Source organism: Heloderma suspectum, chromosome 3 (genome assembly GCF_057233095.1).
Source record: "Heloderma suspectum isolate Gila_16-S chromosome 3, 16-S_ref, whole genome shotgun sequence".
In the NCBI taxonomy this organism is placed as follows: Eukaryota; Metazoa; Chordata; class Lepidosauria; order Squamata; family Helodermatidae; genus Heloderma; species Heloderma suspectum.
This window is the reverse complement of record NC_139460.1, coordinates 65046932-65118842: the sequence shown is the minus strand read 5'-3', so window position 1 is coordinate 65118842 and position 71911 is coordinate 65046932. Positions and strand designations below refer to the sequence as shown.

Sequence of the window (71911 nt, the reverse complement as noted above, 5' to 3'; positions counted from 1 at the left end):
ATGACAGCCAACATTCATATAGACCAGTTCAATGCCATAGGTTGTGGGGGGGATAAAAAACATGAGAGTATATATAAACAGAACAGGGTGATGTGTGTAGCCTTCTCCTAAAAGTGACCGTGAACATCCTTTTTATATTGATCATAGAAGAGACCATATTATTTTTCATCATTTATGTCCATTTGATCACAGAGCAGACATGTAAATTATTCCATCTTATATGGTCCATCATCTTTCCAAGAGAGAAGACACCAGTGCTTCTTTCATTGTCTTTCCATTTCTTTGTACGTACGTTCAATATCAGCGCAGCTTCTTTTTCCAAAGAAGTCCAAGTATTTCATCATCTGCAGTGATAACTGTCGCTGCTCCTTTTAGCATCTTAATAGGTATGACGTTTTCTTTGTCCTTATCACCAGTACAGATGCCAAGGCCACACATCTGCTGAATCAGAGTGTGTGACAGCCAAAGTGCCAAGTCCACCATGACTGCTCTACAGCTTGCAGAATCCAGTGGTTCCTTGGGCTTAGCAGGACCAGACTGATATTGGGCATGCATACAGAATTTACACTGCCATAGCTCAGTGGCAGATTACATGCTTTACATGCAGAATGTCCTAGGTTTGATCCCCGGCACCTCCAGGTAGGGCAGGAAAATCGTACCTGTAACCCCGGAGAGTCTCTGCCAGGCAGTAGTGACAATACTGGGCCAGATAGACCAATGCCCTGACTCAGTACAAGGCACTTCCTATGTACACATGAAAGATGCCATGTGGCCTGGTGTTCTTAAGAAATAGAGTTCTTAAGCTCTTTACCATGTCTGATGTGCTCACCATTAACATACCAGAGATCCAGAGCAAAACCCTGGTATACAACCACCAGTTATGTAGAGTCCAGCTCATGGGTTAAAAACCTTTTAAAGGTGACACATGGTCACATAAAGCCCTGAACATAGCTTTATGGGCCTCCAGAATCTTACTTGAAGCAGAATTGAGAATCTGAGTTGTGGAAGCGAACCACAGTTCCCCCCAAAAGCAAAGGATTATTCAGCTGGAGAAAATAAGTGTGCAGGAGAGATGGCCAAAGTGCCTCTACTTGTTCCTCAGCTTCCAGCACTGGGTAGTTCAAACCACTGCCTACCTAGAGTATTAGGAAGGAAAGAGAGGAAGAGCTATTGGTATGACAAATGAAATGGAAAACTAGGATATATATTATTATAAAAATATGTTTACAATGTCCACCCTGCTGAATAATGCAGTCTTTTTTGAAAGAGACAATTATGTTTTTGAGTAAGATACAGAAAAGCAAAATCATAGTCCCTGAATTCTGCATAGCATACAGACATTTTAGAAGAATGGTAAGCTAGTTACACACACACACACACACACACACTTAAATATAATAAATCTATCAACTGGGAAATGCCTTATTTTTATTTCTAGTGACATTAATACAAGTTATTTCTTTTTTTAAAAAAAATCTGCTACTTATATATGTTCACCAAAAGGAGGCAATAAACCTACAATTCATTACTAAAGTACAGCAATAGGAGTTCCAAACAGTATCCTTCTAAAACTATCTTGACAATGTAGTATCTTAACTGTTCAGAACAGATTTACAGTGCAATCCCCTACACATATCTACTCAGCAGTTAAGTTCCATTGAGTTCAATAGGCTTTACTCTCAGGTAGATATGAACAGCACTGCAGTCTCAAACACATACTAGATCCAGATTTCACTGTTAACATTCATGTTTTGTAATGAACAGGAATTTTCCTCAAGCCTGATACGGGATGTATCACTTTGATATGATTTTAATTTGTCTCAACTTTCAGACATGATTTTAGTATTAGCATACTAAGATTTCAATGTGTGGTTAACAAGATGGCAAGAGAGTGCAGAATTGACTATTATTTCACATTGGAAATGGTCTTTCATATTAGCAATGCTGTTTGTACTTTACTTCATAATTATACTTCTACTAATGTAAAAACCACATCTGTGTACGTAATAACATCTGCTACGTTAAGAGATTTAATAGGAAAATGGTACCAACTTTTAATAAAATTGGACATGAGTGCCTTCAATTACAATCCATGATAGTGGATTAAATATCTCAAGGGATTATATGGTTCTGGATATGGTAGAGCATATCTAGAAAGTCAGTTTGATGCCAATCAAATCTAGAATCATACTTAGTATGAACATCTCCAGTTGAAAGTCCATCCTCAGTGCTTTGTTTCTCTGGAAATCATCATAGCTTGTCTGTATGGTGTTGAATTTTCTGAAAGTATTTACTGGCATTGAAGTCGTTGCTAAACAAAAAAATAATCAGTAAACAATAACCTGATGGAATGAACTGTCAATTTCTGCAAAACACTTGCCCTCTAACCTGTGTGGCACCATTCTAATCTCTTACCATGTTCTCACACAACAGCCCAAGTATTTCCCAGTCTCCCTCCTCACTTCCTCCTTGTCCCCATTGTTTCTTCTTCTTCTTCTTCTTCCTCTTCTTCTTCTTCTTCTTCTTCTTCACAGCAGTACATTTCAGTTAGGCAGTGGAGTCCAATGGTCACTGTGATGTTACACGTCTGTATATAATAAGTCTATGGTTATGGTTATGTATACCTGTTATATCTCTGTATTTTATGGTGAGTATCTCTGCGGGGGGGAGGGAGAGAGAGAGACAGATCAGAGACTGGGCGAATGGTGGATTTGTGTATGTGTGATGATTGGCTGAGAGAGTGAAGGGGGTGAAGCGTATGAGCTATATAAACTGTGTGCTTTGCTGTGAGAGGCAGATAGTGAAGGATACGATAGATATAGAGATGAGAGAGGGATATGATTTGATAGAGATAGGATTAGGACTGAGAACTGAGTGGGGGGGGTCTGTGGGGAATTGTGAAGTGTGATCTAGAGAACGGTTTATGAGAGAACATTGATAAAGCCATTAAGAGTTACCTGTTTATTATTCAACAACTTATTACTGCAATTAATAAAGCTTTCCTTGTTTATAAATCCTACTCCTTCTGCTCTTTGCTATGTAAGAGGAAGGTAATAAAGAGAACAGTACAAGGTTATAGAGAAAAGTCTGTGTGTGTCCTCACAGCATGAGAATAGAGTAAAAGGCTGAGCCTGAGCCTTAAAGGTCCTGGTGGCAGCGAAACCCAGTATGTGTGAAAGGAGATGGAATCATAGAATCGTAGAACAGTAGGGTTGGAAGGGGCCTACAAGACCATCGAGTCCAACCCCCTGCTCAATGCAGGAATCCACGTCAGAGCATCCCTGACAGATGGCTGTCCAGCCTCGTCTTGAACGCCTCCAGTGTGGGAGAGCCCACCACCTCCCTAGGGAATTGGTTCCATTGTCATATTGCTCTAACAGTCAGGAAGCTTTTCCTGATGTTCAGCCGGAATCTGGCTTCCTGTAACTTGAGTCCATTATTCTGTGTCCTGCACTCTGGGATGATCGAGAAGAGATCCCAGCCTTCCTCTCTGTGACAACCTTTCAAGTACTTTAAAAGCGCTTTCGTATCTCCCCTCAGTCTTCTCTTCTCCAGGCTAAACATGCCCAGTTCTTTCAGTCTCTCTTCATAGGGCTTTGTTTCCAGTCCTCTGATCATCTTTGTTGCCCTCCTCTGAACCCTCTCCAGCTTGTCTGCATCCTTCTTAAAGTGTGGTGCCCAGAACTGGACACAGTACTCCAGATGAGGCCCAACCAGTGCTGAGTAGAGGGGAACTAGTACTTCCCAGGATTTGGAAACTATGCTTCTATGAATGCAGCCCAAAATAGCATTTGCCTTTTTTGCAGCCACATCACAGTGTTGGCTCATATTCAGCTTGTGATCGACAACAATTCCAAGATCCTTCTTGCTTGTAGTGTTGTTGAGCGATGTATCATCTTGCCATCCTTATTTAATAGCTGAGCCACCATTTCGTTCCTCTGTCTTTTACTATGTACGTAGCTGAAGAAAGCCTTTTTGTTGCTTTTAGCATCTCTCGCTAACCTCAACTCGTTCTCAGCTTTAGCCTTCCTGACGCCATCCCTGCAATTCTGTGCTACCTGCCTGTACTCTTCCTTTGTTGCTTGGCCTTCTTTCCACTTCCTATATGTGTACTTTTTTGTTTTCAGGTCATCTCTTAGCTTTTTGTAGGGATGGCAGAGAATTCCGCCACGGATCTCGGTGAGGCCGAATGCCAGTGCATTCGGCCCCCCAAACTCCATAGCAGAATGGCCTGCCACCCCCCTGCCACCCTGCGGATCCCCCCCGGGACGAGACATACCTGGGGTGGATTTTCTGGGCGGCGGCAGCTCTGGCGGCAGCAGTGGTGGCGGCTGCAGCGGCCGGTCTTCTGACTGGCTGGCACCGCCACCATTTCCAGTATTAAAAAGAAAAAGACATGATAGGCTACGTAAATATTTTAAAAAATAAATAATAAATAAATAAAGTGCGTACGCAAATGGCGGCGGCTATGGCCGCCGCCATTTGCATTCCTTATTTTGGCCAGTCTTAGTCTACGTAAATATTTACGTAGACTAAGACGGGCCAAAATAAGGAACACAAATGGCAGTGGCCGTAGCCGCCACCATTTGCATACGCACGTTTTTTGTTTTTGTTTTTTAAGTCAGACGTGATAGGCTACGTAAAGATTTACGTAGCCTATCACGGCTGACCACAGGGATGCAAACAGCGGCGGCTACGGCTGCCGCCATTTGCATCCCTGCTAGCCAGCGGCCGGATGTCCGGCTGCTGGCAGAGCTGGCTGGCAGCTTTGCGGAATCCCCGCGGAGCGGAGCGGCTGGCCAGGATTCCGGGGGGAGGGACGGAGCACCTCCCCCCCCAGCGGAACCCGGCAGAGCCAGGTAAGGCCAATTTTGTACATCCCTAGCTTTTTGTGAAGCCACATTGGCTTCTTCTGTTGTCTTCCACCTTTTCTTCTTGTTGGAGTTGTTGGTAATTGTGCCTGGAGAATTTCCTTTTTAAAATACTCCCACCCATCTTGGATTCCTTTTCTCATTAGAGTCGCTTGCCATGGGACCTTACTTATCATTGTTCTGAGTTTATTAAAATCAGCTTTCCTAAAATCCAGGGTACATGTTTGACTACACTCGGATTTTGCTTCCTTTAGAACCATGAACTCAAGTATAACATGGTCGCTTTCCCCCAGAGTTCCTGTAACTGCTACTTTACCCACTAAGTCATCTCTGTTGTTTAGGATCAAGTCAAGGATAGCCAATCCTCTAGTTCCTTCCTCTACTTTCTGTAGGAGGAAGTTATCCACCACACAAATCAGGAATTTCCTGGAGGGGCCATGTTTTGCAGAATTTGTCTCCCAACAAATATCAGGGAAATTGAAGTCCCCCATTACTACTATATCATGCTTCCCTGAAACATTGGCTATTTGCTTTTCAAAAGTTTCATCCTCGTCTTGTCCTTCATTTGTTCCGACATCGATGAGAAGGAAGAGGTACCTGTCAGTGGGCTTTATGAGTTCAGGCAACCCTTCAGTCACGGAAACACAGCCCAGGCTCGCTCAGCCTCCTTAGCTCTGCTGGGTCAGGGACAAAACAGATTCCCTTGGTTCCCAGGGCCAAGGACAATACAGAAATCGCAGCAGCAGCCTGAGAGTAACACTTGACTTAGCACTGACCCAAACTGGAAAGAACACACAGCTTTAAGATGTAGATAGTTTGTTTAGAAGAGGAAAAGGGGAATCAGAAGTTACAGTGCCAAAAGGGTTACTGAGAGACTACTACAAGATACAAGACAGTTGGAAACCCAATACAAAAACATTCCTAGGCTGACCTATGCTTACCTTAGTATAGACCTTCTCATAAGCCATGCCAGAAGTGAACCCTTCAAGACAAAACAAGAACAAAGACAACTGGCATGACAGCCCTCCCCAATTGTATACACTAACTGTGTTAGTCTCCAGTTCTCCTCCCTCCCATCCTTGAAGAAAGGTGGAAGGGAGAGATAACACTTTTCACACAGGCTGAGCTGAAAGCAGCATCCTCTCCTTCCCGCAAAATTGGGCACTTTATAACCTTGAGGCAGAAACAGCCAGAGCTACAAGATATAAGCCAGATCCCATCTTCCCTTTGGGTGCTCAAATGCCTTCATGCCTGTGCTTCCCCCCAGGGCCTTTCACGAGGGTAATCCTCTCAAAAGAGTTGCTTACAGAAAATTGATACCTAATAGAAAATGGAGTTAAGGATTTCTAGCTGATAAATACCTTAGAATTTATATAGTTATTATAACTCAATATATTCTAAAGGCTTGCACTGGGTAGCAATAATATTAGAAAATTAAAATCAATTTAACATGTATAAAACTAACAAATGCTAACACATACAATCTTAAAGTTCATGTGCCTCATCTTTCCCTTTCTGGGGTATGGATTGCTGGCTGTTGGGGTTCAAAAGACTGCTTTGCTGCCGCTGCCCCTTTTCTCAGCCCTACCAGCATCAGTGGGCACCAGCCGTCACTGCTCGGCAGTGGGAAATCATCAGGGGAGGGGGGTTGTTTAACCCTTTCCCAACCCATCACATGATTTGCATCATTCACCAGTATTTGCCTAAAATGCACATTAGACCAGATTTGGGAAACTGGAATATGGCAACCCTACCTGAAAGGTGAGCTTAATCCATAAATAAATAATTGACGCCCTGGCTAAAGACTCCCCCTTAATAGAGGGGCTGCTTGTCATTTTGTCCCAGGCCACCTTACAGGCAGCACAACCCCTGTGGGGCCTCTGCCACCCTAGCCAGGAAAGCCGAGGTTCTGCTTTAGTAGGTTTGTTTATACATAACAGAGATGCACTTTTGTATCATAGACAGACATAATACAAACATAAGAAAAGCCCAGCTGGATCAGTCCAAAGGTGTTAACTAGTTCAGCCAACCAGATGCCCATGGGAAGCCCACAAGCAGGACACAAGGGCAATAGCATTCTCCCACAGCTGTCCCCCAGCAACTGGTAATTCAGAGGCATGCCAAGTCTGAATTTAGAGAGAGGCCGAAATCTGGTCACCAATTATTACCATCTCCCTTCTCAAGCTGCACATTGTATATAGGGGAGAGGATGGAAACTCTACCTCCTACTGCCAAACTTCGTGACGTGCAAAACCACATAATTTCCCCTCTCTTTCAAGCTGATCTTAGAATATATATAGCTAGGCTGAAAAGAATATATACAGCTATTCTGGGAAATCTCCGACCACCACCATGCTTAATGGTCCAACAGACAACACAATCACAATACCAACAGCATCTTAGAAGAACCTGACCTGTTCAGCTTCTCAAAAAAAATCACCACATTTATTTATTATTTCATTTATTATTAACATTTATATACTACCTTATCTGCTTAAAAGTCATCAAGGCAGTGCAATTTAAAACAATAAAACCCTGCAACAAAACTTTGCTGTTTCTTCAACATTACTCCTTCAATAGCCCAACAGTTTTGCATACTCTTTACTATACTCAGAAACAGCCAGGGAAAAGAGTTCAGGGGTGGGCAGAAAGTAGGTCTCCAAATGTTTTGGACTTCAACTCCCAGCATTCCTGACCATTGGCTAGGCTGGCAGGGGCTTCTGGAAGTTGAAACTCAAAACATCTGGAGAACTAGTTTCTGCCCACTCCTGGCCTATTGCACATCATGCTCAGTTTGGCTATGTGAGAAACTCAGGCTTAAACCCCTGCTCAGCCTCAGAGGTGCACATCTTAGCCTAGCCCCTGACACCAGGTTGTTGTAAGGGACAAAGCCTTCTCCTCTACATGCTGAAGAGATCTACTGAAGTTATCCTTAACAGTAAATATCATGAGGATCACGTCAGACTTTGAAGCTTTGGGAAGAAAACTCAAGAACTTTGGGGCCCAGATAGTTTTCTCATCCATACTTCCAGTAGTTAGAAGAGGGATAGAAAGGGAACGAAAAATACTCCAGGTGAATGACTGGCTATGAAGGTGGTGCCGACGAGAGAGATTTGGATTCTGGGACCACGGGCTATACTTCCTGGAAGATGGGCTGTTGGAAAGGGATGGGTTGCACCTCACAAAGGATGGGAAGAATGTGTTTGGCCACAGCATGAAGAACTTCATCAGGAGGGCTTTAAACTGAATCCCACGGGGAAGGGAGATGTAATGTTGGGGGTAACAATGGACATAGGCGCATGCACTGCAATGGAGAGAACAGCTCTGATAGCGCCCAATAATAGTCTTCAGACACATGTAGGAAGAAAGCCAGACTATGAAGCACATGGTCTTCGATGTCTATATACTAATGCCCAGGGTATGGGAAACAAACAAAATGAACTTGAACTCTTAATACAAGAGGGAAATTATGACTGGATAGGTATAACTGAGACTTGGGCTGGATCTACACTTAACGCCTTTTTTCACTTCCAATGAGGTTTCACCGCCCACCTTTCACACTATGCCACCTCAAATTGGAACTGGAATTTTCCACTTCTGTGCTCCTGCTTTCAATACCCTAATATCCTAGTATTTCCCCTTAATGTGCTCTGATTTTCCGCCTTCACTACCATATCCAGTCATAGTCCCCTCCCCCGCCCGTCCATATGCGGCGGTGTTTGTATTTCCCTCCTGTCCAATTCCAGCTCTCGATGGTCCCATGTCTTCTTCCAGCTACCGACCACTAGGGATGGCGGAGAATTTCTCCCCGAAACTTCGGGGGGCCGAGCGCCAACGTGTTCGGCCCGCCTAACAAGTTTCGGGGAGAAATCCTCCGAAACCCCCCCGCCCCCCGCACCCCCCCCCCCGGGACAGGACTTACCTTCGCCGAATGTCCCTCCCGGCGGCGGGTCCGGCCGGCGGTTCGGTGGGTGTTCGAGCGGGGCGGGAGCGGCAGCTGGTCTTTCGACCGGGTGCCGCCGCCACCATTGCAATCAAAGAAAAAAAAAACGCCCCCTGATAGGCTATGTGACGATTAACGTAGCCTATCACGGCTAGATTTGCAAAGTCAGCCGTGATAGGCTACGTCAATCGTCACGTAGCCTATCATGGGTGACTTTAAAAAAAAAGCGCGTACGGAAAATGGCGGCCCCCATAGGGAGCCGCCATTCCCGTTCCTTATTTGGTTGCTATAGTCTACATAAATCTTTACGTAGACTACAGCGACCAAATAAGGAACGCGAATGGCGGCTCCCTATGGGGGCCGCCATTAGCGTACGCGCTTTTTTTTTTTTAAGTCACCCGTGATAGGCTACGTGACAATTGACGTAGCCTATCACGGCTGACTTTGCAAATCTAGCCATGATAGGCTACGTTAATCGTCACGTAGCCTATCAGGGGGCGTTTTTTTGTTTTTTTTTTAACTTTCGCGTTCGCAGCCGGGCGAGGCGGGAAGCCTCCTCCCCGGCCTGAATTTCGGCCGGGGCGAGGTGGGAAGTCTCCCCCCCCGGCCTGAACTTTGCGGGGGGAGCAGCGAAGCGCCTTCCCCCCACCGCGAACAAGCTTCGGCGAAAGGTAAGGGACTTTCATCCACCCCTACCGACCACATAGCTTCCTCAGCAACAAGCAAAGGGCCAGATGTGTGCACACTTGTCTGATCTTGGAAGCTAAGCAGGGTCTGTCCTGGTCAGTGCTTGGATGGGAGGCCGCCTGAGAATCAGGCTTCCTGCACTGAGCAGGGGGTTGTTGTATCCCTTCAAATGAGATTAAGTTTTACTCCCTCCTATCCCCCACTCAGGATGTGTGTGTTTTTTAAATTCAGGCGTTATCCTCACAGAATCAGGGCTTCTTCGTGGTGTGTGTGTTTTTTTCTAATTGAGGCATGATCTTCGAAGCTTCGAAGTTGTGAAGCTTCACAACTTCGAATCTTCAAAGATCATGCCTCAGTTAGAAAAAAAAACATCGAGGAGAAGCCCTGATTCTGCGAGGATAACGCCTGAATTTAAAAAACACACATCCAGAGCGGGGGATAGGAGGGAATAAAACATAATCTCATTTGAAGGGATACAACAACCCCCTGCTCAGCGCAGGAAGCCTGATTCCCAGGTGGTCTCCCATCCAAGCACTGACCGGAGCCGACTCCGCTTAGCTTCCGAGATCAGACAAGTGCGCGCAGGAAAACAGCAGGAAAACAGCACAGCGCTCGAGTGTGAACCGAGCTCGCGCATTCGATGAAGCACCGCAACAGGGAAAATGGGTGAGTGTGAATAATCACGTTTTAATGCAAGAGCGTTTAACCCGACGGGACACCGAATTCATTGCAATGGCAGGCGCAATGTAGATCGGCCCTTGGTGGGATGACTCTCGTGACTGGAATACAGCAACTGAGGGATATAACTTGTTCCAAAAGAACAGGAGGAACAGAAAGGGAGGTGGGGTTGCACTATACATATGTGAAAAATATATATCTCTGCATAGAAATACAGGAGGATGAGCTTGGTAGCCCCATCGAGAGCATCTGGATCAAAATAAATGGAGCAAAGAATAAAAGGAACCTGGTAGTCGGAGTCTACTACCGGCCACCCATACAAGGAGAAGACGAGGATGAAACCTTTGAAAAGCAAATAGCCAATGTTTTAAGGAAGCATGATGTAGTAGTAATGGGGGACTTCAATTTCCCCGATATTTGTTGGGAGACAAATTCTGCAGAACATGGCCCCTCCAGGAAATTCCTGACTTATGTGGCGGATAACTTCCTCCTACAGAAAATAGAGGAAGGAACTAGAGGATTGGCTATCCTTGACTTGATCCTAAACAACAGAGATGACTTAGTGGATAAAGTAGCAATTATAGGAATTCTGAGGGAAAGCACAAAAAACTTAGAGATGACCTGAAAGGTCCCATGGCAAGCTAATGAGAAAAGGAGTCCAAGATGGGTGGGAGCTTTTAAAAAAGGAAATTCTCAAGGCACAATCACAAACAATTCCAACAAGAAGAAAAGGTGGAAGACAACAGAAGAAGCCATTGTGGCTTCACAAAAAGCTTAGGGATGACCTGAAAACAAAAAAGAACACATATCAGAAGTGGAAAGAAGGCCAAGTAACAAAAGAAGAGTACAGGCAGATAGCACAGAATTGCAGGGATGGCATCAGGAAGGCTAAAGCTGAGAATGAGCTGAGGTTAGCAAGGGATGCTAAAAACAACAAAAAGGCTTTCTTCAGCTACGTGCATAGTAAAAGACAGAGGAAAGAAATGGTGGTTCAGCTATTAAATAAGGATGGCAAAATGATAACAGATGACAAAGAAAAGGCAGAGGTGCTCAATTCCTACTTTGTCTCAGTCTTCTCCCAAAAGAGGGTCTATGACCCCCCTGGAAAAGGCAAAGTACAGGCTGAAGGGACAGGATTGCAGCTTGAGATCGACAGGCATATGGTCAAGGAACACCTAATTACTTTGAATGAGTTCAAATCTCCAGGGCCAGATGAACTGCATCCTAGAGTAATAAAGGAACTGGCAGAAGAACTCTCAGAACCGCTGTCTATTGTCTTTGAGAAATCATGGAGGACAGGGGAAGTGCCAGATGACTGGAGGAGGGCTAATGTTGTCCCTATCTTCAAAAAAGGTAAAAAGGAGGAACCTGGGAACTACAGACCAGTCAGTCTGACATCAATCCCTGGGAAAATTCTGGAGCAGATGATAATGGAATCCATCTGGAAGCACCTTGACAACAATGCCGTGATTACTCGACGCCAACATGGATTTGTCAAAAACAAGTCCTGCCAGACAAATCTGATCTCATTTTTTGATCAAGTAACCTCCCTTGTAGACCGTGGGAATGATGTAGACATCATATACCTCGACTTCAGCGAAGCTTTCGACAAAGTGCCCCATGATATCCTGATGAGCAAACTAGCTCAAAGTGGGCTAGATGAAACAATGATCCGGTGGATCCACAGTTGGCTGCAGAATCGGAGTGCTTATCAATGGGACCTTCTCAAACTGGGGAGAGATAACGAGCAGGGTACCGCAGGGCTCAGTCCTGGGCCCAGTGCTCTTCAACATTGTTATTAATGACTTGGAGGAGGTGCAGGGTATGCTGATCAAATTTGCAGATGACACAAAATTGGACAGGATAGCAGAAAACAACAGAATGACTTTTAATAGGGATAAATGCCAAGTTGTGCACTTAGGAAAAAGAAACCAAATGCACAGTTACAAGATGGGGGATACACGGCTCAACAACACTACAAGCAAGAAGGATCTTGGAACTGTTGTCGATCACAAGCTGAATATGAGCCAGCAATGTGATGCGGCTGCAAAAAAAAGACAAATGCTATTTGGGCCTGCATTCATAGAAGCATCGCTTCCAAATCCCGAGAAGTACTAGTTCCCCTCTACTCAGCACTGGTTAGGCCTCATCTGGAGTACTGTGTCCAGTTCTGGGCACCACATTTTAAGAAGGATGCAGACAAGCTGGAGAGGGTTCAGAGGAGGGCAACAAAGATGATCAGGGGGCTGGGAACAAAGCCCTGTGAAGAGAGACTGAAAGAACTGGGCATGTTTAGCCTTGAGAAGAGAAGACTGAGGGGAGATATGATAGCGTTCTTCAAGTACTTGAAAGGTTGTCACAGAAAGGAAGGACAGGATCTCTTCTCAATCATGCCAGAGTGCAGGAGACAAGCTCAAGTTACAGGAAGCCAGATTCCGGCTGAACATCAGGAAAAGCTTCCTGACTGTTAGAGCAATACAACAATGGAACCAATTCCCTAGGGAGGTGGTGGGCTCTCCCACACTGGAGGCGTTCAAGACGAGGCTGGACAGCCATCTGTCAGGGATGCTGTGACTTGGATTCCTGCACTGAGCAGGGGGTTGGACTCAATGGCCTTGTAGGCCCCTTCCAACCCTACTTTTCTAGGATTCTAGGATAAAGTTAGGACACTGACAGTGCTTAGCATCTAAAATGAGACAAGCTGAGCTCAGACCTCTCTAGAAGCCAGGCCTCCTGAACTGAAAGGCCTTCTCCAACCATCCAAGATATCTGAGGGGATGGGCTAGTTGGAGTTACTCTGTCAGGGAGCAAAGGTACTCCTCACATTCTGCGACACCTTTTTCATATTATTTTTTGTTTTTATTTTCACACAGCTAAGGAATTGAAAGTTCCTTCCGGGGAGTTGCCCTGGCTCAAACCAAACTCTGGGCATGTAGAATACCTAGCTACTTCAGATGGCCTTTTGCATTTCTGCCCTACATTCAGCTGTTAAAGGCAGGGCCTCTGGCAAGGAGGAAGCAATACTAGAAGATGCAAGGCCTTCTCCTGTTTGGAAGAGGACTACGAGTGTAGAAAGCAAAACAGGTAAGTAAGTTTGTGGAAGGACAAGAGAAGCAGATTGTAACCTGAAATCATTGTTAATCAGACCACCCTTAGAAATATCTGAAAAACACTGCACAACTTGAATTCCTTTGTATCATGTTTAATTTCCTAACATAGGAAAAAGATCTTCATAATTACTCTAACTGCGCTGAGCTTTTGCTGACTGTCTTGTTTATCCCTCATCAGCATTAAATAACAATGGTTTTTCATTCGTATTTTACTACAGTGTAAAAAACACTATACTTTCATGGCCTTAAGTACCCCTGTTCTCCCCACCCTCCCAAGGTGAGCATAATCTAACAACATACCAACAGTGCAAATTGATATTGGTTTTATATCAGTTTAACTAGGTTGGCTTCCCCCAAAGAATCCTGGGAACTGTGGCTTGGTATGGTATTCTGTTAGTGACATAAGGCATAATCACACAAGGCTTTTATCATGCACTTGTGGTGGGTCACTCATGGAAGTTTGCAGGTCCTTTTCACAAAGTTGTCGTCCTCCCATGCGTCTCCTGAGGTTTTTTAGGTTTATCCCACAGTGATTTAACTCACAGTAGGATGAGTGATTCCAGGCACCTGGGGGTGAGCGGATCACTTACCCAGTTCCGGTCTAGGGCATCCGCTGGTGGGGGGAGGCGATCCATCCTCCCCCCAGAATCCTCCCTGGCCGGCCGCAGTCGGGCTTCCAGCTGCTGCTGCCGTGCTGTGGATGCAAATGGCAGCCGCTACGCTGGCCGCCATTTGCGTCCGTGCCTTAGGCCGTGATAGGCTAAGTATTTACGTAGCCTATCACAAAAAGAGCAGGGATGCAAATGGTGTAATGGGTGCCATTTGCGCCCCTGCTCTTTGCTGTGATAGGCTACATAAGTATTTACGTAGCCTATCACAGCCGAAGGCACGGACGCAAATGGCGGCCGCTACGACGGCGGCCATTTGCGGCCGCAGCAGCCCAACAGTGGCCGGAAGACAACCCAGAGCCTCCGCCGCTGCATCCAGTGCCACTGCCACCAGGTTGGTAGGTCTGTTCTGGGGGGGATTTCGGAGGGTGGCGGGGTCCGTGGCAGAATTCTCCAACATCCCTGCAATATCACGGTAATGTCGCAGCGCCATCTAGTGGCCATATAAACAGAACATAGGGAACCTCCACACAAGGGAAATGGCCAAAAAAACACACACACACCCCAAAGGGGGAGGCATGTGTATTGTGTCGCTCATGATGCTGGAAAGACCCAGGAAGAAGAAAGCCTGGTAGGGGTGCAGGATTTCTGCCTCATGTGATGACACCCAAAGAGAGTTAGAGTAACCATCGTCCGAAGAAAAAACTTCATTGTTCCTTTTGACGCTATTTTCTCTTTCCCATTGGGCAAAAGTGAGACTCAACAAATCTGCATTCACATCTGTACTGAAAATGCTTGGACTTTTCTATTGTTTATATGAGCAGCTATAACTTCCACCCAAGGCTGGGGAGGAGGGGAGAGCCCAAATATTGGTGGACAAAATCAACCTGCAAGTGTGAGTCTAACTGTTGTAAATCTATGGCTAGAGAGATCCCTCACTCTCATCACAGAACTATATTTCCCAGGGTTCCCTGGGGAGAGGAAATTACCATTAAGCCAGTTTAAGTCTGTGTTGGATAAGCCCTAAATGTTTACAGGTATTTCATGGGAATTAGGTCGGTAGCTTTATTTGAAAGGGACTTGAGAGTAGGTGTGGATTAATCAAGTAGTGATATGGTCTTGGAGCCAAATATAAGCTTTCTAGTTGAGAGAAACTGCAGGGGGCTTACACTTTCCAGGTATGAAATTTAAAAATATTATTGGATTTGCTAACTACAAACTGAATTGATCTTATAAATGCATATTAGTCTGGACAGCCAAATGTCTTGCTTTGGCCAATAAGTTATGATTTGTAAATATGAGATATCTAATATATGCTCTTTGGGGCTTGCTTCGATCACAAAAGGTGTGGCAGGAAGAGAGAGTAGAGATATTGTACTTTGGAAGGATAATCATGCATGCATGGGTGTATTCCTTCTGTGAGCAGATAAGGGTCTTAGATTCAGCAGCTATTGTATAGTAGTGTTATATCTAATCATACCTATTGGCAATGTTTTTATGTATTACTTGGTTACTAGAGAAATTCTGTGTGTGTGTGTGTGTGTATTCAAATCCATAATAGATCCCCTTCACCCTTCTCAGCAAAGTGAGTAAACAGGAGGGACTGATGTCAGCCGTAGCAAAGAGCAGACATGTCCATGTGAGGATCTCAGCATCTGTAATTATCAATAAACTACTAGGGAAAGTTGCTGAGGAAAAACCAGTGCTGCTCAGCTAAGAGGAATGAGGGTGGGGAGAAGACTGGTTATCAAGGCGTCCAACATATGCAATGAAGCCCTGTTAAATAAATCATCTTTTAAATCAACCTTTGCTCATTCAAAGTGCAGCTATGCTTACTGATACAGCAGCCTGAGAGACTGCAGAAGAACATTCTGAGGACCAAGCTCTACATATGCAGGTAAGCATTTTCTTGATTCCTCTCTCCCAAAACTTCTGGCTATTTTATTTGCTTAATTTGCTTTCTGAGTTTTTGGTCAAGGTCTTACAGTTTTCATGTAACTCCCTGAGGTCTAGAAACTTGTTCATTATAAAGTAATGTTAAGAATTGAAGGAGGCCGCCTGATTCTACATGTTGAGAATTTATTTTTGCAAAAAAAAGATTGTAGCCAATCTTGCACACACTTATACAAATCAGTGTGTGCACCTTTTCTTTCATTGTAAAGGTATAAAAGATATGCCTTATATCTTATTTTTATATACCTATAAAATAAGGACATCACAGACATAGGATTGAACATGTGTAGACGGAGAAGTGGGATCATGCTTGCCAGCCCCACACCCTATACAGATCTGGTACATCCTGTGAAAAGCCTACGTGCGAGAGGGAACCCTTCCTAGTCAATGGTTTTTTTTTAATTGCATATAGGCTCTTTCACAGATCATGCTGAACATATGTAGGGGGCACCTCTACACTTATTCAATATAACATGTCAAGAGTCCTGTAGATAGTACTGCCAAGCAATTGTATGGCTGTTAGTTTTAGTTAGAAGCGGTGGTGGTGGTGGTGGTGGTGGTGGATGATGCTTTTAGAAAGGAATATGAACAAATTCATTTGGTTAAATAATATCACTAGGGAACTAGCAGCATCAGCTGTCTGGCATGCTTCCAAGCTGGAGTTAGAATTAAGAGTCCTAGATGAAGGAAACGTGAATGCCACTTAGTCCAGTCTTCTGACCTGGGCAGGATTTTCCACTTATTAACCACCATCTCTTTACATATTAACTACAAGAAAACTGGAGTGAACAAAGTACGCAATTATTACATAGCACTAGAACTGCAGTTTAGTTGCTAACCTGCAGTGAATGCTCTTCTTCAGGTGTGAACAGCAATCAACACATTTTGGCCTGGGCTTACTAGCGAACACTTCTTTGTTGTTGCCACCTATCCCTTGTTCTTGCACAAACCAGAGGACTCGGGGAGGGGTTGGTCTTTCACTTTGCACTGAGGTTTAAAAAGGCAGAAGGGGTTTAAGAGAGTTCCACTGCTTCTGCTTGGTCTTAACCCCAGCTCAAATGAAGAAAGACCTCCATCACCACCTCTCCTGACTCCTCTGCAGTTCCCCCTGCAGCTGTCCATGCTTACCACATGCTCATTGGAGGTAGGGCTGGGGAAGCTATGAAACCTCATGTGCAGGGCCGGTAGTGCAGCTTCGCTGCCCCTTGATTGCATGAACACCCCCTTCATGTGAGGAACGCATGACAGGGACTAAGCTGCCACTGTAATAGAACCTGTGCTCTCAGGAATTCTCCAAACCCAAATTGACAATACGCTTTTTAAGAAAAGCTGCAGATATTCAGAAGGGAATTACCTGGTACAAGAGCGTATGGACAAAATCTGTTTGCAGGAATAAATAACAGAGCAAAACCTCCAAATCTTAAGAAGTCTGTCTGTAACAATGCTGCAAATTGATCTTCCCATCAACAAAGTTTTATGGTCAGACCATTCCTGCACTCTGATATTTCAGGATGTTCTGAACCTGATTTGCTGCACTGATACTGTGTTGATACCTCTGAGAAAAGTGATATAGACATCTGAGTATTAAATAAATAAAATTGCAAGATAGGTTGTGGCTAATTGATGAGTTGGCTTATATTTGTTTGCACTATATACGAGGCCTGAATCTAGCATGAGTTTCTGCGTGTGATAGCAAGATATAGTGATGACTTTTTTCCTCTCAATGTGTTGATTAGTGTGTAATATCCATATTTTAATTGCAAAGAGAAGCTTTGCTAAAGTACTGTGAACTATCAAATAATCAATTTATCCCTAAACAACCCTGCGAAAGGAATTCATCCTAGTTAATCTGTATCCCCTCATCTTTCCCAAAAGCATTCAGCAGGTGAAATCAGAAAAACGAAACCAATTCTTATAGAGATTTCCTAGCTACATTTGCTAATACTGCAAAGCTTTTCTGATTTTGTTCTCTCAATTCACTGTACACTACTTCTCAATCCAGTGCACTACATAAAGTCTGACAAGTTCATGCTAATGAGAATGCCAAAATCATCCCACTGATCCTCCTCTTTTCCTGCTTAGTTGGAGAGTTAACACGTCCAATGTAGCTGTGTTATGTGTTTCATGCTTCCTGTTGTACTATTAGAACCAAACTTTAGTGAACACAGGCCCCATCTATATGAGCCTTTTACTCTGGGGCAGCTGGAAGTCGAGGTCCCTCAGGACAGATGATGCAGTCGCCTCTTCGCAGCCATCCATGGTTTTCTCCCAGAAAATGCGGATTTCCAAGGAGGTGTTTTGCTGTGATTTTTTTTTTGGTTTGCTGTGGGTTTCCCCACGGTTGCGAGCCATCTGTCCCTTCCCCGAACCGACTTCTCATTTTGCGGTGGGCATGCTGTAGGTGTGTGTAGTGCTTGCGTCACTCTGTGACACCCCTTTACTGCCCCTGTCCCTTCAGAGCTGCGCAGTTACAGAGGCACAGAGAGGTGTTTTCATCTATTTAATCACACTTTTGCACATTTTTGCAGCTTCGTATCTTCGCAACGGTTGCTTTCGGACTCAGTGCCCAGGGGTCTTGGGGGAGTGTGAAATATGGATTTCAATTTACCCAGGACCACTCAGTTGATCAAGCTGAGAGGTTTGGGATCTTATGAGGTGGAGAAGAACACGCACACAACCAATGTAGATGAAAGGAAAGGAGATTTATTGAAATAAAAGAAATAAGAAAAAGTAGAACCTCCCCAGAGAGTTGCACACTCTCTGAGGCTGAAGAGGTTACACACCTCTCAGGCACAAAGTTAATTACAAAGAAATCTCAAAGAGTTTCAGGCCCTCTGAAGCTCAAGACTGAAGAGGTTACACGCCTCTCAGGTACAAACTTAATTACGAAGAAATTTCAAAGAGTTCCAGGCCCTCTGAAACTCAAGAGGTTGCACGCCTCTTAGATAAGAGTCCCAAACCAACAATCCTCAAGAAGTTGCACCCTTCTCTGAGGCTTAAGAGGTTGCACGCCTCTTAGGTAGAAACTTAGTTACCCAAATGTGGTGCATTAAATGACTAAATATACAGTTAGCCCCTGTTTTGTTGCTCAGCTCCAGATTGGTCCATGCCGCAAATGGCCCACTGAGGCAACAGTAATACAGTGTCAGCCAGGCCCAGGCCTAAGCCTGCTGTCTTATAGCCTAAACCCAAACAGTGAGTATGACAGAACAAAGATAGCTGCACCCTATCTAAGCCCTGGACAGTAAAATCCTTTCCCTGAATTTTATCCAACACATACTCACCACAACGCTATCAAGTACTTGGCCAGAGCACTTAATACGTGTCCTGTGGATCGAGGGTACTGTTGGTTGTGCACATACAAACGATCCAGATGCAACCACACCCCTCCTGAACAATGGCAGATTCAGGGGTTTTATACTCTTTTCCCTTGTTGGGGCTCATGAGATCAAAGAGGGGTTCATTACGTTCTTTGTTGATAATACATCATGTTCCCAATTCCCAAAATTGACGTTTGTTGTAGACAGCCTGGCACCTCCTTCCGACTCCCCAACATCTCTATAATCATAAAGTCTTGTATCTTGTATCAGATACATCTGCAGATACCCCTCTTTTATTGGCCCATGTCCATCTTCTGTGACTGATACTTTGGCAATCTTCAGCACATACCAGAGCACCCTCATCTGGCCCTCCTGCAATAAAACCATTCATTCTCCATTCACACCTGATCTGGGCTATTCACATTATTATTATTATATTATTATTATTATTATTATTTAATTTATTAATTGCCCATCTGGCTGGTCACCCAGCCACTCTGGGCGATGTACAACATACAATAAAACAATAAAATTCTACAATAAAAACATTTTCTAAAATACCCTAACCCACCCCAAATGCCTGCCTGAACAGGCACGTTTTTAATGTACGACGGAAGCTCATTAAAGAGGGGACATGACGGAGTTCCCCAGGGAGGGAGTTCCACAGAGTGGGGGCCACTACAGAGAAGGCCCTCTCCCTCGTCCCCACCAGTCTAGCTGTCCTGGCTGATGGGACAGAGAGAAGGCCATCTGAGGCTGATCTTGTTAAGCGGCCTGTCTGGTGCTGCTGGAGACACTCCTTAAGATAGGCTGGGCCGGAACCATATAGGGTTTTAAAGGTCAAAACCAACACCTTGAATTTGGCCCTGAAAACAACTGGTAACCAGTGCAACTCCTTCAGCACTGGAGTGATGTGATCTCGCCGGCGGCTGCCTTTAATCAGGCGAGCCACCGCATTCTGTACCAGCTGCAGCTTCCGAACCGTCTTCAAGGGTAACCCCACGTAGAGCGCATTACAGTAGTCTAAACGAGAGGAGACCAGGGCATGTACTACCGATGGGAGCAGATGGTCGGGAAGGAAGGGGCGCAGCCACCGTATCAGATGGAGTTGATACAGCGCTGTCCGGCTCACAGCTGACACCTGAGCCTCCATGGGCAGCTGGGAGTCCAAAATGACCCCCAGGCTACGGACCTGGTCTTTCAAGGGTAGCCATACCCCATTCAACACCAGGTGAACATCCCCTAGCCTCCTCTTGTCTCTCACCAAAAGTACCTCGGTCTTGTCAGGGTTCAGCTTTAGCCTATTCCTCCCCATCCAGCCACTCACCATCTCCAGACATTTGGACAGGGATTCTATGGCCAACCTTGGTGAAGATTTGAATGAGAGGTAGAGCTGCGTGTCATCCGCATATTGATGACACTGCACCCCAAACCTCCTGACGATAGCCCCCAGCGGCTTCACATAGATGTTAAATAGCATCGGGGAGAGGATGGAACCCTGTGGCACCCCACAAGTGAGTGGCCACGGGTCCGAAACCTCCTCTCCCAATGCTACCCTCTGGTACCTGCCGGAGAGGAAGGACCGGAACCAGCGCAATACGGTGTCTCCAATGCCCAACCCCTCCAGGCGGTCCAGGAGGATACCGTGGTCAACGGTATCAAAAGCCGCTGAGAGGTCGAGGAGAACAAGGAAGGAGCATTCACCCCTATCCAGAGCCCTCCTCATATCATCTACCAAGGCGACCAAGGCCCTTTCTGTCCCTTGCCCAAGCCTAAAGCCCAACTGAAATGGGTCTAGATAATCAGTTTCTTCCAAGTGTGCCTTCAACTGCACCACCACCACCCGCTCAATCACCTTGCCCAAAAATGGCAGATTTGAGACTGGGCGAAAGTTGTTCAGAACTTGAGGATCCAAGGAGGGCTTCTTTAAGAGTGGTCTTATCACTGCCTCCTTGAGGGCTGATGGCATCACTCCCTGCTCAAGGGAGGCGTTCACCACCACCCTGATACCCTCACCCAGTCTCTCTCTGCAGCCCATAATGAGCCAAGATGGGCAAGGATCAAGTAAGCAGGTGGTCGGCCTTACAGATGAAAGCACCTTGTCCTCTTCATCAGGAGGAAGAAGCTGGAACCAATCCCACAAAACCGGTTTGCCACAGGCCGCCTCTTGCTCACTAACTGTATCCACAGCGTGCAGAGTAACACACCTAATCTGATCAATTTTATCTGCAAAGTGCCTTGCCAAGGCCTCACATGAGGCCTTAGAATGTTCCAGTGGTTCCGGAGCCACAGGACCGACCAGGCTCCGGACCACTTGGAACAGCTTCCAGGGACAGCACTCTGCAGACGCAATGGAGGCAGCATAATATTCCTTTTTTGCTGCCTTCACCACCACGTGATAGGCTGAAGATACAGCTCTAGCCCATGTCTGATCATCTTTGGAGCGAGACTTCCGCCACCAGCGCTCTAGCCGTCTCACCTCCTGTTTCAGAGCTCATAACCGCGGATTGAACCATGGTGCAGTCCGAGCCCTGTTCAGGGGGAGAGGGCGTTTCGGAGCCACCTGATCTAATGCCCCAGTGATTGCAGCATTCCAGCCACCCACCAGGGTCTCGACCGAGTGGCCGTTGGCGTGCCCCAGAGAATCCCCAAGAGCATTCAGGAATCCATTTGGATCCATAAGACGCATGGGGTGGACCATTTTAATGGGTCCTCCACCCCTGCGGAGGGGTTGTGGAACCGAGAAGTCCAACGTCACCAGATAGTGATCTGACCATGACAAGGGGATGGTGGATATACCCCCGACTTCCAGATCACTCCCCGCTTCTCCAGAAACAAACACAAGGTCTAGTGCATGACCGGCTACATGGGTGGGCCCAGTTAGAATATGGTGCAGCTCCCAGGGAGCCATGGTCTCCATGAAGTCCCGAGCTGCTCCTGTGAGGATGGCCTCCGAATGTACGTTGAAGTCCCCCAACACCAATAAGTTAGGGGACTGTACACGCACATCAGAGACCTCCTCCAGCACCTCGGCCAGGGAGTCAGTAGTGCAGCGGGGTGGACAGTACACGAGCAGAATCCCCAGACTGCCCTTCGGGCCCAACCTCCAGTACGTGCACTCAGCAACCTTGGTCTCCCGGAGAGGGGGCCTGGTGAAGACCAAGGACTCTCGGTAGATAACAGCCACTCCCCCTCCCCGATCCCCAGCCCTCGGCTGCTGTGCACACGAAAATCCAGCTGGACACATGGCTGCAAGGGTTGGAGCAGCAGCCTCGGCCAGCCAGGTCTCCGTAATACATGCCAGGTCTGCACCCTCATCCAGGATCATGTCATGGATGAGGGAGGTTTTCTGGGTAACAGACCTGGCATTGCAGAGCAGCAAACGAAGGCCAGAAGATGGGGTCACGCCTCCCCCAGCCATCCTTTGGCTCTGGACAGGCCCGGAGCAGGGGACAGATACTACACATCTCTCCCTTGTTCCCCTTACCTGGCATGGCCTGCCCCTAGCGCTCCGCCAGCGCCTGCCGCCCAGCCTCAGTATGTTCTGGCCCCCAACACTCCCCCCACTGCCTCCATCAGGTGGACACATGCCCCCTCGCTCCTGCCTATCAGGCAGGCTACCCACCCCTAAAACCACAACAAAATCCCCCAAGAAAAAGAAAACACACACACACAAAACAATTAAAAATCCCCTTAAAAATAATGCCAGGCCAGAGTCCACAGGGAAGGCCTGGTGGTGGTGGTGGTGGTGGTGGTGGTGGTGGTGGCGGCGGCGGCGGCGGCGGCGGCGGCGGCGGCGGCGGCAGCAGCAGCAGCAGCAGCAGCAGCAGCAGCAGCAGCAGCAGCAATGCCTCTTCCCCGGTGGTGGTGGTGGCCTCTCCTGCAGGCCCTGGCTCTCCCAGGCCACCTCAGCCAGCCAGCTTATGTAGCCCTTCCAGGGAGGGGCAGGTGGAGCAGCACAGCTGGCTGGGTACCTGGGGGCCTGGTCCTGCAGGGACTGGCAGTCTGCCAGGCAGAAGCCTACAGGGAAGGCCTGGTGGTGGTGGTGGTGGTGGTGGTGGTAGCAGCGGCGGCAGCGGCGGCAGCGGCGGCAGCGGCGGCAGCAGCAGCAGCAGCAGCAGCAGCAGCAGCAGCAGCAGCAGCAGGGCCCGCCTCTTCCCCAGTGGTGTTGGTGGCCTCTCCTGCAGGCCCTGGTTCTCCCAGGCCACTTCAGCCAGCCAGCTTATGTAGCCCCTCCAGGGAGGGGCAGGTGGAGCAGCACAGCTGGCTCTGTACTTGGGGGCCTGGTCCTGCAGGGACTGGCGGTCTGCCAGGCAGAAGTCTACAGGGAAGGCCTGGTGGTGGTGGTAGTGGCGGCGGCGGCGGCAGCAGGCCCAGCAGCAGCAGGCCCGCCTCTTCCCCGGGAGTGGTGGTAGCCTCTCCTGCAGGCCCTGGCTCATGACATGGACTGGTTTAGATGGTTGACCTTTTAACATTTCATAGTGTTCTAAATTAACACGCAGATATCATGGGTCACAGAATACCTTTCAGGATGTTTACAATTCAGGCTTATATTCAGGGTCAAACTTTGCATTCTATTTCTTTTCACACAACATTTGTTACATTGCAAAAGAGAACAAGAGTACACTGTGCGCCTGAAGTCTACAAGGTTATGTACTAGGAGCAGGGAGAGAAGTTATAGAGAGAAGCAATCTTTATTGACAAAAATCAAGTAAAGGTAGATGTAAGAAATAAGAGAAATTAATAAAAGCGATACTATAAGATATAAGGGAAATATACATGGATACGAGGAGACACTAGAAAGACAACTTGAAGAAAAATAGGAAAAATAAAATCACACTGTGTCAGGAGGACCAACTTCGCTCCATCCTCCATTTTAGAAGAGATTGTGTAGGCACGTACCGAGGGTCTCAGGCTGGGGAACTGCCAAACAGATGGCGTGGAAATGAAGGAGCACAAAACACCCAATTTTTACCTAAAACAGGTTCAGAAAGACACAACAGAACACATAAAATACAAAACAGCCACTGCGGTGTTAACCCCCATGCTCAAGGGACTGCACAGCAGTGCATTAAAGTATAATGGCAAAAAAAAAAGGGCGCAGCGGAGTCTGTTAGGGAAGCCCACAATAAATCATGAGTGTATCGCAGCAGAAGCTAATTTGAAGCCGCAATGCTGCGCAGTTGCGACAGGGTGGGGGGTGAAAGCGGTGCCATGTAGATGGGGCTATGGAGAGACGTACTTCTAAAAAGAAATGCATAGGATTTTGCTGTCTGACTCCTTCTTTGAGGTGACTTTTTCAGTGTTAGTATCCTTTTTTCCACAGGCAGGAAGTATTGTCTTTGTTTTTCCATTATCTTCCTTGCCCCTTTTTATGGACACCGTGTTTGGTTCACTTCACTAGTGTAGTTTCCCTCAGCAAGGCTCTTTTTTCTACATGAACCTCTTTTGACATCTTTGTATCTTTTTTAAAATCCTTTTGACAGAAATGGCATCTCTTCAGCCTAGAGAATGCAAACTGACCAGAAAAGATGGAGAGAGCTATGGATTCTGCCTGCGCATTGAGAAATTCAAAATGGGGCACCTTGTCCGGAATGTGGAAAAGGGTGGTCCTGCTGAGAAGGCAGGCCTGAAAGATGGAGACCGGGTCCTGAGGATCAACGGGCTATTTGTAGACAAGGAAGAGCATGGAAAGGTATGGCATAATTTAGTTTAGGGCCCTTTCCACTGCTAAGCAAAATGGGTAAAATAGGTACATTATGCAGTCTAAACCTGTTCATACTCTGATTTATTTAAAACCTTTCCCAAAGGCTTAGGGTGTCTTACATTAATTTAAACTTTCAGTAAACTACAGTAACCTCAACCATGCAAAACAGCAGCAATAAAATTATCCAACAATTGCCCAACTCCTCCTCCCCCCAAAAAACTGGCAGTCCCATGGCCAACGCACAAGGCCTTTTTAATCTTAGGATGATCTTAACAGGCAAGCAGCTTATACAAACAGAAGTGATCTCTAAGTCATGTAGGTCCCATTGAATTTAAGATTTACTCTCAAGTAACCCATGTGCATAGGATTGATGCCTTCGGGCCGGGGTGGACAGAAAGTAGATCCTCACAACTTTTGGCCTTTGGCTCCTAGCATTAATTACCATTGGCTATGCTGGCAGGGGCTTCTAGAAATTGAAGTCCAAAACATCTGAAGATCCTTTTGCCCACCTCTGCCTTAGGGCATATATCAACTGCTCAGACAGCACTCACATAACTACAGTTCTCTGGGGAGACAGAATCACCATTAAAGCAGTTTATATCAGTGACATAAATATGCTGTTAGATATTTGCTACACCAAACTCTTTCTGCAAAATGTTAGTGTGGTGAAATAGGGTTCTTCACATAGGCAACCAGAAGAAATTTTGTGGAACTTCTGCAGTTTGACTACTGTTTTTCTCCCCTTCTCCTGGGTGTTTTGCATACTTTCCTCAATTTGTTGTTTTCATTATCAACAAATCTTGTGTGCCATTTTACTGCTTCTTGCAGTTACCACTTAACCTCTTGTTCCATCCATTACAGGTGGCTGAGTTAGTTAGGAAAAGTGTGAATTCTGTAGTATTCCTTGTTTTGGATGACAAAGCTTATGAAAATGCACAAAAGGAAGGGGTCTGCCTTGAAAAGTTGGGTCAAAAGTCAGCAGCCCAGCAGCACACAGAACATGCTCTGCTTGTGACAAATGGACAGCCTGTTCCAGTTCCACAACTCCGGCTCTGCTATCTGGTGAAGGAAAGAAATAGCTACGGCTTCTCTTTGAAGACCACTGCAAGTAAGAGCAATAAGAATAGGCAACATGTACGTAGAATTACATAATAAGCATTAGATTTGCATTCTGGAGCTGAGGGAGGACCTGGTAGTTCAGCATGCTGTCCATCACTTAAAGCATACATTCCAAAACCACTTACTAAAGGCCATTATTTGGATGGTGAGTTCTCATGATAATGAAACAAAATGATATTTGAATTAAGCTGAACTCTGCTGAAGTGACAGAAACATCAAAACAAATCTTCCAGGCATTTTAATTAGTTTTTGATCTAAAACTTTTCAGCTAGAAGCACAATCTAGCCTGGATTTTCTAGGGCTAAGTTACACATACATGTAAATTACTTGATATTTTCTCACTCAACATCTAAATGTTCCTCCCTGGAGAAATATTGCAGTTTTAAAGCAGGGGTGGGCAACACGCGGCCTGCAGGTCACATATGCCCCCGCTGACTCCAAAATCACTTTTAAAATGTTTTTTTAATGGTGTCCATAATGCTATGGAGAGTCAAAAAGGTCAAATGTAGCGTGCAAACAAACTAAAACTTGACCCTTTCAGTGCTCCCTAGCCAGTATGGACACCTTAAAAAAAATTAAATTTCTGGTGCCCGGGGGGTGGGGGGTAGTCTCCAGGGGGTGACCTGCCAAAGTTGCCCACTGTTGTTTTAAAGTGATACACGGTGATATGTAAATTCTATGTGTGATAGCAGCCATCACTTTGAATTACGGGTGGGCACCCTGCAGCTCTAGGCTGCGGATCTCAGCTTAATTTCAAAAGCCTTCTTCATGCTATCAGTTCAGACTTCTGACAAGAGCGATCTGTCACTTCTCTGACAGCCCAGTGAACCCACTGGACAGGAAGGAAGAGGGAGAAATACAGAAAAGGGGGAGAAAGAAAGAAAGAAAGAAAGAAAAAGAAAGAAAGAAAGAAAGAAAGAAAGAAAGAAAAGGAGGTCGCAGAAAGAGGAGAGGGGTGACCCACCCGCTTCGGGCTTTGGCTCTGCCCACCAACAACACACAGCCCCTGATAGTTTAACCTTCATGGGAATGCAGCAGACCTCTAAAGAAAAAAAGGCTGCCCACCCATCCTTTAAATGTTGCCAGATTCTCACATTAATGGTTCATTCATTGCCATGGCACAGCAGTTGAGGTGATAGGACGTTTCCTGAGAAAAGTAAAATGTCTTTTATCTTGGGAGAGTTGTGTACTCAGTCACTACACCAGCTATGTGAACTGTGCAATCTTTGCTTGGCCTTCTCCGTTATTTGAACAAGATGACCTTGGTTGTTGTTTATTCGGTCAGTTGCTTCTGACTCTTCGTGACTTCATGGACCAGCCCACGCCGGAGCTTCCTGTCGGCCATCGCCACCCCCAGCTCCCCCAAGGTCGAGTCCATCACCTCCAGAATATCAGCCATCTATCTTGCCCTTGGTCGGCCCCTCTTCCTTTTGCCTTCCACTTTCCCTAGCATCAGCATCTTCTCCAGGGTATCCTGTCTTCTCATGATGTAGCCAAAGTACTTCAGTTTTGCCTTTAATATCCTTCCCTCAAGTGAGCAGTCTGGCTTTATTTCCTGGAGTATGGACTGGGTTGATCTTCTTGCAGTCCAAGGCACTCTCAGAATTTTCCTCCAGCACCACAGTTCAAAAGCATCTATCTTCCTTTGCTCAGCCTTCCTTATGGTCCAGCTCTCGCAGCCATAGGTTACTATGGGGAATATCATTGCTTGAACTATGCAGACCTTTGTTGTCAGTGTGATGTCTCTGCTCTTAACTATTTTATCAAGATTTGTCATTGCTGTCCTCCCAAGAAGTAAACGTCTTCTGATTTCCTGGCTGCAGTCAGCGTCTGCAGTAATCTTTGCGCCTAGAAAGACAAAGTCTCACTGCCTCCACATTTTCTCCCTCTATCTGCCAGTTATCAATCAAGCTGGTTGCCATAATCTTGGTTTTTTTGAGGTTTAACTGCAACCCAGCTTTTGCACTTTCCTCTTTCGCCTTCGTCAGAAGGTTCCTCAGCTCCTCCTCGCTTTCAGCCATCCAAGTGGTATCATCTGCATATCGGAGATTGTTAATGTTTCTTCCAGCCATTTTAACTCCAGCCTTGGCTTCATCAAGCCCAGCACGTCGCATGATGTGTTCTGCGTACGGGTTGAATAGGTAAGTTGAGAGTATATATCCCTGCCGTACTCCTTTCCCAATCTTAAACCAGTCCGTTGTTCCATGGTCTGTTCTTACCGTTGCTACTTGGTCGTTATACAGATTCCTCAGGAGGCAGACAAGATGACTTGGTATCCCCATCCCACCAAGAACTTGCCACAATTTGTGATGATCCACACAGTCAAAGGCTTTAGCATAGTCAGTAAAACAGAAATAGATGTTTTTCTGAAACTCCCTGGCTTTCTCCATTATCCAGCGGATATTGGCAATTTGGTCTCTAGTTCCTCTGCCTTTTCGAAACCCAGCTTGTACATCTGGCAATTCTCGTTCCATGAATTGCTGGAGTCTACCTTGCAAGATCTTGAGCATTACCTTACTGGCATGTGAAATAAGTGCCATATTTGATAGTTTGAACATTCTTTGGTGCTTCCCTTTTTTGGTATGGGGATATAAGTTGATTTTTTCCAATCTGGTGGCCATTCTTGCGTTTTCCAAATTTGCTGGCATGTGGCATGCATCCCCTTGACAGCACCAGCTTGCAAGATTTTAAACAGTTCAGCTGGGATACCGTCATCTCCTGCTGCCTTGTTATTAGCAATGCTTCTTAAGGCCCATTCAACCTCACTCTTCAGGATGTCTGGCTCTAGCTCACTGACCACACCGTCAAATCTATCCCCGATATTATTATCCTTCCTATACAGATCTTCCATATATTCTTGCCACCTTTTCTTGATCTCTTCTGCTTCTGTTAGGTCCTTGCCATTTTTGTTTTTGATCATGCCCATTTTTGCCTGGAATTTACCTCTCATGATTCTAATTTTCTGGAAGAGGTCTCTTGTCCGTCCTATTCTATTATCTTCTTCCGCTTCCGCGCATTGCTTGTTTAAAAAGAATTCCTGATCTCTTCTGGCTAACCTCTGGAATTTTGCATTTAATTGGGCATATCTCCCCCTATCACTGTTGCCTTTTGCTTTCCTTCTTTCTTGGGCTGCTTCCAGTGTCTCAGCAGACAGCCATCTTGCCTTCTTGGTTTTCTTTTTCTTTGGGACGTTTTTTGTTGCCATCTCCTGAACAATGTTGCGAACTTCTGTCCATAGTTCTTCCGGGACCCTATCTACTAAATCTAGTCCCTTAAATCTATTCTTCACCTCCACGGCATATTCATGAGGAATATTAGTGAGCTCATATCTAACTGATCTGTGGATCTTCCCTGTTCTCTTTAGTCTGATTCTAAATTGTGCAATAAGAAGTTCGTGATCTGAACTACAATCAGCTCCAGGTCTTGTTTCTACCAACTGCATAGATGTCCGCCACCTTTGGCTACAAAGGATGTAGTCAATCTGATTTCGGTGTCGACCGTCTAGTGAAGTCCATGTATAAAGTCGTCTCTTAGGTTGTTGGAAGAGAGTGTTTGTTATGCACAGTGAGTTGTCTTGGCAAAATTCTATCAGCCTATGTCCTGCTTCATTTTGTTCTCCCAGACCACGCTTGCCTATAATTCCAGGTGTTGTTTGACTACCCACCTTAGCATTCCAGTCTCCTGTAATGAAAATAACATCTTTTTTTGGCTTACTATCCAGTAGGTGCTGCAGATCCTCATAGAACTGATCTACTTCTGCTTCTTCAGCATCTGTGGTTGGGGCGTATATTTGGATCACTGTGATATTAAATGGCTTACCCTGAATTCGAATTGAGATCATTCTGTCATTTTTTGGATTGTATCCAAGCACTGCTTTAGCCACTTGATTATTAATTATGAAGGCTGCTCCATTTCTTCTGTGGTCCTCTTGTCCACAGTAGTAGATCTGGTGGTCATTTGATGTGAAGTGGCCCATTCCAGTCCATTTCAGTTCACTGACATCCAAAATGTCTATATTTAATCTTGACCTCTCCCCAATAACCACCTCCAATTTGCCCTGGCTCATAGATCTTACATTCCAGTAGGGGTGCACGAAAGTCACTTACCTGGTCTCGTAGCTTGCTTCGCGGTGGGGGGGAGGCACTTCGCTCCTCCCCCCGAAGTTCAGGCCGGGGGGGGAGGCTTCCCTCCTCGCCCGGCTGAAATTTAGGCCGGGGGGGAGGCTTCCCGCCTCGCCCGGCCACGAAATAAAAAGTTAAAAAAAAAAACGCCCCCGTAATAGGCTACGTGACGATTTACGTAGTCTATCACGGCTAGATCTGCAAAGTCAGCCGTGATAGGCTACGTTAATCGTCACGTAGCCTATCACGGGTGACTTTAAAAAAAAAGGAAAAAAAAGCGCGTACGCAAATGGCGGCCCCCATAGGGAGCCGCCATTCGCGTTCCTTATTTGGTCGCTGTAGTCTACGTAAATCTTTACGTAGACTACGGCGAAAATAAGGGCAACGCAAATAGCGTTGCCCTTATTTTTGCCGTAGTCTACGTAATCTTTACGTAGACTACAGTGACCAAATAAGGAACGCGAATGGCGGCTCCCTATGGGGGCCGCCATTAGCCGTACGTGCTTTTTTTTTTTTAAGTCACCCGTGATAGGCTACGTGACGATTTACGTAGCCTATCACGGCTGACTTTGCAAATCTAGCCATGATAGGCTATGTTAATCGTGACACAGCCTATCATGGGGGCGTTGTTGTTTTTTTTACTTTGCTTGGAATGGCGACGGCGGCAGCCGGTCGAAAGACCGGCTGCCGCCCCTGCCCCTGTCGAAGCCCTGCCAAACCGCCGCTGCGACCCGCCACCGGGAGCGACATTCGGGAAAGGTAAGTCCCATCCCGGGGGGGGGGGCGGGGGGGCGGAGAATTTCTCCCCGAAACTACTTCGGGGGGCCGAATACATTGGCACTCGGCCCCCCGAAGTTTCGGAGAGAAATTCTCCCCCATCCCTACATTCCAGGTTCCTATGGTGTGTTGATCTTTAGAACATCGGATTCATCGTTCACCACCAGCACCATCGGCTGCTAGCCGTCCTTTCAGCTTTGAGCTAGTTGCGTCATCACATCTGGGGCTAGTTGAACTTATCCTCTGTTCCTCCCCAGTAGCATTTTGACCATCTTCCGACCTGGGAGTCCCATCTTCCGATGGTATACCGACATATCTCTGGTTGTACTGATCCATTTAGTTTTCATGGCAAGAATACTGGGGTGGGTTGCCGTTTCCTTCCCCAGGGATCGTATTTAGTCTGACCTCTCTGCCATGACCTTCCCGTCTTGGGTGTCCCTTCACGGTTTAGCTCATGACGTCACTGAGGTGCTCAAGCTCGAGCACCATGACAAGGTAACAATCTCCTTTAAGACATCAAAGGCTTTACAGGAGGCCCACCTTGATATGGCATGTTATGTGAACCCAATCTACAAACTATTTTGTGTTCTTATGCCTTTATGAACAGATCGCTTCTTCAAAAAAACTTAGCAAGGGAACTAATGAAGATGCTGTTTATCTTTTTCTTGTCAAAACTGCTTAGATTTATACCTGAGGATATAAATAAGACAACTATTAAATCTAGCAGTGCACTAATAGATCCTAATAAACAATGGAAAAACAAATACTGTTTAATGAGTAATTTTATTCTTGCTGGTGCTAATCTGCCACTAGCATAAGCCACTATAACCACCTTCCCCAGACAGTATCAGACAAGGCACAAAGTAAGGTTGGGCAACAGTGGATGAATAACTTTCCCGCTGTGTTCCTAAGGCATAGAAAGGGCACATCATTATTGCTGGTTGGATCACACTGTCGTTGACATTACAACTGTTATTTGAACGAATAGCCTTAGTAGTTGTTGTTCAGTCGTTAAGTCGTGTCCGTCTCTTCGTAACCCCATGGACCATAGCACTCCAGGCCTTTCTGTCCTCCGCTCTCTCCCGGAGTGTGTAGCCTTAGTACTACAGGGCTAATATTGTTGCATTCTCTCTGAGCAACATAATAGGGTTAACAAGTGAAAAGCTATTTACATTTCTGCCTGTTCCCTCGTCTGTTCCAGGTCAGAAAGGACTGTTCATTATAGACTTGGCCCCACAAGGACCAGCTGCAAAAGCTGGAGTGCAGCCGAATGACCGCCTGATTGAAATAAATGGAGAGAATGTCGAAAATGACACTCATGAGGAAGTGGTTGAGAAGGTATTCATAAGCCTAAACCTCTCCGCCTCCGTCTCCTCCCTATCCCTATATCTTTGGTTAGATTTGATCTATAGCTGGAATGTTCTGAAAGTGATACAGATGACAGCTTGGGATGGTGACTTTGCGTGAATATAGGTAACCTTTCCCAAGTGGTAACTTACCACAGTATGCATGTCAGTCTCATCACCAGCAAAGACTTGCAGCAGAATATGTGAATGGCTTCAAGCGGAAAATTTGGTTGAGGTGATCTGAGGCAGTGTGAAAGCTGTCTTTGGATTTGATCTGTGGTGGTTGATTTTGACATGGAAGATTTGAAGTTGGAGTCCGTGAGGGTGTTTGGACGCTCGTGGGGTAAAAGAAGCCATCGTGGCTTCTCCTCCTGCCCCTGCACGTGTTCGCGGCTGTGATTTGCATAATTACCTGCAATGCAACATGGGTTGCCATGTTGTCCAAACCTGGTGTGGTGCGTGGCAGGGGTGGCTTCTTACCAATGCCACAACCTCTACTGCAAGCCATGGGTTGTGGCATGGGCCACCCCCACCATGCACCATGCCAGGTTGGGACAACACGGCAACTTGCACTGCATGCGTGGGGGGAGAAGCCACGATGGCTTCCTTTACACTGTGATCATCTGAACCCAGTCAGCCAGTGATTAACGTGTGTGTGTGTGTGTGTGTGTGAACTCACCATTACGCTGTAGATGCCCTATAATCAGCCTCACTTAAAGCATCTAAGGATTAAAAATGTCTTCCTAATAATTCTCTGCCCCCCACAAAGGGCTGGGTGACTGATGTCCATCTAGCTGCTCTCACTCATTAAGCTTTATTGTAAGGACGTACTGCTAAACTGAGTAACCAGGAGGTTTAGGGTGTTTCCAGATGGATGACACCTAGAGCTATCAAAAGACACTGTGCAGCTATTAAGTCTTTTCCTCCTCAATGGATTGTTTTGTGAGATGAAAAAAGACAAAAGAAGCAGTGGGAAAACACAGGAGGGTCACAAATGGAAGACTATGCCATGTGAGCCCCCATAAAATTCTGTGAATGAGGCAGGGCAATTGCATGACAAAAGCCACATCATGCTGAATACCTGGTAGCATTAATTTACAGCATTCAGATATGGCACAGCTTTTTACTCACTTTCAACCTAAAAAGCTGTGCCATCTCTGAATGTTGTAAATATGAGAGAGAATGTGGAAGAATAACCAAATGTACATTTTAGGCAATGGGTTGGTCTAACTTAAGTCTTGCTGATTTTAGTGGCTCTACTCGCAGTATGACTAAGTCTGGATCCAACCCAATATATCCTTCATATCGACAGTATAGAGCCATTTAAGCCTCACCTATGCAAATGCCTTCAGAAAAGATAGATGGGTATATTTTGTGTGGATTAGATATATTCTTCTAAGTCATCCCATCAGCATATGTGCTGGCACTTTGTACATAAAATTCTCCTCAGCCTTATCCCCCTACACAATATGGCAGAGGTCCCATCTTTAGTACAGTATGTCTGTATCCCCAGGTGAGACGGTCTGGGAACCAAGTTGTGTTTCTGCTGTCAGATAAAGACATTGACCAGTATTACAAAAGGCAGAACATGGAGCTGACGAGAGGAATGGCCAGTTTGAAATTATTGCCTCACAAGCCCCGGAGTCTTGAGCTCAAAAAAGGGAATAATGGCTATGGATTTTACCTGAGAATGGAACAAAATGGGAAAGGTAAGATCTAGACCAATAGACTGGCACAAGTTTACACCATGGGCTTTGCTGCTTTTGTCTGCTGGCTTGTAGAAGCTGTAGTAGCCCAACAGTGGTGTTTGAATTACTGAGTGGTGGTCACAGAGTCATAGAATAGTAGGGCTGGAAGGGGCCTACAAGGCCACCACCAAGGTGGCGGTGGTTAGGAGAGTGCTTAATGGAATCCACAAAGCCATCCCAGTGTTACCCAATCGTAACCTCAGTAGTCTTCTAAAAACTGTAGCTCAGGAGGCAGTCAGCTGGACCATGCCAGACCCCCCTGTAATTTGAGTAGTGCTAATCAGCGTGGGCACAATATACTTCAGATATGGCAATGAACAGGAGCTACACAAAAGCTATTTTCTCTCAAACTGCCTGCCTTATTACTAGAGATGGCGCAAGCTGTTCCAGTACCTGAGGCAGAAAATGAAATGCCTCATTCTCCTCCCTCCACTCTCACCATGGTTGAAAATAGACAAACTAAAAATAATTGAGAATTTTTTGTCTTTTTAATGGTACCCCAAGATCTGTCACCCAAAGCAGGCACCTCATCCTGTCTATTGATAGGGCCACCCTGGCTTACTGTTTTACTGCTGAGCAGCATGCCAGTCCTGACTTAGCCTTTGCCCCACTCCCAACATCTTAGCTAGTGATCCTCTAAATTTAATAATGCATTCATGATAACATTGGATTCCAAGAACAGCCTTAAATTACTTTGATTTTCAAGCAGCTTCCAAGTACTAATGCTGCTGCTGGTGGTGCTGCCACTAACATTGATCTAGAACTTTTAATTTGTCATCGCTGAGTTTTCCTTCAGAAGATTCTTATGAGATAGAGTCTTATATTTCTCATGTTACATCTAGCTTAGGTGGCTTTCAAGTTATACCAAGGGTGGGTGTTTTTGGCCCTCCAGATGTTTTGGCTTACAGTTACTGGCCTGCATAGCCAGTGGTGAGGGATGATGGGAGTTGTAGGCCAAAACACCTGTAGGCCCACAAATTGTCCACCCTTGAGTTAGACTTATCAATTACTATTTACTATTATAGCTAAAAGGAACCTCCGTGTTCCAAGATAGGGGAGGGATGGTTGCCTTATCCCCCATGTATCTGGGGGAAACAGAATTCTTGTTGGAAACAGAATACTGGATTAGATGGGTCTTTGGTCCAATCCAGCCTGGATCATCACATTTTTACAGAAAATGACTTTCCCATATCCACACATGAATCTGTGCTGGACTGGGAGTCGGGAGATCCAGGTTCTAGTCCCCACTCGGCCATGGAAGCTCCCTGGGTGACTTTGGGCCAGTCACAGACTCTCAGCCCAACCTACCTCACAGGGTGGTTGCTAAGAGGATAAAATGGAGGGGGAGGATTATGTACGCCACCTTGAGTTCCTTGGAGGAAAAAAGGCAGGATATAAATGTATATCCTTAAATAAATAAATAAATAAATAAATAAAACCTGGATCTCAATTCAAACTCATTTCTCTCTTCCCCTGGGAAAACTCTGTAACTCCATTTGGCAATTTACATACCCCCAGTTTGCAAATTAGTTAACCTTTGTAAGGAGACCAAACCACAGTTATGGTCTCAAACTGAACCACCAGCTAGATGATGAGACTGTGCTTTACTAAGTATCAGGGTTGTCTTATTTTTGGAGGACAGGTCACTTAATTAAGGACATTGAATCTGGCAGTCCTGCGGCTATAGTAGGTCTCAAGGACAATGACATCTTGGTGGCTGTAAATGGAGAACCAGTTGAAGCACTGGACCATTATGCTGTGGTGGAGAAAATCAGGCGGTCTGGTGAAAAAGCTACACTGCTGGTGGTGGATGAAGAGACAGACGCCATGTACAAAATGGTAACAAATGCAGCTTGACTACAAGAATGAATAACATGGAAATCATTTAATCAGCTGTGAAATGGTGGGGATAGGCAAAGGGCTGCAGTTGTTCTCTGTTACATGGGGCTGTTTTCATGCACAGTTGGCATTCTGAGAATGTCAGCTTTAATGCGTTTTATTAGCAAGCTTTTAGGTGTTCTTATTGCAAGGATAAGCTTGAATGTCTGCAAGTACCACCTGGTAAAGATTCAAAAGCCAGAGGTGGGAGCTGGGTGGGCAGGTGGGTGGGAGCTTCCTGCATTGCTATTTCTCCCTCACTTTGAATAGCTGCAGCAGCAGAATGAATTAGGCCAAATCAGCAAATATGTACCAGTTACAAAATCCAGCTTTTCCAGGTACTGAATTCTGATTACCTTGAAGCATTCACTCTATATATATTTTTTTAAAGCATGGGATATTTCCATTGGAACTGAAGGCTTTTTAACCATAGCAACCATAGCCACCAAATTAAATCCAAGCTTCCCTTTCTCCCTTGAAAGATAACTGCAAAATGTCATTAAGGGCAGATCCAATGAATACAACCCTGCCTTTTTTTAAAGCATGGGTCACTAATGAAGAGCTGTAAAGTACAGGTGAGGTTGGATGATTTCATGTGGAGAAATAGTGGAAACATAATGTGGAACCCTTTGTCCAGCCACTGCCCCCCACAAACCCCCGGCCATCTTTCTCGTAGCTAAGCTCATTTCCATTCTTGTAGTCCAACTAGGAGAAAAGAGATAGGGGAAACGGAGATGAGGAAGGATTCCACATTGCCCTCCCACCACTTTTCTGCTTGAAATTGTGCTCCCACCTCAATTTACAAATGTTTAGTACAAGCTGTGTTTGACAACACAACTCTCCCACTATCACACCTAGTTCCACTGTAAATATCACAATTATCTTTTCTTAGCCCCTCCTTTTAAATCAATCAAGTTACATAAGAACTATACAATGTGTATAGTTCAACTAGTTAGTACAGTCTAGATGTTGATTACAGGCCTGAACTGAAACAGGAATCAAATAACTTGGGTTTCTGGGCCCAATTTAAAGTGCTGGTGGCCATCTATAAAGCTCTAAATGTTTGGGATCAGATTATTTGAAGGACTGTTTGCAACTGCATGAACCTGCCCAGGCCCAACATCAGCTTCAGATCTGTCATCAAGGTCAGTGGACACAAAAGACAGGGCCTTGCCAGTGGTGGCCCCATATTTGTGGAACTCCCACAGAATGTGCATTTGGGCCAGTTTTAAGGCCCATTTTAAAACAACTAAAGGGGCAATCCTGTGCATGTTCAGAGACACACAAAAAAGTCCTACAACTCCCAGCATTCTGGGAGCTGTGGGACTTTCTTCTGTCTAAACATTCATAGCATTGCAGCCCAAAGACCATTTTTATTCCAATCTGCTTTTAATTGCCGATAGTGGTCTGAAGTTTCAAAACTGGTTTTGCTCTGTATTTTATCTTTGCCAGCTAGGATTGGGATATTTTTAATGCTGCTATCTTATGTATTTCATGTGTGTGTGATATTTTAAATTGTTTTTATGATATATATTAATTTGGTTATATTGTAAACTGCTTTGTGAAGGCTATTTGCCTGGAAAAGCAGGATATAAATACTTAACAGTGACATGGTTCTTAGAGGAGTAAAATATCTAGGCTGGTGAGGACGAGGGAGAGGGCCTTCTCTGTGGTGGCCCCCACTCTGTGGAACTCCCTCCCTAGGGAACTCTGCCATGCCCCCTCTTTAATGAGATTCCGCCATGCATTAAAAACATGGTTGTTCAGGCAGGAATTTGGGGTGGGCTAGGATAATTTTAGAAATGTGATGTTTTTAATGTTGAATTTTATTGTGTAAACTGTTATTATTGTTGTACATCGCCCAGAGTGGCTGGGTGACCAGCCAGATGGGCGAATGATTGATTGATTGATTGATTGATTAATATCAGGCATTCTTTGACAGTTGGAGGATGAAAATGTCAGGGACAGGGACTGGTTCTTCCCTCATTCTCTACAGTGCTGTGTTCATTGACAGGATGTAGGGGAGGAAGGAATGGCGTGAATGTGTGATCTGCTATCTTTTCTGGCAGATGTCAATTTTTGCTCCGTTTATCCTACAATGAGTGGGGAACCTTTTCTTCCAAAGGCTGCGTTGCCTCTAGGAAATGTGGTCAGGAATGGGCAGAACCAAAGCCAAAAGTGGATGGGACACCCAATTTTTCTCAGTACCACACCCTTCTCTCTCTCAAACACCCCCCCCCCCCGGTCACTCACATCTCTATGATTCCCACACTGCTTAGCTATTTCCCACTGATCAGCATGCAGGGCAAAGGGAATAGTGTAGTAAGGGGAGGTTTAAAGAGGTGTATGATCTCGCCCTCCCCCTGTGATGCTACTCTGCTGATCAGCAGGAAGCAGTCAAGCAGCGGGGGAAAGGGGGCTACTTAATTGCTACATCTGCAGCTAAGCACCCCTGTTATTTAGCTGTTACTATAAATCAACTGAGCAGCAGGGAAAAGCGGGCCTGATGAGGTCTTGCAGGCTAGAGGTTCCCCACCTGCCCTACAACTTGTGGGAGCGGTTTTATCTTCCTCTGCTTGATGGCAATGCTTATTTTGTAGTTAACGCTTCTTTGCTTTTGATTACGTAGGCTAAAATATCTCCATGTCTCTACTGCCATAAAGCACTGGTGCAATCTCCGCCTGAGGCACAAGTGACAACGTATGGGGAGGAAGAAAATTACAAGCCCAGACTCTGCAAGCTGGTGAAGGGCCCGGGTGGATTTGGCTTCCGTTTGAACGCCATCAAAGATTTGCCTGGCCAGTTCATCAAAAAGGTATTAATCTTTGATTACAAGGTATCCATATCCTGGAGAAAGAAACGTAACACCAAAGATGAGAATATGAATAACTATTGTCCAGCCCTTCTGCTCATGCGGTGCTGTGAATATATACTTCAAGTACTCTGCACAACATACAGCAAAAGGTCATACTGCATCTTTGGGAAGGTTGTTGCTGAATTTAATAATTTGAAATGTGCTGTCAAAATAGAGTATTGCTCCAAAATCAAGCAGACTTGCAAAAACCTGCATTACTTTCACTGAACTTGTTATGTATTCATCCTGGAACCATTTCTGAGAGTTTTTTCAGTATCGCAGGACAGCAAGAAGTATTATATATTCTTATGATACCTTTATTTTCATATTTTAACTTCATGCTGTCTTTTCTCATTACCATGTGTATTCCCATGCTACCTTTTTTTGAGCCAGCATTTAAAAATGTAAATATTCGTGTTGATTTAATGAACACTTGGTTTTATGTATTCTAAAGAAAATTCCCATGCTGCACATAAACATGTTAAAAAAAATAAAAGAATCAAGAGAACTAGAAATAGATTGAAAATAAAGAGAACAGTGACATGTTAATCCACATGTCACTGGCTGAATATATTGGCAACAATTTTCTAAGATGCAAGCAGTGGAATTCTTCAGTGATTTTGTACACTTCTTGCATTGGGGCAGGTCTGCATACAAGTGTACATAATCAATAGAGGACAGTGGCTGGGAGCAAGCCCCATTGAACTCCATAAGACTTACTTCTGAGTAACTTATATAAGATTGTGCTTAGGTATTAGAAGACTATGATTCTAGGGCAAATGTGTATTCTGCTTCTTGTTGGTACTTAATGTTAGAAACGTTTCAGAACAATTCTGCTAAAATGTGCAAAGTGTTGAGTATAGAACAGGAATGTACAGTACTATTGAGGAGCTATTTGAAAATCTTGTTTTAAAGATCCAGCTGTAAAGATCTCACTATCCTAACTTGGCATTTCTCTTATTCAAGAAAGAGTCTTGTTGCAACAATAATAGCCATATTGTCTCCTTCATTTCTTCACTGAAAATGTTGACTTTAAAAGAAATACAATCCCCTTATTTTTAAACTATTGCATATGAGTTATACAAGTCACATGTATACAAGCTTCTTACTGTGAATAATTTAGTCCAGTACTGTCCTGTAATTTAGTGGTCCAAACTGCTTCCTACCCTATGATGTCATCCATTCTCAATCAGTGGACAGTCTGCTTCTAAAACTATATAATTGCAGATACAGAAGGATGGACCAGGAGACACTGCTGGGCTGCAAGTTGATGACATCTTGATAGAAGTGAATGGTGTCAATGTGGAGAATGAAGACTATGAAAATGTAGTGGCAAGAATCCATGACAGTGGCAACATGGTGATGCTACTAGTATGTGGAAAAGAGGCTTATCTGTACTTCAAGTCTCAGAATATGCCTATTACTACCTCAATGGCAGATACATTAGATGGTAGCAAGGACCCTCCTGCTTACACAGAGATACAAGCCTCAGAACAGCCACAGCCAAAACTACGAGAGAGGGTGAGTTACCTTGCTTATTTAAGAAAAGACGCATGCTGAAGGAATCCACCTAAGGCCGCGATCCTAAGGATATTTATTTGGACAATAATTCCATTGAAATCAGTAGTACTCAATTACCAAATTAATATTAGACTGCAAGTGATTGATCATGTGATTTGGCCGTAATAATACTGAACCGTAATAATACATGTGATAGCTAGGCTGTGCTTATGCTCAAGCTAAGCTTAAATTACAAGATGATTAAAGCTCCTGGTTAACTACTAATAATGCTCAATTATTTGCTGTTTAGTCTGAAACTTCAGAGTGGTCACAGTCAGACAATATACTAGACTAGATCAAAGTACTCATCCTACAACATTTTTAATACACGTCTTGCTTTTCTTCTCTAGGCCAGCTCATCGTCCTCTTCAGTCTCAGTTGCCTCAGACGATGATACCAAATTATGATGATGCCAGAGATCAAGTATCTTCCAGCATTTGTACCTGAAAGTCAGTGCTGTATGACTACCACCCTAAAGCCATATTAGTAAATATTAGAGTTACTGCTATTGCTCAGAGAATTCTGGCTGCAATCCTTTGCATGCTTACTTGAAAGCAAGTCCTACTGAACTCTGGGAGTACCTTCAAACAAACATGCATAAGATTGGGACAGTATAAAAACATGGTTTTAACATGGTTTCAAAGGAGTAGGTGATTCTATTAGATTCATTAATTTTTGTTAAGCTGCTGTCCAAATAGACCACAATCCACTGCACTTGACTGCGCACATAAGTATGTCACTGTGTTAACAGCAACCAAGTTTCCTAATAGAAAATGGTAAGTTAATTCATGATACCTTCTGTACACAAGTACACTTACTATATACCAATATAATGTTTACTAAAGTTTATTGCATTGAATTCTGTTATCCAATAGCATTTTAGAATTAACTAATTTTAGGCTTTGTTGGCCAACATTTAAACCTTTTGAAGTAGCTGTAGAATATCAGTTATGCGCTGGCACATCATCACTAATGTGCTAGTTGAGTAACTCCGTTTGATACCTCCTCCTTTTATTGTAAGGTGTAAAATAAATTGTTTCACTTTAGTCTCGTTGTGTCTGAAGTGTTCCAGATAGATAGAATGCTTATGTGAAAGATTCAGTTCCTGCAACCTAATACTTGACCACAGCCTTTATACTGCTTTGCCTCTCTGTGATAGAAGAATGAGGACAAACTAAACGTGAACCAACTGTGGAATCAATTGGTACTCAGATGTATAAACGTGAAGAACATGGTCGAGGTTTTTATTTTTTTATAATAACGGCTCTGTGCCTATATCTCTTTTTCCACACACTGTAGACCCCTTGAGCCCTAACATCCCCCACCCTAATACTTCACGGATGCAAAATTCCATCCATGCATTCACATTTTCCCCCTCCCCACACTTAAACACGTGCTACATTAGGTGGTTTTCAACCCCTCTTTCCTTCGGCCCACAGTCCCCATTCCCCTTTCTGCCATCTACTGTAGGGAGGAGTCGGGAGAAGCTGCTGCTGAGCTCCCAATCACACTCTGATTGGTGGAGGGATTCCCGGTGCTTTGCAATCCCAATACTCTAGTCAAATCAATCAGTACCAAGTCTGAGCACTGTTCACCACCAGAGACAGTGTTGCACTGGCAGAGAGATGAGGCTCACATACTATTATTGCTGTGAACAAAAAGAAAGAGGGCAGGACGCTGTGCATTAACAGCTGCTATCAATAGCTCCCCCACTCCACTTGTAGATCTCATTTTGCACATGCATCTGCATGTCCATTTTAGGGAGGGTTCTAAAAGCTTATTTGGAGACCCAAAAATTAGAAAACAAAATCTGCCTAACTGCAACACAGCAATTTTCAATTCATTTCCTACTTGCTTTAAGAACCCACTTCATATGGTGGGTTCATACTTAACCTCAGTATCAAGAGTGCAGGTTCCATCAACAATGTATCAGGTTACTGTGTGATCCACAAAGATGAAAATAAACACCAAGTGCAGGCGTGGGGAACTTATGGCAGTCTTAGTATATAATACACAGGCATGTTTGCCACTGAATTCCTACAGGGTCTCAGTTTTACTTACAATACGAAATGAAAACAGATGAGGATTGGCCTAAGATCTAACAATTCACCTTCTTAGAACAGGACTACACAGCCCATTAGCCATATAGTGGGCCACCATTGTTAGACAACTCATGTGTTTTTGTAGCCCCAGGGTGGGAGCAAAACCCTGGTGGGCTGTACTGAGATTGGTCACAAGTACCCAGGACTGCTTTAGAAAAATCCAGACACTAGTGATTCATCATTCTTCATTCCATCCTCTCAGTAACTTATTTATAAAGGCTGTAGGGTTGTCATAAAATTATTGTAAACTATTACAAAAGCTGGTTTATTTATATGTTCAGCTCCAGATTCACTACCTTCCAGATTAAGACAATTAAGCAGACATCTTGTCAATCATATTTACTAAACAGTGTAGAATGGTTTGTCCTTTTCAAGAGCTCTCCTCTCCTTCCCTTTTATTCTCCACAAATGGACATGCTTATGTTGTAAGGATTGCATCTTGTATCTTGGGGCTATCTCTTGTCTCTCTTTGCCCACAGTAAAAGATTTCATTTGAACCAATGAGCTGATTGTCCATCGCACAAAAAGCCACCTTTAGATGATGATAGCCAAATACATTGCTTTCATTCATCATACACTGAAGAACTAAGATGGGCTCAGGGTGCCATATGTTTTTCAGGAGCCTGTTTATGCGCCAGGTATAGGAAGAGGATACTGGAGAGAGCGCTGACAAGAAATATAACATCAAACCAGCGATGATAGAAGTTAAACTGTAATTCTCCTAGAACTTCTGTAATAATAGTGCGATACTCTAGAGGCATACTCATTCGAATCAGAAGCACTGAAGACACAAAATACATCCCCTGCAGAGAAAATAAAGGGCACATCAGACATCCCATTTTCCCTGCTACTTACATAGTTAAGAGAGGACAAATAATTGTTCACCAAGCTGGCTAAAATACTCACCATGATCTGTGCCAGCAATAGAACAATAACGTTAGAAGACTTACTGCTTGAAATAGCATAGAAAAACTGTAGAGGAAGATAAACACCAAAAATCAGCTCACAGATGCACAGAATCACACAATGAGGAGATAACACGTCAAATGTGTTTTTAATAATATTTCTAAGACTAAATTAAATAGAGATCATTAACATTCATCACTTAAGGCATGTTCCTCATACATAACATGACCATAATAGCTAAGAACTGTAGAGTTTGTATATCACCAACCGATTCAGAATTGCTGATTAACTTTTTTTTTAATCTGGAGGTAACATCAGGGTGATGATATCCCATAATGACTTCCATATTCACCTAGATCACATATAAGAAGCTACATTTTTGCAAGTTGACATAAAAGGTATTTTGGTCTACATGCAAGCAGTCCTGATTGTACTGAGGTATTCTTCATATGAGCAAACAAGTATGCTAACTTGGATACAGCAGTAAAGAACTCAAGGAATTGCAGTGGCTGGAAAAAATGCCATGACTATGGCAATAGCTGTCCATGATCCTACCCACTACCTTCCCAATGTGAATGCAGTAACTCAGAGGTGAATGTGCCTGCTCATGTAGAGATCAGTGTCTTGTATGACCCAGCTATAAAAAGTCAGAATATGGGCATTGTACAATTGGACATCTTGCTGATGTGGCCATGTTGTTTTCTACTCTGTGATACTCCAGATATTTCCAGGTGTGCAGGACAGACAGCAGCACTCCACAGACAGTACATTTGCTATTTGTTCCACTTACAAATAACCTTTACGTGTTACACACCTACTGTAGAATCTTCCATACTGCTAAGATCTGAAGGTGCTAGAATCTAAAGTACAAAATTATAACTATGATTTCAAAATACAGTGAAGGTGGATATTCCACTGCATGTCAGTTTCTTAAACATATTGTAATCTATACAATTCCTTAGCTACTCAAGCTGTTCCAGTTCTCCACAGCAGTGTAGTAATCACTTACATATCCATATTAAAAGCATATAAGGGCACAATCCTATGGCCATTAGAGCAGCAAGACAGCCATAGGATTGGTCGTTTCATGGAGAACCGCCTCCCCACCCCCTCCCCCACCGCCTTGTAGGTGGCACAGATCATCCCCGCGCTTGTAAAACCAGCGTGGACAGGGGAAGGGGCCATTCCCGGGGGCGAGGCGTTCATAAGTGCTGGTATGACATTTCCTATGTGATGTCCAGCCTCCCCACCCCATGCTTCGATGTCCTGCGGCTATGCCACCGAAATCGGCTGTCTAGCCATGAATGCAGGTGGCTGGAGCACAGAGGAGACCATCCCCTCCATGCTCCTCCCGCTGTGCATTGGATAGGCAGTCACCTCTTGAGTTCGGAGGCAGCCGACTATCCTCACAGGATTGCTCCCTAAGGAGCATTTCCCTGCCTCCACCAGCCAATGCTGTGGTCAAGTGGGAAATTGCTCAGCATAATGACACCAGGGGATGAGGTAGGTGGAACTACACGTTACTGAGGGAAAAGAGGGGAAACCAACATGGATTTCAGCAGCCATCCTTTATTTTTTGTAATGTGCAGTTCTGCCCTAAAATTCTTACAGAAGGACCGAGTTTGGCCTAATTACACCCTCCTCTGCTCAACCATAGTCATAGAATAGGGTCGTGCCCAGGCTTACCTTTGTGAGTGTTATCAATAAGCCCCTAATAGAGGTAACAATAATTATTCCAACAAGGATAAAGGAAATATGCTGGGACCAGAATTTTACCTGCAGTAATACAGACAAGAAATGGTTAAACAATCAGAGATGCTCATAGCTACATCAGCCAAGTATGAACTTGGTAGGCTGCTTAACTTCAAATGTTTATCTATGCACAGTGTCTTCTAAAGAAGTGCATATATTTTTACATAAAATACATTTTAGTTGGAAACCTATAGATGCTGCCAGGATTTGTACACACAGGAAACAGACTGAATTGAGACTGATTTTTCTTTTAGAGTGAATAAAAGTGTACAAACATTTAAACTAAGCCAATATATTATCTTGTAATGATGATGGGAGATAATGCCATCTTCTGGCCTAGCAATAGACCAAAACCCAGCTTTCAAATAAGTGTAGCTCTCTTGAAAATCCTATGTTAAATGTGTATTTTCTAAGGTTTCGAATGTTTCATGTCAATATCTGCAGAGACTTCAACAGCTCTGAAAAAATAATAATTGTGTGTTAGTCTTCCACCATTCCATGTTCCAGACAGTCCTCAACCATGACAAACATGTAAATCGCCATGTGGTGTTACAAGGACCCTCCTCCTTAACATAGTAAAAAGTGTTTTTATTCTTATGGCTTTGGGGATTAATTCTACCCCTATTGGAATGACTGGAACAATTGAAAAATCATGTACGTAAGGTGCTAGGGGTCAAAGTGACCCCGCCATATGCTGTTTAAAGTTATTAATTACTCATCATGTCTACAGATGTTTAACCCAGAACCTGCTTTGTCTATTTCATGTGAAAAAGGAGTATAGAGGGTGAAAAAACAATATTTTGTCTCTTTTCAAAATAGACAAATTACTTATTTTCCTTAACATCATCACAAACAATATCAAGGGTCAATAATATCCAACAGGTTTTCACAAAACCCTTACAAACCTGAATTTTTAAAACACTTTCCCCCAGTTAGACCTTCCCTGCAATCTAGCAAAACAGTTTTCTTTTCCATTATAGCTATCATTTTGCACAAAATTTACTAATCCGGGTTTGGGGGTTATTTTAGCCCAAGTCAAAATCTAGGCCAGACAATGGTTAATAAATTAACACCACATTTACAGGGTTCTAGATGAACTATAACAACTGATAACTTTTTCACATTTTCCACTAGCTAAAAAATTAGCTAAGAAAAAACCTGGCTGAATGGCACATTGAAACAAGCAACAAACCAGAAGTTTCCCTCATGTTCTTTGTCCAAAAATCCAGATGTATGAACTACAGTATTTTCGGTTTTCAAAAAGACTGAACAAAAGAAAGATTTGTGATTGCCCAAAAGATTGGACAAAAGATTCTCCTGTCTTCAATATATAAAGATGTTGCCATCTCAGACAACAAATCCAAACCTGAGATTATTATTATGAGATATGCAGCACGCTGCTATGCATGTCTACTCAGAAGCCCTAGTAAGTTCAATCGGAATTACTCCCATGTAAGTGTGTATGGTATTGCAGGCTAAAGGTGGAATAGAATTTCCAAGTAGTGTCTATTCAGAATTATACAATTATATACTTATATATAATATACTTAAATATACTTATTATATAAGTATATATAAACTTAAATACTATGTTGTCATAATGCATTACCTTAGGATAAAAAACAGGAGCAGCCAATAAAACAGGAGCACAAGGTCATACTTCCTTAACTCACACTATGACTGGGTTCAGACAATCAGCAGGGGAAACAGTGCAGCGTTAGTTGTTTCCCTGACCCCACGCGTGCCGGTTGCGTGACTGGGATTACCCGCAACGCAGGTTGCCGTGTCGTCCGAACCCAGCTAGGGGTGCAACCGTGATGAATTTTCACCCATCCTACAACCCATGGCTTGCTGTAGAGGTTGCAGAGCGGGTGAAAAGTCACCATGGCTGTACCATGTTCAGCACAGCAACCAGCAATGTGGCACAGGTGATTACGGTAATCCCAGTCGTGCGACTGGTATGGGCGAAAGAAACAACCAATGCTGCATTTTCCCCCCACTGATCATCTGAACACCCCCAGTATCAAGCTCTAACAGAGCAGAATGAAATAATTATAAACAAGCATTAGTGAAAGAAGGTGAAGTTTAAAACAGTTCTCACATCAAACTGAATTCCCAAATAATTCACAGTGATCTCAATTCCTCTTGTGACTGGATCCGTCTTCCCAACTCGGTCAAATACAATATTGATTGTTGCCTGAAGCGAGGAGAAAGAAAACGGCACAGTACTACTTACGACATCTTCACTACAACCATTATAAGATATACATGCATTCCTCAATCATGCTAAGTTGTTCAGTATGGTAGAGAGGCTACACCACGTGCACGCGCATGCACTACTGCCCAGTGATGTTATGCTGTTAAAAGACAAAAGACATCCACTCTCACCTGAAAACCAATTTCTATTCAAAATCAACAACTAAGAGGTCAGGCAGTATTTTTAAAATAAAAGATTAAGTTTACAAGAGGAGATGTGGAAAGCTTTCTTTTTACTAAGCACAGCTTTTGGCAGACTGCAAAATATGAATTACAGCAGTGTTACATACCATAAAAATTTTCCAGACACAGTAGATGGAGAAAAAGTAGCCCAGAAAATTGAAGTATTTTCCTTGGAATGTTTTAGAGTATTCTATCCTTTCCTACAAAGAGGAATTTTTTCAGGTTCAGGAGACATTCAGATTCATGGTTTTAAACTTATATCTTATCTCATGGATTTCCCATCAATAAAACAATTTAGCTCTCATACAGAACATGTGACACAGATAGAGCATATTGGCCCATTTACAGATGAAGAATCTAAGGAACTGCCAGATCAACATTTGTCTAGGAGTTCAAATTACACAACAGGAGAACAAACCCAAATCTCCAAGCTTCTAAGATTGCCTTTCAGTCACAAGTGCCTTCTTTTCCTGTTAACAGTTTCAGTCTACAACAATATTATTTTTATAAGACACACATATTCAATGCCTGATTAAACCTTTCTATAAACTGACAAAAATCTATCCAGGGATAACCCTCTCCCAATGCAATATAACGTTCTAATTTACTCTAGTGTACATGATCCCAGAGGAAAAAAAAAACACTTTTAAGAAAATACACCTGACAGAGTGTCATAAAGCTACAAGTCCTATACTGCGGTCAGCTGTTGGATGATTTCTAAATTTCTTCTGACTTTTTCTCCCGCCTAGCTGTTCCTTCTACCCACCCATCAGGCATGAGAACAATCCCCTTAGCCTGCACCTTGGTGGCATGCAGGTCAGCAGTTTCCAAGAAAAGCTGTCGACTCAGCTCCTCCAAAGCATCTACTTCCTGCTGGATAAGCGCCAGATCTGGCAAACCAAGTTTGTCAAGGAAAAAATCATGTGTAACATCATCTAAAGAACACATCTCAAAGTTCCTTTCATTCTTATTCCACAGCATATGCATAGTGACGTTTTCAAAACGTCTGAACTTTGAGCAGCTGAGACACCATATAAAAAAGCCTGAATAGTAAGTACTTTACATTTGCACTGGTTTATTGCAAAGTAACTACTACAGCTTAGAAACTGCACACCTTTGCCATCTGCAGGATTACAACGGATGATATCAATTGGATACTATAATATATTCCTATGAGTATAAAGATACGAATGCCAGAACTACATGTCCTCTCTGTCCAGATAAGGAAAGCATATCTGTTCTCTTGAAATCACGGTGCTATGCATTTTCCAACCTCACATCACTGATTGCCTAGAGTAGAGGGGGCAGGAAACGCACAATGTCATTATGTTCAGACATGGGGCAGTATTCAACGCGACCCTAGCGCTGGCGGAAATTACATTGTGCTAGCGTAAACAAAATACCAATTCCATTAGGTGGCTCAGTGGGTTCCCTCATCATGCCAGCTAACACTACTAGTGTTGTGCTAGAAGTCACTTACTCCAGCACAACAAAATTTACTTTGGCGCTAGTGTTGAATGGATACTGCCTATAGGTAAATTGTCCTAAATGTTACAGATAGGATGGGGAATAAAAGTTGCTTCCTGTGGCAGTAGCCATACATTTCAAATAATAAAAAGCTTCAGCCTAACTAATCTCTTAGTAATAACAGCTCAGTCCTGCACAGTGCTGAAATCTCAGACATAATCCAAAATATTTAAACACAAGTAAGAAAATAAAGGGACAACCACAACATAAGGCACTTTAAAATACAATTTGTCACAACATTTCTCCCCCACCCCCCTACAGTAAAGAGATCAATATTATTATTAACATTGCATAAAAGGGAAGCCAACAATGCAAGATGATTTATCAAAGCTGCATAGCCAATTCCATGCTTCCCACCCACACCCACTGTCATTTATGAGAACTGCATACTTATGTAAAAGTGAACAGGAGAATAAGTACCACAGCAGATCAAGTCCCAGTGTTTAGCACTTGCAGGTTCAGTTAATGTCGTTATGGATCTCAAGTGTTGAAGATGAGAGGTTCTGCATAGACTGCCACCTATACATTTAACAAATGGACTTCTCACGTTGCCACCCCCGTTTCCCATTCCACAAAGCACAGCATGGAAAAAAAGGATACTTTCACTGCCAGATGAAGATGCTGTGACACTCTTTATCATCCCCCAGAAACCAGTGGGCTTGTTGTGCACTTCCCCTCGCTGGAACATGTTTCTGTGAACCATTGCTATCCTGATTGGGAGGAAAAGTCAAGTGCTAAAAAAAGGAGATACAAACTAGAACCAAAACAAAATATAACACATAGTCATAGCGTGGCCAACTTTTAAGAGTTTGAATATTTAGATTTTTCATAATCAAGAGTTTAGTCTGTAAATATAACAGACTAAAACTTTTTCAGATTAAAACTCACGTTAATACAATCAGAAAAAGTGTTTATTAACCATATATTTCCTGAGAAAAGTCAATCACTGTTCTCCAGGCAGCTAGTAAGTTAGAGTCAGGGGGCTCCTCAATTAGGCACAAATTAAAAGAATATTCTATGCATTGGATCTAGACTTCATCACTCTTAGAGTAGACCCATTAAATCAATGGGACTTAAGTTAGTCATGAATAATTTATGTCCCAGTGATTTCAGTGAGTCGACTCTAACAGTGACTAAGTGAATGGGCTGGTTCAGTGCCTGGCTGCACCAATGGCCACCAGTTTGGATGGCTTTAAAAGGGGGTTGGACAAATTCCTGGAGGAAAAGGCTATCAATGGCTACTAGTCTTGATGGCTATGTGCTACCTCCAGTATCAGAGGCAGTGAGCCTATGTACACCAGTTGCTGGGGAACATGGGTGGCAGGGTGCTGTTGCACTCATGCCCTGCTTGTGGGTTCCTGGTCAACAGCTGGTTGGCCACTGTGTGAACAGAATGCTGGACTAGACAGACCCTTGGTCTGATCCAGCATGGCTCTTCTTATGTTCTTATGACTGGAGGAAGGCTAACAAATTGAAGCTCAATCCAGATAAAACTAAGATGCTGTTGGTGGATGGTTCTTCTGACCAGATGGAGGGTGTTTATCCTGTTCTCGATGTGACTGCACTCCCCCTGAAGGAGCAAGTTCATAGTCTGGGGGTTCTCCTGGAGTCATCATTGTAACATCAGGCTCAGGTGGGCTCAGTGGCACAAACTGCCTTCTACCAGGTTTGGCTGCTAGCCCAGCTGAGCCCCTATCTGGACAGAGATAACCCAGGATTAGTAGTCTATGCTCTGGTAACCTCTAAATTATGCGCTCTACATGGGGCTGCCCTTGAAGAATTTTGGAATCTGCAGCTTGTGCAAAGTGCGGCAGTCACATTGATAGCAGGGACCAGAAAGTCTGAACATATTACACCAATTCTGGCCCGCTTGCACTGGCTGCCTGCATGTTTCCAAGCCCAATTCAAGGTGCTGGTTTGAATCTATAAAACCTTACATAGCTTGGGACTGCAATATCTGATGGAGCACCTCTCCTGATATGAACCTTCCTCGACACTAAAATCAACATCTGAGGCCCTCTTCTGAGTGCCTCTTCCATGGGAGGTTTGAGGGGTGGCAACAAAGGAGAGGGCCTTCTCGGTGATAGCCCCCTGACTGTGGAACCCTCTCCCCGCTGAGGTCTGCCTGGCCCCAACACTGTCATACTTTCGACACCAGATTAAGACTTTCCTCTACTCCCAGGCATTTGACAACATACGATGGGGCTTTAATGTCAGTTGTTTTATCAGGTCCTTGTATTCTATTTTAACTGTTTGCTGTTTTAAATTTTTTATGTTGAAGATTTTATATTATATTTTTATTATGTTGTATTTTTGGATTATAATTTTTGTGAACTGCCCAGAAAGCTTTGGCTATGGGGTGGTACAGAAATGAAATAAATGAAAATAAAATGAAATAAGTCTGGATCCAACCCTATAATTTTGCCCTCAGGTAAAACTTTTTTTTTTTTTTTTGCAGTTTTCAGCTGAGTAACTGCATTATTTTTTTTTAAATATTTTACTTAATAGCTCACTTTCCTCCCAGTTTTCATGCCAGTCCATTATGAATCTGTTACTAACCAATGTTTTAAAAATCTGAATTAGGAAAAAATAAATACCAACTTTTCCAACCAAATCAAGGTCAGAATAATTTGTTTTCTAATTTAAATTCTAAGAAAAACTCAAGTTGTGTACAGATTTTTTTTTAAACTGCGAACATGGTAAGTACTATTCATGTTGTTACCAGTTCTAGCCAAGAAAATCAAACCTGGGTGCCTCATGGAACACGTGAAACAGATGCAACACAGAAGCCACTTTAAATTGCTCCCCTTCCCGTGGCAGTCATTCACATGTAATGGCTCACTACAAGGAGGGAAAGATTTCACATGGGGGGAAATCCACAAATGGCTTTCTTGTGAAGGAAGAAGATTAAGGGACTTTCACATGGTGACTTTTTCATGTACCACAGTCCTCAGGCTGGGCTTCCCAATTGTTCACTCTTCAGAATTAATTAAAATTAAGAAAAAGACTTCATCAATAATACAACTAGGGTCTCAGCACATGAAATAGCAATTAGCCTCCCTTCCATCCCATCATATGAATGAATACAATTTCTATTAAAATGTTACTTTGCTAACTGTTTTAACTTTACTAGGTCCCTTATTTCATTCAACATGCTAACTCATTCATCAGTTTTACAGCTATTTTAGCTCTTTTAATAAATATCTGATGCTCTACAATACAAACAGTTTGTCCACTGGCAACTTATTGTCCTGATGGAAAAATCTAATAAAGTAAAAAGGTACTCTGTGCTTGCCTCACCGTTTCTTCTTGCTAATGATCATGTCCATGGTTTGGAGGAGACGACGTTCCAGAGCTTGAATATCTGCATCTGTAACATTCCTATAATAGACACAGAGAAAAGAGACCTATAGATATGGCTCTGATCTCTAGCCCAGTAATGGCCAACCCAGGCCAATTCTCTGCATCCCTTGCCCCCTCTTCTCCACTTCTATTGGAGTATAGGGAGAAGCAAAACTACAGATGCTGAAGAGGGTCAAATTAACTGCTTATCTCCAGAGGAGATAAGCAGTGATACTATCAACTCTTAAGGAGGCATTTTAGGGAAATCTGTGCTGAAAGTGGAGGAACGGGAAAACCAAGGAAGGAGAATTGTAGACAAAAATAAATCACAAAACTCTGTTTACCTGAGAAAATAAGACATATAAGTGTATGGACAATTGACTGCACCAAATCCAGAAAGCAGAGCCATGAGGGTCACCCCAATGACTCCTACCCGACTGATGAGTTGTTCTATGGATAGAATTCCTGCCAAAAAGGAAAATACCACCAAGTTCATTTCACTATTATGTTTTAAAAACAGAGAAAAGCAGAACATAACTCACTACTATAGCTACATCAACACAAATCATTTTGTTTTTAGACTTCCAATGTAACTTCAGTTATTTAACATCTACAGACCCCATTTCAAAGAGATGTTGGTTCTCTTCTCCATGATTGCTGAAAAATGTTCTACCACATAGAGTGGCATATAACCTTGCAATGAGTATAGGAATTTGGGAATATTCAATTTGTGAAGAACACATATTTTAGATATTTCTATGCTCCCTTTCTGAAACCAATCAAGGTGGTGTACAAAACATTAATAAAACAATCCAGTAATCAGATAAAAAAGCAACATTAAGAACCATGATAACAATTTAAAAACAAAAATGTTTTTGTTGCTACTGTCAAAGAGCTAGTCATTCAGAGCAACTTCAACACAGGAACTTTTAAAGCAGCCCCCTAAGTGGCAGCCATAATCTAAGAATCAGTCCTGAGTCACTGACAAACATCTCAGTGAAACTGAGCATTCACAAACCTAGTGTCTCCTACCCACTACCCTAGTAACACTCCCCCTTGCCTTTTACCGTAGATGCAAATACACAATATAGCTGCACTGGAGTGCAGAAACAGCCAGGTTTCATTGGGAAATCTTTCAAGCACTCTGTGATGTTCCCACCCAAGGTTCCACCTTAGCCCAGGCAGAAACGTCATGCTCAAACATACAGCAGCCATAACGTAAGGATGTGTGATGGTCTCTTGGGGAGGAAAAACACACAAACACTAACTAAGTAAAACAGAATATTAGTACACAATATTAGGAATTGCTGTGCTAGACAGAAATAGGTACCCTGAATTCTTGATTGTCTGTTAAAGATTTTCCATCCAAGATATTCAGAATTGTACCTGGCTCTCTGGATGCCATCTTTACAAACAAGCATGTGAGTGCAAATTCCTTGTATTAGAACTTCAGAGTGCTAATAAAGATTCAGGCAGCACAAACACTTTCACCAAAATTTCCTACGTCTACAACCCAATGCACACTTATTTGAGAATAAACCTCACTGAACACGGTGAGGCTTACTTCTAAGTATATATGATACAAGGATCTGACCTACTACATGTCTACAGAAACCACCCATTATTTTCAATATCCTGACTTTTTTCCATAATAACATTAAACATGATGTTGTTGTCCGTCCATCCGTCCCCCCACCCCCCCAAATCAAGAATAAATAGTCAGGTATTTTATGTACAGTGGTTTGTTTCAGAGAGTTAGCAATCACCAATTAATTGAAATATTATATGACACTCACCATGTTTTGGACTGAGGATAGGAAATGGATCTCCCAATTTCCAGAAGAAATACATAAATATTAGCCAGACAACACAGGCAAAAATCAGTCTGTGTCTGTGCACTAAAAATTAATAATAAAGAAAATTAAGAACGCTATTTTACTTGGAGTGGCAAATGTTATTTTCACATGAGTTCCAAAGTACGTGTGCCGCTATAGTTTTTTAAGATGTTTGCATACTTACACAGTTGGATGTTGCTCACAACAAAGTAGCCAATGTAAAAGGGCACCATGAACACCAGGACAAGCAAAATCACACAGAGGTTCAATTTCCAATGAAAATACCGAGAGCTGAAAAAACAGAAGAATTTTTAATACTAAATCATAATCACAGGGTATTTTTCTTAATCCATCGCACTGTCCTCTCTCAGATAGATAACTAGTATCTCCATAAAGTAATCTTAGGGAGCAATCCCATCTAGATAGGCGGCTGCCTCCGAACTCGGAGGCGACTGCCTATCCAAAGCAGGGCAGGAGAAGCACGGGGGGGGGGGGGGATCATTCCCTCTGCGCTTCTCCTGCCCTGCTTTTTCGGCTAGACAGCCGATTGTGGCTGTCTAGCTGTGGGAGCATGGGGTGGGGTGGGGCGGGGCGGGGGCTGCTGTACGTCGACACACAGGATGTGTTGTACAGGCAGGTATGATCTCCCCACACTGGAACACCCCCAGCCACGCCCCTTTCCGGCCGCTCCACACTCCTCTTGCGAGCTCGTAGGACGGGGCTGTTCTGCACTGCCTCGGAGGCAGTGCGGAAATCAGGGGAGGTTGGTTCCCAGAAAACAGCATATCCTATAGCCATCTAGCCACTGTCTAGCGGCCATAGGATTGCTCCTTTAAAGGATTACACACATAATGTAAATCAACCATCACCTCAGGAGCGGGCATTATTATATTATTATATATCAGTGCAATTATAGATATTGGTATATTTTTATTGGCATTCTAAGATGTTTTTCTAGAAATTATTTTTGGCTTAAATATCCACAGACAATAATATGTACGGTGGTGATATTTTCATCAATCCATTTGAGAGGTAAGGTGCTCATTAGCAAGCAAGACAATTTAGGGTGCAATCCTCTGCATGTTAGACAGAAAGTACTACAACTCCCAGCATTCCACAGCCAGCCATGCTTTTGTAGGGCTTTTTCTGTCTAAACATGCATAGGATTGAGCCCTTAGGGAACGGCAGAGAAGTTATAGAGGACAACCTGGGTGATCTCATTGAACTGAAATTATATAAATAGAGCTACATGCATTTGGGAAACCAATAAATATTTTGGCATCAGCAGCATACATATTGCCTGGAAACACCAGATGCAGAAAGTTCTTGACATTTTGGTAATTTTAGATTAGACAGCCAATAGTTACGGAAGATGACAATATCCTCACACAACACAATTATATTTCCTGCAATTTTTCCAACGTCTTATTTGCTGTTGGGAATGTTGCAAAGTACTTAGCAGCAAACTCTATTGGAAAAAACACTCCCTAAAAACAGCCCGGAAACCATTTTCTAGATCCTTATTGCAATCCACTGTTGCACATAAATAATAATTTACAACTAGATGAACTGGGAGTTTAAAAAGTGACAGAACTACAACCAAACTAACCAATATGTTCATGAATTAAGCTGTCAAGGATTCCAAGCCCTCCCGCTCAGCAGTGAGGCAACAGACTTTCTGTGCAATCCACATACTCTTTTATTCAGTTATTCAGTTTTATTCAGAACAGCACCTCTTCACACCTGAAGAGACTACAAAGGCTGGGAGCTGACCTCTGGGCCTAATTAGCTAAACACAGCTTTTGTTCAGAGAGCTACTGAAAGCAGGGCAGTTGCCTTTCAACCAACGGACAGGTTTCCGCTTTGCTCTGTAGGCTTTTTCTGGGCTCCTCCCTTCAGGGAGGATTCTCCCAACCCAACTTCTGATGGGCAGCCAAACTGGTGGGACGCCTCCTCTCAGCTCCGCCCACTTAATTCAGTGGCGGGCTCTGGCATCTATCAATTCTGGTGCTTCCCCCCCTCCCAAAGAGGCCAGGTTCCCACTGGGAGGGGAGAAGACAGTCTCTGAGCCTGACCCTCCTGCTCGATAAGCCCTGGGAAGGTTCTACACTGACTCCTGGACAGTCTTGGGGAATTTCCTCCCCAGCTCCCTGCCTCGGCTGGGCTTCTTCTAGCTGTATCTCTGAATCTGAATCAGAGTCGGAAACCAAACCAGGGAGCTTGGGCCCAATCCTGACACCAGCCTATGAACTAAGGTCACAGTCCTATCTAAAACACCATAAGACTTGCTGCTATACTTACCTGCTGTTTAGGACTCCTAGAATCTCAAAAATGATAAGTTCAAACATGGTGCAGCAAAAAGCAAAGGTGACAGAGAAGACAACCTGTACAACATACTGCCGCACCTGTAAAAAAGCAAATAAAGCAGAAACAAAAGTCACATCCAATAAGCAGGGTTTCTGACATCCATATACAATAGGAAAGAATAGATGACTGTGGATTTAAACACAAACTGGGGCCTATACTTGAATACACAAATTTTGCTAAAATGCAATCTACATCAGAAGTGGGCATCTTCAGGAGGTCTGGGGGCTACTTCTGCCATCCCTGGGCCACACTCCATGGAGTGTCACACACTCCATGGGCCCCTGAAAAAGGATTTGCTGTTTTGCTGCCAAAATTCAGCAACAAATCACTAGAGTGCACTACAGGGATCAAATTTAGCTTCAGAACAAGATAAATTTTACCTGTTTGGTGTTCTGTAGTGCTGAAGTCAACATTTTTTAAAAGGTGAATATTTTTTGTTGTCACTGCTGAATGCTTGTTTACTTGCACATGTATCTCACTGTGTTTGTTCAGTGAGGCTTACACGCAAGCAAGTGTGCACAGGTTTGCAGCCCTAGGGAAGCAAGTTATTTTAACTCATTTTATATATCCCCCATTGGTAGCTTCTCTTTCAGATCACAACAAAGTTACAGTTAGAATACAGTGGTCTGACTGTCCCCACCTCATAGTCTTTGAAGAGCTGGCGCATGAAGAACAGCCATCCAAATCCAAAGAACAGCACCTGCAGAGGAAGAGAATGACAGCAGGTAACAGTTACAAAGCAGTCTGCAAAATTCTGAAATCTCCAAATATCTTTGTACATGAAAGAATAGTGTTGCTATTAAGGTAAAATAATTGATACACTGGAAGAAAATATATATTTTTAATTGTTGCACAAACTAGACAGGAATTTGTTTCTTCCTAAAATAAGTGCTCAGTATTAGAAACTCACTAAAATATGGAGCCATGTCAAAGAGTACATTGCAATAATACTCCATTTCTTCTAGCAATTTAAAAATACTCCATCTATTTATCCTAGCAACAGAAGAGGAAATCATAATTGGCTACAAAACTCTTTCATCCAAGGCTCCTTACCTCTGGAGGTATGGGGCCATGTTATTAGGAATTCCAACAGTGCAATCCCATTTTATTTATTTAAGGCATTTATTTGCCACCTTTCAGGTCCAGCCCTCTCAAGGCAACTTACGAACATAATTAAACACCATAAAACACACACACACACACATATATATATATATATATAAACAATCCAATACCCAAACTAAAAAACAGCAACAGTTTATAAGCCCAACATAAGGTATTTTGAGAGCCAGTGTGGTGTAGTGGCTAGAGTGCTGGACTGGGAGCCAGGAGATCTGGGTTCTAGACCCCACTCGGCCATGGAAGCTCACTGGGTGACTTTGGGCGAGTCACAGACTCTCAGCCCAACCTACCTCACAGGGTTGTTGCTGTGAGGCTAAAATGGAGAGGAGGAGGATTATGTACGCCACCTTGGGTTCCTCAAAGAGGAAAAAGAGTGGGATATAAGTGTAATAAATAAGTAATAATAATAAATATTTTTAAGAAAACACAAATAGAAACATAAACAGTTTTTATGATCCACTGTAAAAACTTCTCTCAAAGAGCACTGGTTATTGGGCAAATTAAAAATAACATAGAATCATAGAGTCAGAAGGCGCCATTTAGGTCATTGTGTCCAACCTCCTGCTCAGTGCAGGAATCCAGTTTAAAGCATCCCTGACAGATAGCTGTCCAGTCTTCACTTGAATACCTCCAGCGATGGAGAACCTACCACTTTAATAGGAAGTTGGGACCACTGTCTGACTGCTCTGATTGTTAGGAATTTTTTCCTGATGTTCAACCGAAATCTGCCTTCCTGTAACATAAGCCTGTTATGTCATATCCTACACTCTTGGATGATAGAGAACAGGTTGCAGCCTTCTTCTGTGTAACAACCCTTTAGGTTCTTGAAAAATGTTGTCATCTCCCCACTCAGTCTTCTCTTCTCAAGGTTAAACATACCAAGTTCCTTCAATCTATCCTCATAGGACTTAGTTTCTAATTCTCTGATCATCTTTGCTGTCCTACTCTAAACTCATTCCAATTTATCTGAATCCTTCTTAAAGTGTGGCATCCAGAACTAGACACGATATTTGAGGTGAGATCTGACCAACACAGAGTGGAGTGGAACAATTAGTTCCTGTAATGTAGAACACTGATGCAACTAAAATTGTATTTGCCTTTTTTGCAGCCACATGACACTACCGAGTCATATGCAGCTTGTGATCAACTACAAGATCCTTTACTCATGTACTACTGTCAAGCCAAGTATCCCCCCATCTTATACCTGTGCATTTCATATTTCTTTCCTAAATGAAGAACTTTGCACTTATCACGATTAATTTTCATTCTGTTATTTTCTGCCCAGTCTTCTAGTCTATCAAGATCAATTTAAATTTTGTTTCTGTCTTCTATGGTATTAACTATCCCACCCAATTCTGTGTCATCTCCAAATCTGATAAGCATTCCTCCACCTCTTCCTCCAAGTCAGTAATAAAAATGTTGAAGAGCACAGGGCGCAGGACCAAGCCCTGTGGCCCCACACTTGATACCTCCCTCCAGTTTGATGAGGAACCATTTACTCTTTGAGTTCAGTTGTCCAGCCAGCTGCAGATCCACCTAGTTGTAGTGCCATCCAGCTCACACGTAACTAGCTTGCTAATCAGAATATCATGGGGCACTTTTGTCAAATGCCTTGGTCAAGTCAAGATATATTATATCCACAGCATTTCCACAATCTACTACGGAAGTTACCTGATCAAAACTGAAGTCAGATTAGTCTGACAGGACTTATTCTGGACAAGTCCATGCTGGCTTCAGGTGATCACTGCATTAATGTCAAGGTGCCTACAGACTGAGAGCTTTATAAACTGCTGTAGAATCTTCCCAAGTATTGATGTCAGACTGACTGGTCTTTAATTCCCCAGATCTTCCTTTTTTCTCTTTTTAAAGATAGAGACAACTTTGCCCTCCTCAGGTACTTTACCTACTCTCCAGGATTTCTCAAAGATAATAGACAGAACTTCTGAGAGTCCATTCGCTCGCTCCTTCAGCACCCTAGGATGCCATTAATCTGCACCTGGAGACTTGAACTCATTTAAGGTGTTTAGATATTCTTTGAGCATCTCTTTGTCAATCTCAAACTGCACTCAGATTTCGGAGCCACATGCACACCGGGACCGGCAGTGCTGGCCGCCAGTGGTACGGGACCATTGGATCCTACCCACTGGGTCTTATCATTGACATTGATACCTGCAGTGCACAAAGAGCTTTAAAACACTTTATTTTTGCTTTCTTAAGGTGGAATCCTATGTATGTTTAGACAGAAAAGAAAGTCCTACAACTCTCAGCATGCCCTGATTTATTTATTTTTTAAAGGACTGTGGTTTTTTAATAATGAATTTACATTTTGGTCAACATTTGAATTTCTACTGCAAGAATGGCAAAATCCATTTAAAGTGTCACTTGTAGAAACAGTTTAGGATGTACATTCAGTTGAAAGTTGGCAACCTTCTTGCTATCATTTGTTAACAACAACATTCACACATATTCCTACAAATACCGTGCAAGAAGCTCAAAGGTACTTTTAGAGCCACGGATGAAAATGAACCTAACCAACTTAAGGTTTATATAAAAATTATAAGCCAATAATAAATGACGGGGAGCCAGACTGAGGTAAAAGATTGCGACATGATAGCAAGAGACAGCTTACAGATTTCAAGTGGGGTGGCATATTGCCCACCTCACACTCTTCTAGATACAGCTGACCGAGGCCTGTCCTACCAATGGAGCAAAATGAGTTGGTAGAATGGACTGCACCACTTCAAAACGCAGCTAGAACTGTCTATTTCTGGACGCTCCTCCAACTGAAAACTCCTGCAAGCAGAAAACATGCACAGAGGGGAGAAAGGTTCTGTGTGCTCCCTGCTGTGCTAGTTTTCTACTTATGGGGGGCAAGGGGGTTGATATATAATGATGCACTGATTTCCCCCCATCTTCTAAAACGGTACAGCCCATTCTTCCACCTGAAACCGGAAGTGGTATAGTCCATCCTTCCGTCTCATAAGAACAGCCAAGGTCCGTCTAGTCCAGCATCTGTTCACACGGCGGCCAACCAGCTGCCCACGGGAAACCCACAAGCAGGACACGAGTGCAAAAGTGCCCGCCCGCGTTCCCCAGCAACTGGCGTACATGGGCATCCCGCCTCTGACACCCGCAGCCTCCTACCATCTGGTTCTGCTGCGCGGGTCAACCCGCTCTGAGCGCAGCGAGGAGGCAATGCGAAGCGGACTCCGCCGCCCCCCTGCGCCTCTTCATACCAGGGCGTCACGGGGCGTGGAGGGTCCGCGAGCGCTGAGGGAGGGGCCTCATTACCTGAGAGACGACCATGATGCTGGAGTCTACGAGGAAGCTCATGGTGGCCGGAGCGCGCCCGCAGGGGAGCGGGACGCCCCCTCCCGCCTCTCCCCCCCTCACTCCGCCAGGCTCGCGGCGGTCACCCAGCGGCGAAGCCCCGCCCCTCTGTGGCTGCCCCGTTGCCGCTGCGCCGCCGCCGCCGCCGGATAGAGCACGGCGGAAAGGGGGGCCCTCGAGAGCGCTCCTTGTGATGGCAGTGCTAGAGATAGGAAGGGTAGAGCAGCTCATCCCACTTTTGGAAAACGAGCTTCCTTGGTGTTTCAGATCCTTGTTACTCCCCCACGCCGCTTCCCAGGGCTAAATCGAGCACTTCCAATAAAGGCAGCGGGCGGGGGAGATGAAGAAATTCAGGATTTTAGCGTAGCTGTAATGGGGCAGTAGGGGCCGCGGTGGCTTAGTGGTTAAGACGCTGAACTGCAGACCGGAAGGTCGGCAGGACAGCAGTTCGAGACCCGAGTGCCGCGTGACCCGTCTTCGGTCCCAGCTCCTGCCAACCTAGCAGTTCGAAAGCAAGAAATTGCAAGTAGATAAATAGGTACCGCCTCGGCGGGAAAGGTAGCAGCGTTCCGTGCACCTCGGTGTTCAGTCATGCCGGCCACATGGCCACGGAAGCGTCTTCGGACGGCGCTGGCTCTTCGGCTTAGAAACGGGGATGAGCACCGCACCCTAGAGTCGGACACGACCGGCTGGGGACACCTTTACCTTTTTACCTTTAATTGGGCAGTAGCGTGGTCTCCCCCCGCCCACCGGCCCCACACGGAAAATGCACTGATTTCCCCCCATCTTCTGAAACGGTAGCAGCAAAGACACGTTCCTTTTCTAATTTGGATAGCATGTTGTGCGCAAAGCGTGATGTAGGGCACAATCCTACGCATGTTAGACAGAAAAAAGCCCTAAACAATTTGTTGTTTTCTATGGGGAGCTTTCAATTCCACCTGCGAGGGAGATATAAAAACTAGGGTCTAAAGGAACCAAGAAGTCTGGGAGCTTGTGTTAGTCTACTGTAGAAGTCTATGGGCGGAAGTGTAAAAAAAAAAAGGAAACGTAGAGATAAGAAAAGGGATACACCACCTGAACTTCCGGTACTGAAAGATGCGTTGTCTCTTGAGAACCAGGGAGGCGAGAACTTTGGAAACGGGTGGGCGGAGCAACATAGCTGTTGAAAGGTGGGAGGGGGAGAAGGAGAGCAAGTGAGTCGCCCTGTTCTCATTGGTTAAAGCGCGGGGAGTTGTGGTTGGGCGGGTCAAACATTGCTCTGCTTTGATTGGAAACTCGGTGGCGTCTGAATGGCTGGCTTAGGGAAAACGGGTGGTGGGAGTCGTGCAACAGCGAGAGAGCTGGTTGACCAAAGGGGCTGTAGGGGGAGCTTTTAACATTTGGCGGGACGATTTCCAGTGGGTAGCCGTGTGAAGGCTGTTAACAGCAAACACGCACGAGTCTTGAGGCACCTCCAAACTGAACAGTTTTATCTCTTGGACTGTTTAGCTTAGAAAAACGGCGAGTCCAAGGAGACGTGATAGAGGTGCTCAAAAGTATGCACAGTGCGGAGAAAGTGGATAATACCCTCCTATAATGACAAAGGGGTCATTCTAGGGCAGGGGTCCCCACCCCCGGGCCACGGACCGGTACCGGTCTGTGGCCTGTTAGGAACCCGGCTGTACAGCAGGAGGTGAGCGTAGGGGTGTGCGAAACCCTATGCGTCCGCATAGCAGACGGCATTTGCATCCCTGTTATTCAAGTAATAGGCTACGTAAAGATTTACATAGCCTATTACTGCAAAGTAATAAATGTAATGCGCTTGAATCATCCGGAAACCATCCCCACCCCGGTCTGTGGAAAAATTGTCTTCCACGAAACCTGTCCCTGGTGCCAAAAAGGTTGGGGTCCGCTGTTCTAGGGAACTGAATTGTTGGAGATTCAGGGCAGATAAAAGCAAGTACTTCTTCACAAAGAGCATAGTCAAACTATCGAATTTGCTACCGCAAGATGTAGTGATGGCCACCAATTTGGATTAGACAAATTCATGCAGGATAAGGCTACTGTCTGCTGGCTATATACTACTTCCAGAATCAGAGGCAGTATACCCATGTACACCAGTTGCTGGGGAACATGGGCAGGAGGGTTTCTGCTTGTGGGTTTCTCATGAGCAGCCAGCTGGCCACAGTGTGAACAGTATGCCGGACTAGATAGGCCTTTGGTCTGATTTAGCATGGCTCCTCTTATGTTCTTATTTTGTTTATTACATTTCTATACCACCCAATAAGCAAAGCTCTCTGGGTGGTTTACAAAGATTAAAACCATAAAAATACAATATAATAACTTAATATAAAATCATTAACATACAAAAATGTAAAAACAATTTTAAACAGCAATAAAAATCACAGGACCCATTAAAACGTGTTATTATATGCTGTCAAGTGTCTGGGAGTAGAGGAAATTCTTGTCCTGGTGCCGAAAAAGTGACAACGTTGACACCAGGCAGACCACACTGGGGAAAGCATTCCACAATGGGGGGGGGGCACCACCAAGAAAGCCCCCTCCCCTGTTGCAGTCCTCCAAACTTCCCTTGGAGGAGGATTTCAAATGATGAGCATGATGTATGGGTAGGTTCATATGTTATTTATTGTGGTTTTGGTCACAAATAAAATGCCATAACACTTTTGTATATGTATTTGAGAAGATCTTTTCCCAAATGTTTGTCTCTGTGTAATCTCTTATCCTTTTTGTCCAAAAAAAAAATGAATTGCATCCAGATAGGAAAAAAATATGGGGATGTTGTAACTCTTAAGACTTGGGCAATTCACTCAGAGATCTTCTCAGTCAAAGCCTCCCTGGATGGGCTTTAAGTGACAGTTGGCCATCACTTGGAAGCAGCTCCTTGTAGCCTCAAGATGCAAGCCATGGGGAAAGCCTACATCTTGTACATATGGTGCTTCCAGATGGAGGGCTCCTAGGGCTAATTAGAAAGCATTGTGCAGATAGACCATCTTTTTCTCCTTAACAGATTTTCTGCGGTAAGAAAAAAGACGGAAGAAGTGGTGGAAAAACATGGGAGGGTTATGAGTGGAAGACAATGTGTAGATCCCCTGTAAACTTCTGTGAATGAGGCAGGACAATGGAGGGATAAAAGCCTCATTTGGAAGCACGCCTGGTCACAGTTACATGTACTTGCCACATGCACTGGCCTGCTTGCCTGTTAACATCCACACACCAGCAATAGATGATCTGGGTGAGGGCACCACTGCAGTGCTATTGTTATATGAGAATTGGCCAGCATATGTGGTGCATTTACATGTGATAGGACACATATGGAAAGTCTGCATGGGTGAGGAAATCTGCTGCTCTCCATGTGTTGTGTTTAAAAGGATCCTAGCCTGAGCATCAGCCCATTAGCACTGAAATTTAACCCTGGTGTCCCTTTTCAACTTCATTTCACATCTGCATTTGTAAATGGATACTTGCATTTTTTTTAACATTTATTGTGAGGATGCATGAGCCTAGCACTATACAAGCTAGTGCCTTGATACAATGTAAGGACATGGCTTATCTGACAGTAGTGCAGATGCAAACATGATGATTTCAGACTAGAATATCAGAACATTACAGAATTGGTTCACTTTAATTGCTCTTTGCCTCTACACAAAATAAGAAAACATTATTGCCTCAAGGGGGTGGAGGAGATTAGAGCCAAAAATGAGGCTTTTGAGCTTAAATACACTGTTTTCCTTGTATTCTGTGAAAATTGAGGATCACAACTATGAATTTGTTTATATAGATTTTATCAATCATAACAGAAATTCACTGTCACTTTTAATACCTAATCTAGATTATATTCTGTTTCTGGAAATGTCATGGTAACCATTTTTGAAATGTTTGTTTCTGTTGTAATACAAGATCCCTGTTCTCTGCACAGTAGAATAAATACACACACATGCACACACTAGTAGAAAGCCTCAGATTTACACTGTTCCTGAAGGGAAAATATCAGGGAGGAAAAGGGAACTTGTTGCTATATTATTTGCATCTATATAGCATTAGTGCTCTGTGTGAGATTTTAAACATACAAGTAAACAACTGCTCTGCCCTAAATACTCTAAATAAAAATGTGGGTTGGGGAGAGAAGCAGTAGGAAAGGGAAGAATGTGAAACCAAACAAACAATGTCACTTGGCAACAATCCATGTGGAGCTGCTGCTGAAGGGGAAACACACACAACCCTCTTGCATAAATAGAAGTGCCATCCCCTTGCACAAGGGGTTCTCTGGATCCCTTGCCCAGAGTATCTAAAAGACATCATACATAGAAGTAATATCTTTATAGGAAATGCATGTGTAAAGGTGCCCCTGCTGACTTTACTGATGCACTGAATATGGACTTGAGCACGCTCCGGGAGAGAGCACAGGACAGGAAGGCTTGGCGTGCTATGGTCCATGGGGTCACAAAGAGTCGGACACGACTGAACAACTGAACAACAACAACAAACCCACATATATCTCTAGATTTCTGGACAGCTCTCTAAGCAGGATCTATAAACGTCCAGGAAATAAGCCTTACTGAGCACACCAGGACTTGCTTCTGAGTAAAGATGTATAGGATTGCACTTGTAACTCTTTGTTCAAGTAGTTAATAGGATTAAAGGCACAATCCTATCGAGATAGGCGGCTGCCTCCAAACTCAGAGGCGACCACCTATCCTAAGCAGAGCAAGGGAAGCACGGAGGGGATTGTGCCCTCCATGCTTCCCCTGCCCTGCTTTTTTGGCTAGACAGCCGATTGCGGCTATCTAGCCATAGGAGCACGGAGTGGGGAAGGAGGCGGCTGCACGACACATTGGATACGTCGTACACGGAGCTACGCTCTCCCAGCCCCAGAACGCCCCTTCTCGGCCCCTCTGCACTTCTCGTGCAAGCGCAGCATGGAAGTGGGGGAGGTCGACATATCCCATGGCTGTCTAGCCGCTGTCAAGCCGTCATAGGATTTTTTCCTCCGTTGGTTTAAATGCAAGTGCTGTGCTTTCAGCTTTATGCTGATAAAATAAAATTTAAATACGAGTTGGAACAGACATACACCAGGCAAAAAACTAATATCAGATAAATTTGCACGTTGAATATACAGCCAGGGCCAGAAATATTGGAACAAGGATAACTGCTTTGGCACTTGGCCTCTGTACATCACCACATTGAAGTTGAAAGGAAACACACCCAGATGGGAGCGAAGTCAGGACTTTCAGCTGTAATTCAAGGGGTATGACAAAAGTGGGCCACTAACCATTCAGGAAGGACAGCCAGTGGCATACACACACCCCCATCGTTGGTGGCTCATAAGTAATGGAACAAACCAACATCATCTCAAACCTAAGGATCGCCTTTAATACCCGGATGAAAATCCTTTGCAGTCAATGACTGCCTGAAGTCTGGAACCCATGGACATGACCAAATGCTGAGTTTCCTCCCTCAAGATGCTTTGCCAGGCCTTTACTGCAGCTGCCTTCAGCTGCTGCTTGTTTGTGGGTCTTTCTGCCTTCAGTCTTGTCTTCAGGTAGTGAAAAGCATGCTCGATTGGGCTGAGATCAGGTGACTGACTTGGCCATTGAAGAACATCCCACTTCTTTGCCTGGAGAAACTCTTGGGTAGCTTTTGCTGTATGTTTTGGGTCATTATCCATCTTCAATATGAAGCGGCGTCCTATCAGTTTGGCAGCATTCGGCTGAATCTGAGCAGAAAGTATAGCCCTATACACTTCAGAAGTCATCCTGCTGCTTTTATCAGCAGTCAGGTCATCAATAAACACCAGTGACCTGGTTCCATTGGCAGCCATACATGCCCATGCCATAACACTGCCTCCACCATGTTTGACAGATGATGTGGTTTGCTTTGGATCATGAGCTGCTCCTTTCCTTCTCCATACTTTTCTCTTCCCATCATTCTGGTACAAGTTAATCTTGGTTTCATCAGTCCAAAGAATCTTCTTCCAGAACTGGGCAGGCTTTTTTAGGTGTTTGCTGGCAAAGGCTAATCTGGCCTTTCGGTTCTTGAGCGTTACCAGTGGTTTGCACCTTGTTGTGAAGCCTCTGTATTTACATTCATAAAGCCATCTCTTGACTGTAGATGTTGACAATGATATGCCTACCTCCGCAAGGGCGTTCTTGACCTGGCTAGATATTGTGAAAAGGTTCCTCTTCACCATGAGCAGAATTCTGCAGTCATCCCCTTTAGTTGTCTTCCGTGGTCTTCCAGGCCTTTTGCTGTTGCTGAGCTTGCCAGCTGATTCCTTCTTTTTCAAGATGTTCCAAACTGTTGTATTGGCCACTCCCACTGTTTTTGCTATCTCTCTGATGGGTTTATTTTGATTCCTCAGCCTAATGATGGCTTCCTTCACTCGCATGGACACCTGTTTGGACCTCATGTTGGGAGTTCCAGTGAACAGCTACCAAATGCAAATGTAACACTCAGAACCACCTCCAGGCCTTTTCTCTGCTTGATTGGTCATGGGGCACCCAGGAAACAGGCCACACCTGGCCATGCAGCTGCTTGTCAGCCATTCATTCCATTACTTATGAGCCACCAACGATGGGTGTGTGTGCATGCCACTGGCTGTCCTTCCTGAATGGTTAGTGCCCCATTTTTGTCAAACCCCTTGAATTACAGCTGAAAGTCCTGACTTGGCTCCCATCTGGGTGTGTTTCCTTTCAACTTCAGTGTGGTGGTGTACAGAGGCCAACTGCCAAAACAGTTATCCTTGGTCCGATATTTCTGGCCCTGACTGCATAGTGATTCTAAATGCATTTTTTAAATTGCATTTTCATATTTCTAAAGCTTTATTTTCTGAATATCAGCATTCTGTCTGCTGGGTGACCTACACATAGTCTGCACTGAAATAATCACAAATTGACAGTGTTTATGAATATAGTACGTTTCTGTGAAACTCCAAAATGTTTTGGCTTGTAGAGAAATATGGTTGTTGTTTTTCAAGTAACATGTTACCAATTAAAATAAAAGAAATTGACATTTGTGATGTTTGTTTATGGTAGCTTTTCCATTTTTATCAAAGTCATCAACTTGATTCGCCTACATAAGCGAACCTTTATGACTGTGGTCTACAACCACTAAGTATAAATTGGTTTCAGGTCTCACTGAATTCAATGAGATGTATTCCCAGGTAAGTGTTTACAGGATTGCAGCCTTTTATTATGATTTTTATTATTGTATGCCACCTTGGGAAGGCTTCTGCCCTGAAAGGCAGCCAAGAAATATTTTTAATTAAGGGTGCAATCCTATGGCCTCTAGTCAGCAGCTAGACAGCCATAGAATAGGTCGGTTCCCGGGAACCAACCCCGGAGCCCGCGCTCTGAGGTCAGTTCCCTGAGAACTGACCTCCATCCCCTCCCACACTGCCTCGTAGGCAGCACAGAACAGCCCCGTGCTCAGAAGAGGAGTGCAGAGCAGCAAAAACGGGGCATTCCTGGGGGCATGTCGGGGCAGAGAAGTCGGAAATCCCAGTACGACACATTCTACATGTGGTTCTGTTGCTGCTTCTTGCCTTCCGAGGTCCCATGGCTAGACAGCCGAAATTGGCTGTCTAACCATAAATGCAGGGCAGCTGAAGCACAGAGGGGACAATCCCCTCCGTGCTTCTCCTGCCCTGCATTGGATAGGCGGTCGCCTCCGAGTTCGGAGGCAGCCGCCTTTCCTGATAGGATTGCGCCATAACTGGTTTGTGGATTAGTTTGCTTGTATAATCTGTTCACCATAACCCCTCCTTTGGCAATAGTACCTGTGTGCACCATAAACTCTTTATCATCAAGCTGAATCCCCTACCCTCCATGAAATAAAGTTGCAGAAGGGACTAGCATTTTTATTTATGGGCCTGTTTTATCAAATGAAGAAGAGCTCACAGTGGGATTATTCTCTGTTGTGACTCTGAAAGGCAGTTTTTTCTGTGAACAGCAAAACTGATGCTTTTCCAGCATCAAATGTCATGGTCTATTTTAAAGTGCAAAACTGCATGTTGAGTAATATAGTGAATGATGGAATGGGAGACAGGGTTCTTGTACAGGCCTCCTATGAAATCACTTTACAGCCTATAACACTCATCTGCTTTGTAGAGTGAAATAAATGAGGCAAGAAACCTGCACAATTTCAGAAGGATAGGTGCAGGAGCTAGGGAGATAAGATGAATGAAAAATATTTTAAGACTTGTTTGTTTTCAGCTCAGTTGGCACCAAACTCACAGAAAGGGCAATAGGGCAGGGGTAGATAATGGATGTGGAGTATACACTGATAGAAGAAGAAGGACTTGAACATCCAGTGTTTTCCAAACAGGCACCCAATGCTATGCCCTGCCAGGTCCCACAAATTCCACCAGACCTCTTTTAACGTTCCTGCTCCTGGGAGAGAGAATTAGTAAAGAGCACTGAACACTGCAATATATTACTTCAACAACAACACCCAAAAGCACTGGAATCGGAGAGCCCTGGTAAAACATTCACTGTGATTGGAAGCTATACCTGCCAATTACAAAACTGCCAATCCTTTCCCTCCCCTCTGTCCCCAATCTGGAGTTTACCTTTTATGGAGATGTTGGGTAGAAATATTTCAGTTTTTGGAGACACGCTGTTTGCATCCCTCCAAATCCTGAATCTTCGGGAGTGTTTGTTTGGATTTGGCCTGGTTCAGAGGAATCCCATTTTGATTTGGACACTTCCTAAATCTATCTGATTCAAGTTGGGGTTCAGCTGAATCTGAAGCACACACCCACGTCTTTTATTGAGTTCAATGGGGCTTACACCCAGGTCAGTGTGAATAGGATTGCAGCCTAAATCACAGATTTGCCACATCTCCCTAATGATGCCTTAGCCCGAATTATGCAACATCAAATGTTAACATTCTTTAAAATATGATGTCTTCGGTTTCCTAGTGCAAGAGAAGCAATACCCTCAGGAAGAAAAGCCAGGTAATACTTTATGGGAACAATAGTGTTGGCAAGTGGCACCTGATACTGACCATCTTTAAGACTGCATCTGTTCACAGGCACAAGAAAATGGGCATGATCTACCAGATTGTTCAGAGTCGTTTTAAAGGACTTACTGTTAAAATATATATATAAAAAGGTCCTTGTCTAGCAAATATAATAGTATGTTTTTATTTACATTAATGCTTAATATCTAAGGGTGCAATCTTATGCCCTTCAAATATCCTATGCTCTGTGGACAGACGCTTGGCATAGCAGAAATAATGACAGAGGCAATTTTTGTGTATCTGTCGTCCTTACTGTTGTTTTCTTTAGACGGGTGTCTGAGCCCATGAAGAGATGTCACTCTGCCAGGGGCAGGACCAGGCCTGGAGAGGTCACAGGATACCGTGTATCACAGCTTCTCCCCACCCACCAGAATACCCCCTTTTTCCTCTCCTCAAAGTTGGATTTGTGACGTTGTGAAGCAGCTGCTGTGGTTCTTTCAATGGCAGCTGCAAGGCGCTGGAGGAGGGGGGGCAGGCATTGCAACACAGAATCCCTCTCCCAAGGCCATAAGTGTGTCTACAGCCTCAGGAGGGAGACTCCAAAAAATCTATGGTCCCTGGGATGCTCTCCCAGTACCAGAATTACTCTCAAAATGTTTTATTTTAGTTATTTCAAATGTCAGTAATTTTTCAGAGATTTAAATATGGGATTTATATACTTTTTTTACAGTTGTATTATCCATTAGGGCAGATAGAGGCATGTGATTTGCCTCTATTCACAATTCCTGCCCCCACCCCCGCTAACACTTTCATTTCAGTTCAGTCTTTATTCATGGTCTTCACCAAGCAATTTGCAAAGGACAAATTACAAAAAATACACACAGTCGAAACCATATAAATCATTATAAATGATTAAAATGAAGAAATAACATGTAAAATACACAAAAACAAAAATACCATATTCTATAATTAATTAATTAGCTTTCTCTTAACTTTTGCACCAACATAGTGAATATGCTTATTGAAAACCTTTGAGTTACAAATTGTCAACAATCATACAGTTTTCTCATTTTCTGGTCAATATTATTTCTCAATATTATTTTAGGGATGGAGCCAAACGCCTAGACCACCTTTTCTTCTGTACCTCATATCGTTTTCTTCCTGTCTCTAGTCTCTGCATGTACCAGTCATAATATTTGTATTCAATATTATGGTGAATCATTTTTGTCATCTGCAAGAAATTAAAATGCCATCTGCCCTGCTTTCTCAGCCCCCAGAGGTACCTGTTAGAGGCAAGATGCTGAACTAAATGGACTCTTGGTCCAATCCAGATGACCTTTATTCATATTCTGATGTTCCTAAAATGTGTCTGAAGTTCCAAGTTTAATTTAAACAAAAATCCAAAAAGAACAAATTTATTATTTATGCAATAATATATTTCCCCCCTCCCCTATTACTAAAGACTCCTTCCATATTTTCATAACTTAATACTGTAACCATGCTGGATCGGGGCAGCTATGTAAACAAAGTACAGGAACTGTGCTGAGTAGTGTAAGACAGTAAGTGATTTCCCTTCCCAACCGAAATAGCACACAATTGAAACTACAAAGGATGATGTCTACAGGGGAACAGGATACATTGGAATTTGGTTAGGGTTAAAGGCCTGATCCCATACCATGGGAATGAATACAGAGAAAAATCCCAGACTTCAGTTGACTTCTGAATTAGGTGCTAACAGCCTTCAATCTTATGAAAAATTCTATGGGGCCCTTTCTGGGTGCGTCGGCAGTTCATGCTAAAGGGATTTTCTGAAATGGATTACACCCCCCATTGCAGCAAGCCCTTTGCATTGTTTCAGACTGGAGAGAATTTGCTGAGCTACTGAAGATTGAAAAAACAGAGCCAATGAAAGTGCATACCTGCACATTTCTGTTATTAGTCTCCACCCTCT

The 71911-nt window shown here is 44.0% G+C and overlaps 2 protein-coding genes across 8 annotated transcripts; one reads left to right on the top strand and one right to left on the bottom strand.

The window, feature by feature from the left end:
• Positions 1 to 15737: 15737 nt before the first annotated feature.
• Positions 15738 to 41515, top strand: PDZK1 (PDZ domain containing 1). 2 transcript variants are annotated; one of them, XM_084843488.1, is made up of 9 exons: positions 15738 to 15794; positions 24657 to 24865; positions 25739 to 25985; positions 32096 to 32232; positions 33754 to 33949; positions 35631 to 35827; positions 38496 to 38681; positions 39948 to 40241; positions 40631 to 41515. In XM_084843488.1, the coding sequence occupies exons 2-9, from the start codon at positions 24659 to 24661 to the stop codon at positions 40685 to 40687; spliced, it is 1521 nt and encodes a 506-aa protein (XP_084699614.1). In that variant the 5' UTR covers positions 15738 to 15794; positions 24657 to 24658; the 3' UTR covers positions 40688 to 41515. The 2 variants fall into 2 exon arrangements, with proteins under 2 accessions (XP_084699614.1, XP_084699615.1); XM_084843489.1 differs by lacking the exon at positions 15738 to 15794 and adding an exon at positions 23288 to 24064.
• A 1116-nt stretch (positions 41516 to 42631) lies between these two features.
• Positions 42632 to 61114, bottom strand: GPHRB (golgi pH regulator B). 6 transcript variants are annotated; one of them, XM_084843485.1, is made up of 15 exons: positions 60964 to 61114; positions 57191 to 57250; positions 56931 to 57082; positions 56485 to 56588; positions 54368 to 54474; positions 54145 to 54246; positions 52693 to 52813; positions 52307 to 52387; positions 49607 to 49716; positions 48281 to 48369; positions 47587 to 47679; positions 47142 to 47237; positions 44975 to 45064; positions 43289 to 43354; positions 42632 to 43185 (listed from the first exon to the last, which is right to left on the bottom strand). In XM_084843485.1, exons 3-15 carry the CDS (start codon positions 56961 to 56963, stop codon positions 42979 to 42981), a joined length of 1299 nt encoding a protein of 432 aa, XP_084699611.1. In that variant the 5' UTR covers positions 56964 to 57082; positions 57191 to 57250; positions 60964 to 61114; the 3' UTR covers positions 42632 to 42978. The 6 variants fall into 6 exon arrangements, with proteins under 6 accessions (XP_084699611.1, XP_084699612.1, XP_084699608.1 ...); XM_084843486.1 differs by lacking the exon at positions 60964 to 61114 and adding an exon at positions 60817 to 60909; XM_084843482.1 differs by lacking the exon at positions 56931 to 57082.
• Positions 61115 to 71911: the final 10797 nt, after the last annotated feature.

Coding starts and splice junctions, on each gene's coding strand:
- PDZK1 (XM_084843488.1), top strand. CDS start 24,659: ATGGCATCTCTTCAGCCTAGAGAATGCAAACTGACCAGAAAAGATGGA. Junction 25,986..32,095: donor CTCTTTGAAGACCACTGCAA/GTAAGAGCAATA, acceptor CGTCTGTTCCAG/GTCAGAAAGGACTGTTCATT. Junction 35,828..38,495: donor CAGACGCCATGTACAAAATG/GTAACAAATGCA, acceptor TTGATTACGTAG/GCTAAAATATCTCCATGTCT.
- GPHRB (XM_084843482.1), bottom strand. CDS start 61,005: ATGAGCTTCCTCGTAGACTCCAGCATCATGGTCGTCTCTCAG. Junction 52,814..54,144: donor TATCCTCAGTCCAAAACATG/GTGAGTGTCATA, acceptor CCTTTTTGGCAG/GAATTCTATCCATAGAACAA. Junction 47,680..48,280: donor CTGACCTGCATGCCACCAAG/GTGCAGGCTAAG, acceptor TCCTCTTTGTAG/GAAAGGATAGAATACTCTAA.